The sequence below is a fragment of the Microtus oregoni genome, unplaced genomic scaffold, assembly GCF_018167655.1.
Source record: "Microtus oregoni isolate MIOR12 unplaced genomic scaffold, Mior012 000006F_ref0000085, whole genome shotgun sequence".
Classification (NCBI taxonomy): domain Eukaryota; kingdom Metazoa; phylum Chordata; class Mammalia; order Rodentia; family Cricetidae; genus Microtus; species Microtus oregoni.
Window position 1 is genome coordinate 39,127,067 of NW_024543065.1, and position 72,089 is coordinate 39,199,155.

The 72,089-nt window shown below is 38.1% G+C and overlaps 3 protein-coding genes across 3 annotated transcripts in view; all 3 read right to left on the minus strand.

Annotated features, from left to right (window-relative positions):
- Positions 1-5,147: 5,147 nt before the first annotated feature.
- Positions 5,148-9,667, minus strand: LOC121449120 (vomeronasal type-2 receptor 116-like). Its single transcript, XM_041653343.1, has 2 exons — positions 9,544-9,667; positions 5,148-6,067 (listed from the first exon to the last, which is right to left on the minus strand). Exons 1-2 carry the CDS (start codon positions 9,665-9,667, stop codon positions 5,148-5,150), a joined length of 1,044 nt encoding a protein of 347 aa, XP_041509277.1.
- A 19,630-nt stretch (positions 9,668-29,297) lies between these two features.
- LOC121449163 (vomeronasal type-2 receptor 116-like) lies at positions 29,298-44,563 on the minus strand. Its single transcript, XM_041653421.1, has 6 exons — positions 44,367-44,563; positions 38,659-38,950; positions 37,573-38,385; positions 35,978-36,205; positions 33,717-33,840; positions 29,298-30,202 (listed from the first exon to the last, which is right to left on the minus strand). Exons 1-6 carry the CDS (start codon positions 44,561-44,563, stop codon positions 29,298-29,300), a joined length of 2,559 nt encoding a protein of 852 aa, XP_041509355.1.
- Positions 44,564-65,970: 21,407 nt separating this feature from the next.
- LOC121449182 (vomeronasal type-2 receptor 116-like) overlaps positions 65,971-72,089 on the minus strand; it is a 15,768-nt gene continuing 9,649 nt past the window's right edge. Inside the window, 2 exon segments of the mRNA XM_041653458.1 lie at positions 65,971-66,890; positions 70,412-70,535. Coding sequence (XP_041509392.1) covers positions 65,971-66,890; positions 70,412-70,535 — 1,044 coding nt within the window.

A 72,089-nucleotide genomic window follows, 5' to 3' on the forward strand; every position in this document is an offset into this window, starting at 1 on the left:
TTGAGTGTGCAATCCAATTGGTTGAATTCCCATCTATTTTTTTTAAATATTTATTTATGATGTATACAGTGTTCTGTCTGTATGTATGCTTGCTGGCCAGAAGAGGGCACCAGATCTCATTACAGATGGTTGTGAGCCACCATGTGGTTGCTGGGAATTGAACTCAGGACCTCTGGAAGAACAGTCAGTGCTCTTACCCTCTGAGCCATCTCTCCAGCCCCCTCCCATCTATTTTTTTGATCTTTTCTTTATGTTTCCTCATTTTGACCTAACATAATGCATTTAGCTTTTTTAATCTTAGTATATTTTTTTATTTCTTCCCTGTAGAAATGGTTTTTCAATGAGAGATAGAAAGGGATGGATAAGATAACATAAAGGGGTTATAGAAAGTATTAGAAAAGAATAAAGAAATAAAGGCAGGAGAAGCCCTAACCAAGGGATATTATGTGGAAAAATATTTTTGATGAAGGAAAAAAATAAAACCAGTGTTCTATTTCATTGTTTTGTAAAATTCAATTTTAAGATGAACATTATCTTTTAATACAATCTATACTCACAATAGGGAGGGGAGAAGAAAGAGTTGTATTATGCAGAGCTAACAATGAACATTATAGGAAAATCTGTGGGCTGTGTTTCTATGCCCAAATATTACAGGAAGACAGCAAAAAGAGAAAATAAACTCATGTGACAGACAAAATCAAGTGGTCATCACACTAACTTAGCATCTTCTGGGAACTACTGTTAAAGCATTTCAGTTTCATGATTTAAGTTTGTCAAAGTCTAATATTTACCACGGAAAGATATCTATCTATATGTTTACATATATCTAGATAAATATAGATAGATATCTTTTATTTTTTCTTTTCTGTTTTAAAAAGTAAAAATAGTATAGTTATGAATTCAGTATATTGAATCTAATATACAGAATATATAGTTTTATATTTTCCTATTCAAAACAATAAATGAGATATATATTTCATAAAAGTCTCTATTACCATAATGTAATCAATAGAAAATAATTGTGTAGATATTTTATATATTGTTCTTTACTGTATCATGTATGATATAAGCATGTATTGTTTAATTGCACCATATTTAAATTCAGGTAATTTAAAATTAAAATTTAATTTTCATTGTTATTATATTATCTGCAAATAAGAGATTCATAAATTTAAAAATAATTTAATTTCAACTAGTTATATTGTGCTTTTTGAGTGTATTATTATGTGCATATCTGAATGTACATGTCCTTGAAAGCAAGAAGAGTGCAACCCTTTCATTGGAGCTATTGTTATAGGAAAGTGTCAACTGCAAGTTTCGGAGAATGGATAGTGAACTCATATCCGTGAAGAAAACACATATGACATTAAATTCTGGGACACCTTTTTATTTTTCTCAATATCCTTTATATCTCTTTATTAAAACATTTCTTTCTCTCTCCTAAATTCTACTCTTGTTACTCAAAGGATAAATCACGATTCTCTTTTATTTCCATAAAAGAGGGAAAATTTGTTCCACCATCTGAAAGAATTTTTATTCTACTATAAGATTTCTCTGTTTTCATTTGCATTTAAAGTCCCACATTCACTCAGATATCAATAGTATTACTGGGAGTTTATGTCAAATCTTACTGTGCAATTGTGAAATAAAGGAAAACATCTCCTATGTGTCAGTGTTCAAGAAATGGATCTGACTCATGGATCGATCTCACTCATGAACATCGATGCAAAAATCTTCAACAAAATACTGGCAAACCGAATCCAAGAACACATTAGGAAAATTATCCATTATGATAAAGTAGGCTTCATCCCAGGGATGCAGGGCTGGTTCAACATACAAAAATCTATCAATGTAATCCAGCATATAAATAAACTGAAAGAAAAAAACCATATGATCATTTCATTAGATGCTGAAAAAGCATTTGACAAAATTCAACACCCCTTTATGATAAAAGTATTGGAGAGATTAGGGATACAAGGGTCATACCTAAATATAATAAAAGCTATATACAGCAAGCCGACAGCTAACATTAAATTAAATGGAGAGAAACTTAAAGCCATCCCACTAAACTCAGGAACACGACAAGGCTGTCCACTCTCGCCATACCTCTTCAATATAGTACTTGAAGTTCTAGCAATAGCAATAAGACAACATAAGGGGATCAAAGGGATTCGAATTGGAAAGGAAGAAGTTAAACTTTCGTTATTTGCAGATGATATGATAGTGTACATAAGCGACCCCAAAAACTCCACCAAAGAACTTTTACAGCTGATAAACACCTTTAGTAATGTGGCAGGATACAAGATAAACTCCAAAAAATCAGTCGCCCTCTTATACACAAAGGATATGGAAGCAGAGAGGGAAATCAGAGAAGCTTCACCTTTCACAATAGCCACAAACAGCATAAAATATCTTGGGGTAACTCTAACCAAGGAAGTGAAAGATCTATTTGACAAGAACTTTAAGGCATTGAAGAAAGAAATTGAGGAGTATAACAGAAAATGGAAGGACCTTCCTTGCTCTTGGATTGGGAGGATCAACATAGTAAAAATGGCAATTCTACCAAAGGCAATTTATAGATTCAATGCAATCCCCATCAAGATCCCATCAAAATTCTTCACAGATCTTGAGAGGACAATAATCAACTTTATATGGAAAAACAAAAAACCCAGGATAGCCAAAACAATCCTATACAATAAAGGATCTTCTGGAGGCATTACCATCCCTGACTTCAAACTCTATTACAGAGCTACAGTGATGAAAACAGTGTGGTACTGGCATAAAAACAGAGAAGTTGACCAATGGAATCGTATAGAAGACCCGAATTTTAACTCACAAACCTATGAGCACCTCATTTTTGATAAAGGAGCCAAAAGTATACAATGGAAGAAAGAAAGCATTTTTAACAAATGGTGCTGGCATAACTGGATGTCAACCTGTAGAAGAATGAAAATAGACCCATATTTATCACCATGCACAAAACTCAAGTCCAAATGGATTAAAGACCTCACTATCAGTCAGAACACAGTGAACCTGATAGAAGAGAAAGTGGGAAGTACCCTACAGGAGATGGGCACAGGAGATCGCTTCCTATGTGTAACCCCAACAGCACAGACTTTAAGGGCAACATTGAATAAATGGGACCTACTAAAACTGAGAAGCTTCTGTAAAGCAAAGGACACTGTCACCAAGACAAATAGGCAACCTACTGACTGGGAGAAGATCTTCACCAACCCCGCAACAGACAAAGGTCTGATCTCCAAAATATATAGAGAACTCAGGAAACTAGACTTTAAAATGCTAATTAACCCAATTAAAAAATGGGGCACTGAACTGAACAGAGAATTCTCAGCAGAGGAAGTTCAAATGGCCAATAGACACTTAAGGTCATGCTCAACCTCCTTAGCAATTAGGGAAATGCAAATCAAAACAACTTTGAGATATCATCTTACACCTGTCAGAATGGCTAAAATAAAAAACTCCAATGATAGCCTTTGCTGGAGAGGCTGTGGAGGAAGGGGAACACTCATCCATTGCTGGTGGGAATGCAATCTTGTGCAACCACTTTGGAAATCGGTGTTTCGGTTTCTCAGGAAATTCGGGATCAACTTACCCCTGGACCCAGCAATACCACTCCTGGGAATATACCCAAGAGATGCCCTATCACATGACAAGAGCATTTGTTCAACTATGTTCATAGCAGTATTATTTGCAATAGCCAGAACCTGGAAACAACCTAGATGCCCTTCAATGGAAGAATGGATGAAGAAAGTGTGGAATATCTACACATTAGAGTACTATGCTGCGTTAAAAAAAATGACTTCTCAAAATTTGCATGCAAATGGATGGAAATAGAAAACACTATTCTGAGTGAGGTATCCCAGACCCAAAAAGATGAACATGGGATGTACTCACTCATAATTGGTTTCTAGCCATAAACAAGGGTCACGGAGTCTACACTTGGTGATCCCAAAGAAGCTAAGTAAGAAGGGGAACCAAAGGAAAAGCATATAGTTGTCCTCTTGGCTATGGGAAGTAGACAAAATTGCCGGGGAGAAAATTGAGATCTTGGGGGTGGGGTGGGATGGGGGTAAGGGGAGATGGGGAGAGAGGGGGGAGAGGGGGAGAATGGGGGGAGCTTGGGGAAGGGGGAGGATTGGGATGAAGGAAGGTTGGATGGGGGAGCACGGAAGCACGGTTCTTAGTTAAGGGAGCCACTTTAGGGTGGGCCAGAGACTTGACCCTAGAGGGGCTCCCTAGTGCCCAAGATGAGGTTCCCAGTTAGTTCCTTGGGCAGCTGTGGATTGGGAACCTGAAATGACCCTGTCCTAGAGCAATACTGACGAATATCTTGCATATCATCATAGAATCTTCATCTTTTGATGGATAGAGATAGAGACAGAGACCCACACAGGAGCACTGGACTGAGCTCCCTGGTCCCAAGGAGGAGCAGAAGGAGGGAGAACATGAGCAAAGAATTCGGGACCATGAGGCGTGCATCCACCCACTGAGACAGTGGAGCTGATCTACGGGGAGCTCACCAAGGCCAGCTGGACTGTGACCGAAAAAGCATGGGATAAAACCGGACTCTCTGAACATGGCGAACAATGAGGGCTGATGAGACGCCAAGGACAATGGCAGGGGGTTTTGATCCTACTTAATGTGCTGGCTTTGTGGGAGCCTAGCCAGTTTGGGTGTTCACCTTCCTAGGTATGGACGGAGGGGGGAGGACCTAGGACTTAACACAGGGCAGGGAACCCGGACTGCTCTGTGGACTGGAGAGGGAGGGGGAGAGGAGTTGGGGGAGGGGGAGAAGGGTGGGAGGAGGGGGAGAAGGGTGGGAGGAGGGGGAGAAGGGTGGGAGGAGGGGAAGGGAAATGGGAGGCTGAGAGTAGGTGGAAACTTGTTTTTTGTTTATGTTTTTTTTTCTTCTTTTCGCAATAAAAAAAAAGAAAAAAAAGAAATGGATCTGATAAAGAAAGTGGCTATGTGGATGATTATAGATGACAATGTACAGAAAAGTAATATACATGACACTGCTGTGCCTCCTCATTAGAAGAAATGATGAGAATCATTAGCCATTCATACAGTTTACACTGTATTGTATTAGGTGGTTCTGTGCCAGTACTGTAGTTGTCAGTTACAATTTATGAAATGTGTGTAAAGGAATATGTTTTCTCCTTTATCTTTTGAAGAGAATTTCTCTCTGGTCTTAACAAAATTATGTAGCACTTGGAGATAAAAATGCATCCCAGTAGGCCTGCGCTGGAAGCTAAGATGGACAAGACCTCCACAGCATTCATTATCTTTCCCTTGGTGCTGTGGTAGACAGGGAGAAAGGTGATCCAGACACTGCAAAACAACAGCATGCTGAAGGTCAGTAACTTGGCTTTATTGAATGTGTCAGGGAGATTCCTGGCCAAGAATGCAACAAGGAAGCTCCCTAATGCAAGGGAGCCATGGTATCCCAGGACACAGTAGAATGCAGTAACTGAGCCCTTGTTGCACACAATGATGATTTGGCCATGCTCAGAGTGCACATCTTTGTCAATATAAGGAGGAGAAAATTGCAGCCAGATTGTACAGAGAATAATTTGGATTAGCGTACAGATGGCAATGATGTAGTTGGGAACACCAGAAATCAGAAAATACCTCATCCTCCTTCCAGGGACTGTGACTTTGAAAGCCAGCAGCACAGTCACTGTTTTGGCCAATACAGTGGAAACAGCCACAGTGAATACAACTCCAAATGTGATTTGTTGCAGAACACAGGCAGCTGAGTTGGGATGCCCAATGAAAAGCAAGGGACACAGGAAACAGAAGATGAGTGAAATTAGCAAGATGTAGCTGAGATTCTGGTTGTCGGCCTTCACAATGGGAGTGTCATGATACTTCACAAAAACCCCAAGAACCACAGTTGTGAATGCAGAGAAGAACAAGGCCATTAAGGTAAGAACCATCCCTAAGGTGTCATTGTAGTTCAGGAAGACCACATCTTTTTGAATACACTGGTTCTGCTCTCTGTTGGAATACCGGTCCTTTGGACACCTCACACATTTATCCACATCTTCTGGACAGAGAAAAGCATGATTACTACAACTTCTGCGATTTATTGACAGAATATTTCGATTCAGTGTTTTGAGTAAACATTGCAATGTCTACATCTTTGCTGATGACGTAGCTGAGAGACCCAGCTGCATGGCAATACTTTCATTTCAGAATATTCATTATATTTATGGGAAATGAAATAAAATAATGTTTTCTATTTAACTATGTCTTGATGATACCATTTTATATTATCAGAAAAGACAGATATTTTCAGTACTTTCTAAATGCTATGATGAATTGACTGAAACTATTGAGTTTACAGAGATTAAAATGATTAATCACTGTATTGCACAGCGTGTATTTTAATATCTCAGAATCCGGGGTTACAGAGATTTTTGATGTCTTTCTGTTTTATGAATGGTTTTCCTGAAATAGATGGAGATCATGTCTTTTATATGACAAGCTATGTGATACATTTTCTAATATAAATTCACCAGCCCGAACACCCTGATATATATGAAACAGGAAACAGAATCTGTAGGGAACAAAATAATAGGATCAAGTTGTCAACTAAAAGGAGATTGATTTGTCCAAGAGGACAATGGGTAGGGAAAAAGAATCAAAGACAGGAGATAGATAGTGAATAGGAGTATGTCAAAAAGAGAGGAGGAAAGGGGTTTTGGTCAAGGAGGACATAGCACTGTCTCTGGTTAGAGGAGACAGGTGTGGCCAGTATGAAAATAGCAGTTTATAAAGGTAAAAGCAGAACCCCCTGATAGGACAAATAATTTAATTTTGATTGAACAGGTTAATTCGGACAGTCATAAAACACCTTTTTTGCTCACTGGACTTCAATAGCATTTAATTGGATATCTTATAGTTTGGAGGCTAATTCCATTATTATGATCCTGGGACATGCAAACATGGAGGAAGACATGGTGCTGGAGAGGGAGTTGAGTATTCTAGGTCTTTGATCCATAGGCAACGGGAAGTAAATGGTCTCACTGTGAATGGCCTACCCTATGAAAGTACAAGAAGCTTAGAGATCACCAAATTGACTGAATCAAAAAAAATCCCCTTTCCATAAAATAATCAAAACACAAAACACACTGAATAAAGAAAGAATATTAAGAGCTTCAAAGGAAGAAAGTCTAGTAACATAAATAGGTAAACCTATCAGAATTACACCCGAATTCTCAAAGGAAACCATGAAAGCCAGAAGGTCTTGGATAGATGTGCTGCAGACCCTAACAGACCATGGATGCAAGCACAGGCTACTATACCCCACAAAGCTTTCTTTCACCATCGATGGAGAAAACAAGATATTCCAGGACAAAAACAGATTTAAACAATATGTATACACAAACCCAGCCTTACAGAATGTACTAGAAGGAAAACCACAACCCAAGGAAGCCAACAATACCCACAACAGCACAGACATCTGACAACCCTCCACCAACACAACTCAAAGTAGGGAAACACACAAACACTACCACCAAAAAAAATAATCGGAGTTAAGAACCACTGGTCGTTTATATGGTTTAATAGCAATGGATTCGATTCACCAGTAAAAAGGCACAGGTTCAGAGAATGGTAATGAAAACAGGACCCAACATTCTGCTGTTTACAAGAAACACACCTCAACTTCAAAGACAAAGACTATTTCAGAGTATAGGGTTGGGAAAAGATTTTCCAATCAAACAGACCTAGGAAACAAGTGCTTGTGGCTATCCTAATATCTTACAAAATTTATTTCAAACTAAAATCGGTCAGAAGAGATGCAAAAGGGCACTTTATGCTCATAACAGGAAAAATTCATCAAGATGACGTCTCAATCCTGAATATCTATGTCCCTAATATAAAAGCACCGACATATGTAAAAGAAACATTACTAGAACTCAAATCACACATCAAACCCCACACACTAATAGGAGGAGATTTCAACACTCCTCTCTCACCAATGCACAGGACAACCAGATAGAAACTTACCAGAAAAATAAGAAAACTAACAGATGTTTTTAATCAAATGGACTTAACAGACATCTATAGAACATTCCACACTTGTGTAGAATTCGGTCACTATGTTGTATGACTGTCAAAGCTGTTTCTTTGAGAAAACTCCAGCTAATACAGACTTTCAAGGAATCAAAGATGTATGTCATGGTATGAAGCACGCTTAGTAAAAACTCTGGGTCAGAAATTGGGGTTCAACCTGAAGATCTGAAAAGCAAAACACCCAGTCACTGGCTCTTACCTTGACCTCAGCCTGAAATGGCAATCTCAGAAAGAAACTGTCTGAGAGCTATCTTCCCACCCCATTTTATATTTCAGTCTATGTTTGGGATTCAAAGCATGCAACGCTGGGATAAAGGCATGTAAAACCCAATTTTTATATTAACCAGGGTGGCTACTGGGATTAAAGGTGTTTTTTCTTACCATAATCTCTTCTATAACGCTGAAAAGTAAGTTTTACCCTCATATCTTCAGACAGTCGTTATTTATTAAAGTACAGTTGAAATGCCTCTACATTTACCTTTTTGTCAAAAAAATAATAAAACGGCTATAATTAATATAAAACTATATACAATAAGTACAATGACTATATATAATATATACAAGGAAGAAATATATCCACAATATCGAGTCCATTTTCTATTGACATATTGAGAAAGAAATATTTAGTATGTAGCTTATCCTGGTGAGTCCAAAGGCTTATAGCTAATTTACTTTCTATCAGTGACTTACTTTTGCAACAAGGGAAGTAAACTCCCTGTGGAGTTTCTTCATTATCCATTATGTTCTTTGGAATAGATTGTTCTGCTCTATTTTCCTAAACTGTTGATAATACAAATTTTCAAGGCCTAGAAATTAGCATTACATTGTTAAGTGAGCTGTATAGGTACAATACCTTGAACAAGATTCAAAATGCATGTACAATATGCTTTCACAAAATTAATCTGAAATTTGTATCCATATACAAAATTGGTATCAATATTCAAAATTTGTATACAATATACAAAAATAAAACATATGTTTAATACATAAAACTAACAGACCATGTCTGAGAACTGTCCATCTTCCTCTCTAAGGCTCTGACTAAAGGCATATAGCACTGGGATTAAAGGTATGCACCCCCTGATTTCTATATCAGGTAGGGTAGTGACTGGGATTAAACATGCATGCCATTATGGCTACTGGGATTAAAGGTGTATGTTACCATAATGTGGTCTGTAAGGCTGACTGGTGGGATTGTTTTACTCTTAGATCTTCAGATAGTTTTTATTTATTAAAATACATTTGAAATGCCACTATAATGGTATAACAAGTTTTTTTAAAAATGAGTTTGTTAATAATCATAGTCCTATAAAAATTAACTTAGGAAAGTAATATATTTTATTTCTTCAGTTGTCTTTTGGTCCATTTGATCTACTCAGTAAGACTGAGAGAAGATGATCTATGTGATGTGAAGGATTTATCTCACTAGCAAACACTCACTTGTCTCATTAGAAACTTCATTTTGTGGGCAGGGGCTGCAATCAAAGCAGCAGGCTGCCATTCCCTCCTGCCAGAATTTTCTGAATCCAGGACCACAATCAGCACTGCACACAGAGGGTGGCATCTGGGAAAAATCAGATACATGCTGGTGTCAGGAGTTTTACCTACTTCTATAACTATATTTTATCATCATGTTGATATACCAATTAGCTAACTTTATATACACCAAAAGAGTTATCAGATTAAGCTTAATATCTTCTATAATACCACACATGCAAATGTATGGAAACAAACTGATGTAAATTTGAGTAGCTACCCATACCTAAAAATTTAGGAGGAATGGTTTTTTTTTTTATATGAACAAACAATGTAGAGCTTACAAAGTGTTTTTTCTACTTAATTTTCATCACAGTGACACAAAGTACATTAAGAAGTTAGAGTGAACCTTAACTAAAATATTTCTCTCTATTGAATTAGCCTGCTGTCAAATTATTTTTTTCATTATTTAGAGAATACTTTATTAGTTTTTGTAATCAAACCCACGTAGATAAGACCTTACATATTTAATACAGTGCGCTACCCCTGTACAAATGGGAAAAAATTAAGTTCAACATTTCTAGACCAATATGGCTGTTAATTTCTGTACAATGCCAACTCAACACGGTAAACTGGGATACTTTTTTCCAAAGTTGACAGCACAGCTAAAGTTTCCCAAAATTCAAATACACAATACCAGTATGTTATGCATCAATAGTAGCAACAGCTTTTCCAGGTTCTGCAATCATTTGAACAAACTTGTAGAGACATCCAGCACACTCCATTTAAAAAAAAAAGTAAAAAACAAAATCCCAGAAAACAGCACAGTCTGTTACTTTTGTGGTACCTGGCACCATTTTTCAAATTATTTAAGCATTTTATTAATGGGTAATTGATATAGGACTGCCCTGCCCACTTTTGGCAGTGCTGTCCCTAGTCAGGGCTGTGTGAGAATTCAGAGAAAACCAGTAAGCTATGTTCATTCAGATTCTGTGATTTAGATGCAGTCTCCGTATGCCTGCCTACCTTGTCATTTCTTTGCTGTAATTCATGATCCCAATCAAACCTTCTCCTCAATAAGATTTTGGTCAATATTTAATCACAGCAACCTCACAGAAAGCTAAGATGAACAGATATCTGGAATAGGAGATTAGCTCTTAAAATATCAGATAGCACACATGTACTCTAAAAAACAGCACTACAAAGCATGACATATTATAAAGAAAAATACAGCTAAATAGCCAGAGTGAGGAAGGGCATAACTGATATCTATTGAGCTGGAAAGAATGGTGTTTCCTGAGGTGCAAAGGCTTTACAAATCCTCCACATATTTGAGGAACTTGAGTAAAAGTTTGATTTGAATTATTTGTTCTCTTGATGACCAATTTCTTGAGATTTTTGTATATTTTGGAGACCAGACCTCTGTCTGATGTGGAGTTAGTGAAGATTTTTTTCCTATTCTGCAGGATGTTGTTTTATATTATTGACAGTGTCCTTTGCTTTACAGAAGCTATTGAGTTTCAGGAGGTCCAATTTATTAATTGTTTCTCTCAGTGTCTGTACTGCTGGGGTTATATTTAGGATGTGGTCTCCTTTGCCAATGCATTCAAATGTACTTTTGACTTTCTCTTCTATAAGGTTTGGTGTTTTTGGCCTTATGATGATAGTACTACTGGTCATATATTTGGTAAAAGATCAAGGTTCTTGTTCTATAAAAGGCAACAGTGTTTATTATGGACATAGATCTACATATGATTATTTGTAGTAAAAATAAGGATTATCCCATACTGGACAATATTCCCAACCTCCCTCAATAATTGAAGCAAATGTCCTGTGTTGTGAGTTTGGAATGACATAAGTTACTGGAAGGTTAAAAATACTTTAAAAGTTCATGAAAGTAAGTCTCCCATAAATAAGATGAGCCATTTGCAACTTTCACGGAAAAAGCCATGCATCTCTGGATTTTTAGTGCTTTCACAATGTATATATAAAAGATACAGGCTTTGGTGATACAGAAAACCTCATCAGATATTCAGTTTGAAATAATTGAGCAATATTAAAAGTACACATGATGCATCAGCCAAGATTCAGGTAAGTTTTATGAAACAAACTTAACTGGATGATGCATTCAAGGAATGACAGGTGAGTGCACAGTAGTCTCTTGGGGGTAATGTTTGGTTCCTGTACTAATAATTCTTTCATATTTAGTGGATAATATAGTTAATATATTCCCTCATGTCAACCATAACTATCTTGTATTTTTTTTCTTTCTGGTTTATCTATTAAAGGGACAGAATGTTCTTTAAATATTTAATTTTTAATACATTTAACTATCAGACTACATTTGGTAAATAAATTGACTTTTGTGTATGGACATGAGAAATACTCATATAGACAATAAAAGGGAATGGATTTCACAATTTTCAGTAAAATTGGTTTTTATTTGCCACTGGCCTTGAATGCATAATGATAAACCTACTCCATTTCATCAATGCAGAGATTAAGGGCTTAAACCACAATATTGTCCAAGTATTTAATGCTTACGTAGGTATGTTTGATGTAATTGTACCTGGTATAGCTGAACAACTTAAATTTTCTTGTACAGAGCACCTTTTGTCTACATTTCCAGTTACAAACTCACAACACTGGCATGCAATTGAGAATTATGTACATCTGGAAATTGCAGTGAGATTCATTTGTGCCAGTTTACAAGCTTGTAAAGTACAATAATATAAAATGTGCAATGTACAGAAAATATTTATGAATTTTTATAATATTAATAGTCAACAATACCATTTTGTGTTCATGTTTACCCTTAAATAATATCTATTACTACTACTAATAATAAATAATAACTCCTATGTCTTCTTACATATTATCTATCATATGAACAATAAACAACAAACTCAAACATTTGCTTTCATATTGAATGATACATTCAGACTTAAAAACAATCTATTTTTCTAGTTTGATTTCTTACCTTTGTGGTATCTTTATGAATAAATATAAATATTTACCTCTACATGTTGAAATAAAAAACAATCTTAAAATAATTGTTACTACCTTACAGAAAATGCCATCAAAAGTTTCATTAATACTCTACATGAATTTGAGATAAGAACTTATGGAAGTGAAACACTAACTCCTGCACACTAAACATTAGGAATTGTCAGTGATTTGAGCTCTGGGGGTGGCATAGTGATCCAAGTGCTTTATTTGAAAAGAATAACCAACAATACACAAAATCAAAAGTGCATAGTTTACAAATTGGTAAATGACAAAGCTATAATTTGTACAATTATTGAAGAGAAAAAGAAGATGTAAATGAGATAGTGTTGACAGTGAGTAACCAGTTTAGATCTATAGAGAAGAGACATGTGCTTCTTAAATAATGGCAAAGAGCGAGTAGGTAACATTCTCAAGTATTGAATAGTATCATATGCTGCAGCTGCCACTCAGGTAAGTGCAAAAAAAGGAAGCAGTCACCACTATTAGTGACAACTCATATTTCAAAGAATGCAAACATATCATTTATACAACAAAATTTCTTACTTTAAAGAGACAGTGAACACCATCTTATAAAAATAAAGGCCTGTGGTTGTACATATATTTCTGACCCCCTATGAAATATTTATGGTGACATTTACACAGAAAATTTAAAGAAACTTACTGTGTATTCAGAATATGGTTGAAATAATCTTTCTCCACAGGCTGCTTCTCTGTCTTAAGGAAGAAGACACAACCTGTCACCAAATCTTCATCCTTGTCTTTATTCTCATTCATTCTCCAAAAGCATCTGGATTGAGTGAACCTGGACACAAGAAGTGGAATGTTCAGGAAAAAGAAGAGAAAAATCAAAGCAAACATCTTTGTCCTCCTTGAAGCCTGGGCAGTGTGTGTGGTGAAGTGCTCTTCAGATCAGCATATTATATGGGTACCCATATTTTCCCATCTGCTTTTATTTCTGCAGCCAAAGTAGAGGCTATTTGTGTATTCATGATTCCTTTATTTCCCAGTTGATACCTCACCTCTGGGGAATCTTGGGCACTTTCTTCCCCTATGGCTGTGCACCTGATATGCATGTGATCAAATTTGGTTCAGAAATATATATGAGGAGAATTCAGGTAGTTTCATGACATCATTTAATTTTGTGGAAATTACAGCTCCATGGGGGATGGCATTTTGAAAAAAATTTTGGGCCATGACTGCCAGAACAATATTTTTATATTAATGCCTTTAAAAATGATGTCAATGGATTTTGTTAGATGATCCAAATTGAGACAGGAAGGACACAAAAAGTCAAAATTCGTAGTTGCACACAGGAAATTCTTTCACAAAATCCCTGTCAGGGAACAAGAGTTCCATGGTTAGAGAAGTGAGTTTCACACAGCTTGCACAGTGGGCTTATACTACAGGACTGACAGTAACATAATATCTGACCAAATACTGTGCTTCCATTGTCTTGAGAACAAATAATTGAGCTGTAATTCTAAATTTTTCTGAATCCTGCTGTTCTACAATCGTCCAAATCCATATAGAATCAGTTACATTAATAGCATTATAAAATGTTTTTGAATATTCAGCAAGATCACTACAGATTCTGTATTTTACATTTCGAACACGAAATAATACCTTTTATATTTCCTCCAAATAATAAATAGTAAATAGAAGATAAGGCAAATATCTTATGTCTAAAACATAATCTTTTTCATAATTTCTCTCCATGAGCATCAGTTTTCATAGATCAATTAGTCATTAGACAATTTTTTCCTGCTTTATCTGTGATTTACTACAGTTTTTTTTCTCATTTTAGATTCTGTAGTGGTTGTGAATATGTCTTGTTGAGAATCTGCAAAGGAAAGACATACTGTGAAGTGATCATGTACTCAATGCATATTTTCTTTTCTTTTTTTCTTCTTTTTATTTATTTATTAAAGATTTCTGCCTCCTCCCTGCCACCGCCTCCCATTTCCCTCCCCCTCCCCCGATCAAGTCCCTCTCCATCATCAGCTCAAAGAGCAATCAGGGTTCCCTGACCTGTGGGAAGTCCAAGGACCTCCCACCTCCATCCAGGTTTAGTAAGGTGAGCATCCAAACTGCCTAGGCTCCCCAAAGCCACTACGTGCAGTAGGATCAAAATCCCATTGCCATTGTTCTTGAGTCCTCAGCAGTCCTCATTGTCCGCTATGTTCAGAGAGTCCGGTTTTATCCCATGCTTTTTCAGACCCAGGCCAGCTGGCCTTGGTGAGTCCCCATTGTCTCAGTGTGTGGGTGCACCCCTCGCGGTCCTGAGTTCCTTGCTGTGCTCTCTCTCCTAATGCTCCTGATTTGGACCTTGAGATTTCTGTCCGGTGCTCCAATGTGGGTCTCTGTCTCTGTCACCTTTCATCGCCTGATGAAAGTTAATATTCAGGAGGATGCCTATAAGTTTGCCTTTGGATTCACCTTCTTATTTAGCTTCTCTAGGATCGCGAATTATAGGTTCAATGTCCTTTATTTACGGCTAGAAACCATATATGAGTGAGTACATCTCATGTTCCTCTTTTTGGGTCTGGCTTACCTCACTCAGGATAGTGTTTTCTATTTCCATCCATTTGTACTCAAAATTCAAGAAGTGCTTGTTTTTTACTGCTGATTAGTACTCTAATATGTATATATTCCATACTTTCTTCATCCATTCTTCGATTGAAGGGCATCTAGGTTGTTTCCAGGTTCTGGCTATTACAAACAATGCTGCTATGAACATAGTAGAGGATATACTTTTGTTGTATGATAGGGCCTCTCTTGGGTATATTCCCAAGAGTGGTATTGCTGGGTCCAGGGGTAGGTTGATCCAGAATTTCCTGAGAAACCGCCACACTGCTTTCCAGAGTGGTTGCACAAGTGTGCATTCCCACCAGCAATGGATGAGTGTACTCCTTTCTCCAAAACCTCTCCAGCAAAGGCTATCATTGGTGTTTTTTATTTTAGCCATTCTGACAGGTGTAAGATGGTATCTTAAAGTTGTCTGGATTTGCATTTCCCTGATCGCTAAGGAAGTTAAGCATGACCTTAGGTGTCTTTTGGCCATTTGAACTTCTTCTGTTGACCATTCTCTGTTCAGCTCAGTGCCCCATTTTATAATTGGGTTGATTAGCCTGTTACGGTCTAGTTTTTTGAGTTCTTTATATATTTTGGAGATCAGACCTTTGTCAGTTGTGGGGTTGGTCAAGATCTTCTCCCAGTCAGTGGGTTGCCTTTTTGTCTTAGTGACAGTGTCCTTTGCTTTACAGAAGCTTCTCAGTCTTAGGAGGTCCCATTTATTCAATTAGGCCCTTAATGTCTGTGCTGTTGGGGTTATACGTAGGAAGCGGTCTCCTGTGCCCATGTGTTGTAGAGTACTTCCCACTTTCTCTTCTATCAGGTTCTTTGTGTTCTGACTGATATTGAGGTCTTAATCCATTTGTACTTGAGTTTTGTGCATGGTGATAGATATGGATCTATTTTCATTCTTCTGTAGATTGACATCCAGTTGTGCCAGCACAATTTGTTGAAGATGATCTCTTTTTTCCATTGTATACTTTTAGCTCCTTTATCGAAAATCAGGTGTTCATAGGTTTGTGGGTTATGGTCAGGGTCTTCTATTCGATTCCATTGGTCGACTTCTCTGCTTTTATGCCAATACCAAGCTGTTTTCAATATTGTAGCTCTGTAATAGAGTTTGAAGTCAGGGATGGTAATGCCTCCAGAGGATCCATTGTTGTATAAGATATTTTGACTATCCTGGTTTTTTGTTTTTCCATACAAATTTGATTATTTTCTTTTCCAGATCTGTGAAGAATTTTGATGGGATCTTGATGGGGATTGCATTGAATCTATAAATTGCCCTTGGTAGAATTGCCATTTTTACTATGTTGATCCTCCCAATCCAAGAGCAAGGGAGATCCTTTCATTTTCTGGTGTCCTCTTCAATTTCTTTCTTCAAAGACTTAAGTTCTTGTCAAATAGATCTTTCACTTCCTTGGTCAGAGTTACCCCAAGATATTTTATGCTATTTGTGGCTATCGTGAAAGGTGATGCTTCTTTGATTTCCCTCTCTGCTTCTTTATCCTTTGTGTACAGGAGGGTAACTGATTTTTTGCAATAGATCTTGTATCCTACCACCCTACTAAAGGTGTTTATCAGGTGTAGAATTTCTTTGGTGGAGTTTTTGGGGTCGCTTATGTACACTATCATATCATCTGCAAATAATGAAAGGTTAACTTCTTCCATTCCAATTCGAATCCCCTTGATCCCATTATGTTGTCTTACTGCTATTGCTAGAACTTCTAGCACTATATTGAAGAGGCGTGGAGAGAGTGGACATCCTTGTAGTGTTCCTGATTTTAGTGGGATGGCTTCGAGTTTTTCTCCGTTTAATTTAATGTTAGCTGACGGCTTTCTGTAAATAGCTTTTATTATATTTAGGTATGACCCTTGTATCCCTAATCTCTCCAAGACTTTTATCATAAAGGGGTGTTGAATTTTGTCGACTGCTTTTTCAGCATCTAATGAAATGATCATATGGTTTTTTTCTTTCAGTTTATTGACATGGTGGATTACATTGATATATTTATATATGTTGAACCAGCCCTGCATCGATGGGATGAAGCCTACTTGATCATAATGGATAATTTTTCTATGTGTTCTTGGATTCGGTTTGCCAGTATTTTATTGAGAATTTTTGTGTCGATATTCATGAGTGAGATAGGCCGGTAATTCTCTTTCTTGGTTGGGTATTTGTGTGGTTTTGGTATCAGGGTAACTGTAGCTTCATAAAAGGAATTTGGCAAAGACTGTTCTGTTTCTATATTGTGAAATACATTAAGGAGTATAGGTATTAGGTCTTCTTGGAAGTTCTGGTAGAATTCTGCATTGAAACCATCTGGTCCTGGGTTTCTTTACGAAGGGAGATTTTTGATATCCGTTTCTAATTCTTCGCGACTAACAGGTCTATTTAGATCATTCACCTGGTCTTGGTTTAGCTTTGGTATATGGTACTTATTCAAAAAAATGTCCATTTATTTTGTATTTTCCAGTTTTGTGGCATACAGGCTTTTGTAGTAAGATCTAATGATTCTCTGAATTTCCTCTGTGTCTGTGTTTATGTCCCCCTTTTCATTTCTGATCTTATTTATTTGCATGTTCTCTCTCTGTCGTTTAATTAGGTTGGTTAGGGGTTTGTCGATCTTGTTGATTTTCTCCAAGAACCAACTTTTTGTTTCATTGATTCTTTGGACTGTTTTCTGTGTTTCTATTTTGTTGATTTCCACCCACAATTTTATTATTTCCAGTCTTCTACTTCTCCTGGGTGCATCTGCTTCTTTTTTTTCTAGAGCTTTCAGGTGTGTTGTTAAGTCCCCAATGTATGCATTCTTTGTATTCTTTAAGTGGGCACTTAGTGCTATGAACTTTCCTCTTAGCACTGCTTTCATCATGTCCCATAGGTTTGAGTATGTTGTCTCTTTATTTTCATTAAATTCAAGGAAGACTTTAATTTCTTTCTTAATTTCTTCCTTGACCCAGGTGTGGTTCAGTAGTTGACTGTTCAGTTTCCATGAGTTTGTCGGCATTCTGTGGGTAGCATTGTTGTTGCCTTCTAATTTTAATCCGTGGTGATCTGATAAGACACAGGTGGACACTGATATTTTTTTTTGTATCTGTGGAGGTTTCCTTTGTTTCCGAGTATGTGGTCAATTTTTGAGAAGGTTCCATGAGCTGCAGAGAAGAAGGTATATTCTTTCCTATTTGGGTGGAATGTTCTATAGATGTCTGTTAAGTCCATTTGCTTTATTACCTCCAATAATTCTCTTAATTCTCTATTAGTTTTCTGTCTGATTGACCTGTCCCTTGGAGAGAGAGGTGTGTTGAAGTCTCCTACTACTAGTGTGTGTGGTTTGATGTCTGCCTTGAGTTCTAGTAATATTTCTTTTACATAAGTGGGTGCTTTTATATTAGGGGAGTAGATATTCAGGATTGAGACATCATTCTGATGAATTGTTCCTGTTATGAGTATAAAGTTTCCATCTCGATCTCTTCTGATTGATTTTAGTTTAAAGTCAGTTTTTTTAGAAATTGGTATGGCCACACCTGCTTTTTTCTTAGGACTATTTGCTTGAAACACCTTTTCCAAACCCTTTACTCTGAGTAGATATCTGTCGTTGTGGTTGAGATATGTTTCTTGCAAACAGCAGACTGTTGGATCCTGTTTTCTTGTCCAATCTCTTAGCCTGTGCCTTTTTATAGGTGACTTGAGCCCATTCATATTAAGTGATATTAATGACCAGTGGTTGTTTACTCCGGTTATTCTTATTTTTTTTTGATAGTAGAGTTTGTGTGTCTCCCTGCTTTGAGATGTGCTGTTGAAGGGTCGCTAGATGCCTGAGTTATTGAAGGCAGTGTTGGCAATGTTGGATTCCTTGGGTTGCGATTTTCCTTCTATTACTTTCTGTAGGGCTGGATTTGTGGCTATGTATTGTTTAAATTTGTTCTTATCCTGGAATGTCTTGTTTTCTCCATTGATAGTGAACGATAGCTTGGCTGGGTATAGTAGTTTGGGTTTGCATCCATGGTCTCTTAGCTTCTGCAGTACATCTATCCAGGACTTTCTGGCTTTCATGGTTTCCATAGAGAAGTCAGGTGTAAGTCTGATTGGTTTACCTTTATAAGTTACATGCCCTTTTTCCTTTGCAGCTCTTAATATTCTTTCTTTAACCTGTATATTTTGTGTTTTGATTATTATATGGCGAGGAGATGTTTTTCTTTGATCCAGTCTGTTTGGTGTTCTGTATGCTTCTTGAATATTTAAATGAATATCTTTCTTTATGTTGGGAAAGTTGTCTACCATAATTTTGTTAAAAATATTTTCTGGGGGGCTGGAGAGATGGCTCAGTGGTTGAGAGCATTGCCTGCTCTTCCAAAGGTCCTGAGTTCAATTCCCGGCAACCACATGGTGGCTCACAACCATCTGTAATGAGGTCTGGTGCCCTCTTCTGGCCTGCAGACATACACACAGACAGAATATTGTATACATAATAAATAAATAAATATTTAAAAAAATATTTTCTGGGCCTTTGAACTGTGACTCTTCTCCTTCTTCTATTCCTATTATTCTTAGGTTTGGTCTTTTTATTGTGTCCCATATTTCCTGAATGTTTTGTGTTGAGAATTTGTTGGCTTTGCTGTTTTCTTTGATCTGTGCATTTATTTTCTCTATGGTGTCCTCAGAATCTGAGATTCTTTCTTCTATCTCTTGTATTCTATTGATTATGCTTGTTTCTGTAGACTCTGCTCGTTGACCTAGATTTTTCATAACCAGCTGGTCCTCAGTTTGTGTTTTCTTCCTTACCTTCATTTTATTTTTTAATTCTTGAACTGTTTCCATTACCTGTTTGATCGTTTTTCTTGTTTTCCCAGGGTATCATGTACGTATTTACTCATTTCTTCAAACTTTTTGTTATACTTCTCATCCATTTCTATAAGGGCGTTTTTTACATGTTGTTTAAGGGACTCTTGGTTTCATAAAGTCAATTTTTTCCACTTCTTCTGTGTTAGGGTGTTCAAATACTTCTGTTGTAAGATCATTGGGTTCTGGTGTTTTCATGTTGTTTTTCAGATTATTGGGTGAATTCTTGCCTTGGCGCCTGCCCATCTCTTCCTATTGATCCTATCCAATGGGTCTTTTAAAACCGGATCAGGTTTCCCTGCTGGCCAATATATGTGAGAGAAGTATGAATCCAGCAATCAAATATGTTTAATTTCATCATTGGTTTCAATAGTTATTGAATTGTATGGTGCCTATTTATTTATTTTTCTTTTTTCTATCAAGAATGTTTTAATACAATGTTTCCTCTAATCCTTGTATTCCACCCTACCTTGCCAAGCTGCCATCTAATCCCCACAATGGGCAAGGCTTCCCTTGGCGAGTCAATAAAAACTGAGACTTCACTTTGAGGCAAGACCAGGGCCCCCTGCCCTATATCTAGACTGAGCAAGGTATTCCTCCAAAAGGAATGTGCTCCAAGATGCCAGTTCAAGCCAGTTCAAGGGAAGAATCCTTGTTCATTGCCAATGATCCCACAGACTCTCTAAGTCTCACAGCTGTCCTGTGCATAAGTGGTCCTAGGTTTATCCTATGCAGGTTCCCTCACAATCAGTCCAGAGTCAGTGAGGTAACACTATCTTACGTCAGCTTTTTCAGTGGGTATCAACATCATACACCAGACCCCTTTGCTCATATTATCATTCCTCCCTCTCATGAATTGGTCTTCAGAAGCTAGGCCCAATGCTTTTCTGTGGATCTCTGTATCTGCCTCTATTTATTGTTGGATGAAGGTTCTATGATGACAATGAAGGTTGTCATCAATCTGATTAAAGAGAACTCTACCAAAGGACTCCTACCGCTGATAAAAACCTTTAGTAATGTGGCAGGATACAAAATCAACTCCAAAAAATAAGTTGCCTTGATATACACTAAGGATAAGGAAGCCAAAAGGAAATCAGAGAAACATCACCTTTCACGATAGCCACAAATAGCATAAAATATCTTGGGGTAACTCTGACCAAGGAAGTGAAAGATCTATTTGACAAGATCTTTAAGTCTTTGAAGAAAGAAATTGAAGAGGACACCAGAAAATGAAAGGATCTCCCTTGCTCTTGGATTGGGAGGATCAACATAGTAAAAATGGCAATTCTACCAAAGGCAATTTATTGATTCAATGCAATCCCCATCAAAATCCCATCAAAATTCTTCACAGATCTGGAGAAGAAAATAATCAACTTTATATGGAAAAACAAAAACCCAGGATATCCAAAACAATCTTATACAATAAAGGATCATCTGGAGGCATTACCATCCCTGACTTCAAACTCTATTACAGAGCTACAGTATTGAAAACAGCTTGGTATTGGCATAAAAGCAGAGAAGTCGAGCAATGGAATCGGATAGAAGACCATGACCTTAACCCACAAACCTATGAACACCTGATTTTCGATAAAGGAGCTAAAAGTATACAATGGAAAAAAGAGATCATCTTCAACAAATTGTGCTGGCACAACTGGATGTCAATCTGCAGAAGAATGAAAATAGATCCATATCTATCACCATGCACAAAACTCAAGTACAAATGGATTAAGACCTCAATATCAGTCAGAACACACTGAACCTGATAGAAGAGAAAGTGGGAAGTACTCTACAACACATGGGCACAGGAGACCGCTTCCTACGTATAACCCCAACAGCACAGACATTAAGGGCCTAATTGAATAAATGGGACCTCCTAAGACTGAAAGCTTCTGTAAAGCAAAGGACACTGTCACTAAGACAAAAAGGCAACCCACTGACTGGGAGAAGATCTTGACCAACCCTGCAACTGACAAATGTCTGATCTCCAAAATATATAAAGAACTCAAAAAACTAGACCGTAAAAGGCTAATCAACCCAATTATAAAATGGGGCACTGAGCTGAACAGAGAATTGTCAACAGAAGAAGTTCAAATGGCCAAAAGACACTTAAGGTCATGCTTAACTTCCTTAGCGATCAGGGAAATGCAAATCCAGACAACTTTAAGAAGGTTGGACAGGGGAGCACGGAACCACAATTCTTAGTTAAGGGAACCACTTTAGGGTTGGCAAGAGACCTGACCCTAGAGGGGCTCCCAGGTGCCCAAGCTGAGGTCCCCAGTTAGTTCCTTGGGCAGTTGAGAATAGAGAACCTGAAATGACCCTATCCTTGAGCAATACTGACGAATATCTTGCATATCATCATAGAACCTTCATCTGGTGATGGATAGAGATAGAGACAGAGACCCACATTGGAGCACTGGACTGAGCTCCCAAAGTCCCAATGAGGAGCAGAAGGAGGGAGAACATGAGCAAAGAAGTCGGGACCACGAGGGATGCACCCACCCACTGAGACAGTGGAGCTGATCTATTGAGAGCTCACCAAGACCAGCTGGACTGTGACTGAAAAAGCATGGGATAAAAGTGGACTCTCTGAACATGGCGAACTATGAGGGCTGATGAGACGCAAAGGACAATGGCACGGGGGTTTGATCCTTCGTAATGTGATGGCTTTTTGGGAGCCCAGCCCCTTTGGATGTTCACCTTCCTAGATATGGACGGAGGTGGGAGGTCCTAGGTCTTACCACAGGGCAGAAAACCCTGACTGCTCTTTGGTCTGGAGAGGGAGGGGGAAAGGAGTGGGGGGAGGGGGAGAAGGGTGGGAGGAGGGGGCGTAGGGTGGGAGGAGGGGGAGGGAAATGGGAGGCTGGGAGGAGATGGAAACTTGTATTTTTTTCTCCTTTTCTCAATAAAAAAAAAAGAAATAAAAAAGATTCCATCTTACACCTGTCAGAATGGCTAAAATAAAAAACACCAATGATAGCCTTTTCTGGAGAGGTTGTGGAGAAAGGGGTACACTCATCCATTGCTGGTGGGAATGCAAACTTGTGCAACCACTCTGGAAAGCAGTGTTTTGGTTTCTCAGGAAATTCGGGATCAACCTACCTCTGGACCCAGCAATATCACTCTTGTGAATAAACCCAAGAGATGCCCTATCATACAACAAAAGTATATGCTCTACTATGTTCATACCAGCATTGTTTGTAATAGCCAGAACCTGGAAACAACCTAGATGCCCTTCAATGGAAGAATGGATGAAGAAAGTATGGAATATATACATATTAGGGTACTACTCAGCAGTAAAAAACAAGGACTTCTTGAATTTTGCATGCAAATGGATGGAAATAGGAAACACTATCCTGAGTGAGGTAAGTCAGACCCAAGAAGAGGAACATGGGATGTATTCACTCATATTTGGTTTCTAGCCGTAAATAAAGGACATTGAGCCTATAATTAGTGATCCTAGAGAAGCTAAAAAAGGAGAACCCAAAGAAAAACATAGGCATCCTCCTGAATATTAACCTTCATCAGGCGATGAAAGGAGACAGAGACACATACCCACATTGGAGCACCGGACAGAAATCTCAAGGTCCAAATCAGGAGCATCAGGAGAGAGAGCACGAGTAAGGAACTCAGGACTGCAAGGGGTGCACCCACACACTGAGACAATGGGGATGTTCTATCGGGAGTTCACCAAGGCCAGCTTGCCTGGGTCTGAAAAACATTGGATAAAACCGGACTCGCTGAACATAGCGGACAATGAGGACTGCTGAGAACTCAAGAACAATGGCAATGGGTTTTTGATCCTACTGCACGTACTGGCTTTGTGGGAGCCTAGGCAGTTTGGATGCTCACCTTATTAGACCTGGATGGAGGTGGGTGGTCCTTGGACTTACCACAGGTCAGTGAACCCTGATTGCGCTTTGGGCTGACAAGGGAGTGGGACTTGATTGGGGGAAGGGGACGGAAATGTGAGGTGGTGTTGGGGAAGAGACAGAAATCTTTAATAAATAAATTAAAAAAAAGAACTTCGAGTACCATGTTGAATAGCTATAGAGAGAGTGGACAGCCTTATCTTGTTCTTCATTTTAGTATAATTACTTTGAGTTTCTCTCCATTTGAATTCATTTTGATGCTTGGCTTCCTTTATATTGTTTTCTTATGTTTATTAGATGCTGAAGAAGCATTTGACAAAATTCAACATCCCTTTCTGATAATAGTCTTGGAGAGGTTATCGATACAAGGGTCATACCTAAATATAATAAAAGCTATTTACAGCAAGCCGACAGCTAACATCAAATTAAATGGAGAGAAACTCAAAGCCATCCCACTAAAATCAGGAACACGACAAGGCTGTCCACTCTCTCCATACCTCCTCAATATATTGCTTGAAGTTCTAGCAATAGCAATAAGATAACATAAGGGGATCAAAGGGATTCGAAATGGAAAGAAGATAACCTTTCATTATTTGCAGATGATATGATAGTGTACATACGCGACCCCAAAAACTCCATCAAAGAACTCCTACAGCTGATAAACACCTTTAGTAATGTGGCAGGATACAAGATCAATTCCAAAAAATCAGTTGCCTTCTTGTACACAAAGGATAAAGAAGCAGAGAGGGAAATCAGAGAAGCATCACCTTTCACAGTAGCCACAAATGGCATAAAATGTCTTGGGGTAACTCTAACCCAGGAAGTGAAGCATCTATTTGACAAGAACTTTAAGTCTTTGAAGAAAGAAATTGAGGAGGATACCAGAAAATGAAAGGATCTCCCTTGCTCTTGGATTGGGAGGATCAACATAGTAAAAATGGCAATTCTACCAAAAGCAATTTATAGATTCAATGCAATCCCCATTAAAATACCATCAAAATTCTTCACAGATCTTGAAAGGACATTAATCAACTTTATATGGAAAAAAACCCCAGGATAGCCAAAACAATCTTATACAATAAAGGATCGTCTGGAGGCATTACCATCCCTGACTTCAAACTCTATTCCAGAGCTTCAGTAGTGAAAACAGCTTAGTCTTGGCTTTCATCCATGGTTTCTTAGTGTCTTGTCTGCAGTTTGTCTGTCCAGGACCTTCAGGCTTTCATGTCTGACTTTATACGTTACTTGAACTTTTTCCTTCGACACTATGAACATTCTTTCTTCGTTTGTTTGTTTTGTGTTTCGATTATTACATGACAAGGGTACTTTTTTGTCAAGTCAATTGTTGTTCTGTATATTTCTTGAGCCTTCATAGGGATATCCTTCTTTAGGTTGAAAAAGTTTTCTTCTATGATTTTGTTGAATATATTTTCTGTGCCTTTGGGCTGGAGCTCTCAGTGTTTTATCTCTATTATTCTTATGTTTGGTCTTTTTATGGTGTCCCATATTTCCTGGCTGTTCTGTGGTAAGAATTTATTGGATTTAATGTTTTATTTGACCAGTGATTCTATTTGCTCAATAGTATCTTCAAAACATGAGATTATCTTTTCCATCTCATGTATTTTGTTGGTTATGCTTGCTTCTGTTGTTTCTGTTCATTTACCCAGATTTCCCATGTCCGGAATTTCTTTGGTTCGTGTTTCCTTAATTGCTTGTATTTCAATCTTCAATTCTTGAACTTATGAGCTGCGTGCTTCTCCTGTTGCTTTTTATTGGTTTTTTGAATGATTTCTTTTTTAAAATTTTATTTACTTTTATTTTTTTTATTATTTATTAATTTATTAAAGATTTCTGTCCTTTCCCCGCCATTGCCTCCCATATGCCTCCCTGTCCCCCAATCAACTCCCCCTCTCTCGTCAGCCAGAAGAGCAGACCAGGTTCCCTGCCCTGTGGGGAGTCCAAGGACCTCCCACCTCCTTCCAGGTCTAGTAAGGTGAACATCCAAACAGCCTAGGCTCCCACAAAGCCAGTATGTGCACTAGGATCAAAACCCAGTGCCATTGTTCTTGACTTCTCAGCAGTCCTCATTTTCTGCTATTTGAACGATTTCTTGATTTTTTGTTTTTTCCACCATTTTAAGGGAACCTTTTGTCTCCTCTTTAAAGTTCTCCTTCATCATCATAAAGTTATCTTTAAAATCATATTCTTCTCCTGTTTTGGTTTGGCATGATAAAGTCTTTCTGTATCACTGAGTTCTGATGTCCCATGTTGCTTTTTAGGCTTTTTGATACATTTTTCTATTGGCCCCTACACATCTCTTACTCCAGTTGTTCCCAGCAGTGTCTTTGTATGTTATTCCAATCCTTGGTGTGGCTGTCTGTGTCTTTTGAAACTGTTTTTGGTCTGCTCTGTACTTTTGTTTTCTGTGTGTCAGGTAGCCACTGAGTTCTCTCTTGGGCCTGTTCTCTTGGTCCACTCTGTGCAATCACAATTTGTGCTTAATTGTTCCTTTCTTGGTCCTCTGTGTCTAGTAGCAGGCTGTGTTTCAGACTTCCAGTGAGGTTGTGGTGAGGTAATAGGAAGTTTTGGGGTGGAGTGGGACTTGTAGATTTCAGGTTCTGATGGATGGGATGGGGTATTTGAGCAGCCCACCTGCAGGAACTTTTCCTGATGGCTGGCTAGAGAAGCTGGCGCAGGTGGGGCGGTCTGTGCCAGTGCAGCCTGCAGGCGTAGACAGGTGAGTGGTGATGGGATTGAGACAAGAAGGCTTCTTTTCAGGTGAAAGCACAACAACCTTTATTTCTCCAGAGCTAAAGCCATTTATACCTTTACAAAGCTTCCATGGAAAACCACCAGCCAGAAAGAACACAAGCATCCTTGTCAATTACAGACCACAAGGAAGTTCTGCTGTCAGTCAAGGGGAATGAGGGCAGCTACATCACAACAGGAGAAGGGACCCAGGGTTTTTCCCAGGTATGGGGGGACTTGAAAGTGGGGTGTCCAACCATGTGTGCAGACATTCACCTTTTGGTTCTTTCTGTCAGACTGCTAAAATTAATGATTACTACTGTAGAAAACATATACAGATGAACCTTCCTAAATGATATACATTTCTGAAGGAGATCTAAATGAATTTACTAATGAATAAGTGAGGCAGACTTTTTATCATATGGTTACATCCAATAGAGTTATTGCCTAAAAGTGATACACTGGCTGTTACCAAACACCCCATTTACAGACAAGATTATAGATGATCATCCACAGATTAATGGCAAGAACTTTTTAATAAAACCTAAACAACTTCAACTTCACAACAGATTGAACATGCTGAAGTTGACCTGGTGCTCTCATTGAGCTTTAACCCAGCATTCTATTGTCTTTGGTACTGAAATACACTTTATCCTGTACCAAACATAAACTGTAGATGAAAACACATCCAAAAACCTTTTGATCTACAAAGATATCCTGCCCGCAAAATAGATGAAAGAATGGTTGCACAAAATTTCTAAGAGTAAGTAATCAATATCAGGTTAGATTGAATACCAGATCCAGAAAATTGATCCAACCAGAAACTACTTGGGTGAAGAAAAATCACAGACTAGATGGTCTAGTTATCTACAGTAAAACCAAATCCTAATGTACAAAAAAAAGAACAACTGTCTTGCAATGGCATTGTGTTACACTTATAGATCAGTGCCTTGCTTTGTCATCATCAGAAAAACTTTCAGCAGCAGAAACAAACAAATATAGAAACCAACAACTCGTCATGGTGGTGAGAAAATAAATATAAATTTAAAAGAATTGTTTCCTTCACATTTTTTCCTGCAAGCCACAGAAAATAGTATGGAAGATGATATACAGTATATTAAAGCCAGCCTGGATGGAGGACAGCAAAGAAAAAAGGCCTTCTATATAAACAGGATTGAAACACAAAGAAATCACAAAACCTGGAGCAGCAGGCACAGTTTTTACATGTGTGTTTCTCAGTGGCGGTTACATACCTGAAAGTATAAGTAAACACATGTTTCATCCTTAATCCTGAAATAAAATCCAGTTTATAATCACTGACTAATGATAATTGCCTTTCCTCCTAAAAGTCTCAATAAAGAATTTGAATGCCCAGAAAGAGATGTGAGCAGAAAATTCACTCAACCTAATTCTTGGATGTCCTTGTCTCCCAGTGTTGTGTCAGAGTTTCCCCCTTGTCTCTAATTGTTAGCTTGTCATAGCATACATATTAACCAATACATACATTATATATATATATTTATATATATATGTGTGTGTGTGTGTGTGTGTGTGTGTATATATATATGTAGTACATATGTATAACAATTCCCTCTTTTTAACCTACTGATACTTTGAATATTTATTATAGGTTTCAGGTTAAATTTTATGGGATTCATGAGTGTGCAGCGCATGGGACTGATTCGCATTGATTCTCTTTAGATCTTTCCTCATGTTTCTAATTTTGACCTAACATAATGCATTAGCTTTTCTTAATCTTAGTATTAATTTTTTACTTTCCCATAGAAAACTATTTGCAGTGAGAGATAGAAGCAGTGGATAAAATAACATAAAGGGGTTATGGGAAGTAGTATGGAAGAATAAAGGAATAAAGGCAGGAGAAGCCATAATCAGGGACTATTATGTGGGAAAAAATATTTTTAATGAAGGGGAAAAAATAAACCAGTGTTCCATTTCAGTGATTTATAAATTCAATTCTAAAAGTTATTATAACTTCAATTATGAGTATGTACGTTTTTTGAGTGTGTTATTATGTGCACCTCGGAATGTAGGTGTTCTTGGAAGTCAGAAGAGTGTAATTCTTTCATTAGAGCTATTGTTATAGGGACTGCAAGTTGTGGGGAATGGATAGTGAACTCATTTCCTCAGAAAAAGCACACATGATTTTAAATGCAGAGAAACATTTCATCTTCCTCAATATCCATTATATCTATTTATCATACATTTTTCTCTCTCCTAAATTCTACTTCTCTAACTCCTAGGATGCAATGGTATTCACTTTTCTTGCTCCAAAAATGAGCCTATTAGTTTTACCATCTGATAGCAATATTTAACTCTACTAAAAGCTTTCTCTGTTTTCATTTGCATTCAAAGTTCCACATTCACTCCTTTATCAGTAGAATTACTTAACGTTTATTTTAATGTTGCTGGGATTGCGAAATTAAGGAATACATCTCTGTACACTAATTGGAAAAAATTGAATCTTATAAAATAAATGGTTGTGTGGATCATTATAGATGACATTGTACAGAAAAGTCGTATACATGACACTGCTGTGCCTCCTCATTAGGAGAAATGATGAGAATCATTAGCCATTCATACAGTTTGCATTGTATTGTATTTGGTGGTTCTGTGCCAGTACTGTAGTTGTCAGATACAATTTATGAAATGTATGTTCAGGAATATGTTTTCTCCCTTATCTTTTGAAGAGAATTTCTCTCTGGTCTTAACAAAATTATGTAGCACTTGGGGATAAAAATGCATCCCAGTAGGCCTGCACTGGAAGCCAAGATGGACAAGACCTCCACAGCCACCATTATCTTGCCCTTGGTGCTATGGTAGACAGGAAGGAAGGATATCCAGACACCACAAAACAACAGCATGCTGAAGGTCAGCAACTTGGCTTCATTGAATGTGTCAGGGAGATTCCTGGCTAAGAATGCAACAAGGAAGCTCCCTAATGCAAGGGAGCCATGGTATCCCAGGACACAGTAGAATGCAGTAACTGAGCCCTTGTTGCACACAATGATGATTTGGCCATGCTCAGAGTGCACATCTCTGTCAATAAAAGGAGGAGAAAATTGCAGCCAGATTGTACAGAGAATAATTTGGATGAGCATACAGATGGCAATGATGTAGTTGGGAACACCAGAAACCAGAAAATACCTCATCCTTCTTCCAGGGGTTGTGACTTTGAAAGCAAACAGCACAGTCACTGTTTTGGCCAACACAGTTGAAACAGCCAGAGTAAATACAACTCCAAATATAATATGTTGCAGAACACAGGTAGCTGAGTTGGGATGCCCAATGAAAAGCAAGGGACACAGGAAACAGAAGATGAGTGAAATTAGCAAGATGTGGCTGAGATTCTGGTTGTTGGCCTTCACAATGGGAGTGTCACGATGCTTCACAAATATCCCAAGAACCACAGTTGTGAATGCAGAGAAGAACAAGGCCATTAAGGTAAGAACCATCCCTAAGGTGTCTTTGTAGTTCAGAAAGACCACAGCTTTTTGAATACATTGGTTCTGTTCTCTGTTGGCATACTGGTCCTCTGGACACCTCACACATTTATCCACATCTTCTGGAGAGAGAAAAGCATGATTACTACAACTACTGCCTTTTATTGACAGAATATTTCAATTCAGTGTGTTGAGTAAACATTGTGATATCTGAGTCTTTTGTTGATGCTGTAGCTGAGAGACACTGCTGCATAGCAATACTTATATTTCTTAACATTCATTATAAATATGGGAAATGAAATTAAATAATATGTTGTCTATTCAAGTTTGTCTTGGTGATAACATTTTATATTATCACAAAACACAGATATTTTCAGTCCTTTCTGAATGCTATGATGAACTGACTGAAACTAGTGAGTTTTCAGAGATTAAAATGATTAATCACTGTATTGCACAGAGTGTATTTAATATCTCAGATCCCGTGGTTAGAGAGATTTTTGATGTCTTCCTTTTTTTATGAATCGTTTCCCTGAAATAGATGGAGATCATGTCTTCTATAGGACAAGTTATGTGATACATTTTCTTGTATGACTTCACCAGCCAAAACAGACTGACATACAACAAACAGGAAACAGAATCTGTAGGGACCCTTGGAGTCTTCACACAACATACTAGGATCAAGTTCTTAACCAAAAGGATTGATGTGTCCAAGAGGACAATGGGTAGGGAAAAAGAATCAAACACAGGAGATAGAGAATGAATAGGGGTATGTCAACAAGGGAGGATAGAACGGGTTTTGATCAGGGAGTACATGGCACTGCCTCTGCTTAGAGGAGACAGGTGTGGCCTGTAGGAAAATAGCAGTTTATAAAGGTAAAAGTAGAACCCTCTGATAGGACAAATAATTTAATTTTGATTGAACAGGTTAATTTGGACAGTCATAAAACACTTTTTTGCTCAATAGACTTCAATCACATTTAATTGGATGTCCTAACGTTTGGGGGCTAAGTCCATTATTATGATCTTGGGACATACTGGCATGGAGAAAGACATGGTGCAGGAGAGGGAGCTGAGTATTCTATATCTTTGATTCATAGGCAATGGAAAGTAAATGATCTCACTGTGAATGACCTTCCCTCTGAAGGTAGAAAAAGCTTAGAGGTCACCAAATAGATTGGATCAAAAAAATCCCCTTGCCATATAATAATCAAAACAAAAAAACATACTAAATACAGAAAGAATATTAAGAGCTGCAGAGGAAGGTCAGGTAACATAAATAGGTAAACCTATCAGAATTACACCTGACTTCTCAAAAGGAAACCACGTAAAGCAGAAGATCTTGGATAGATGTGCTGCAGACCTTAACATACCATGGATGCAAACACAGACTAGTATACCCAGTACAGCTTTCTTTCACCATCGATGGAGAATAAACAGATATTCCATCACAAAAATGGATTTAAATAATACGTATCTACAAACCCAGCCTTACAGGAGGTAGTAGAAGGAAAACCTCAACCCAAAGAAGTCTGAAACACCCACAATAGCACAGACATCTGACAACCCTCCACCAACACAACTCAAAGAGGGGAAACACACAAACACTACCACCAAAAAAATAACCAGAGTTCACAACCACTGGTCATTAACATCATTTAATAGTAATGGATTCAATTCACCTATAAAAAGTCACAGGTTAAGAGAATGGAAACGAAAGCAGAAACAAACATTCTACTGTTTACAAGAAACACACCTCAACCTCACAGAGAGACACTACTTCAAGTAAAGGGTTGGGAAAAGATTTTCTAATCAAACAGATCTAGGAAACAAGTGCGTGTGGCTATTCTAATATCTAACAAAATTGATTTCAAACTAAAATCAGACAGAAGAGATGGAGAAGGACACTTTATACTCATAACAGGAAAAAGTTATCAAGATGACGTCTCAATCCTGAATATCTATGTCCCTAATATAAAAGCAGCCATATATGTAAAAGAAACATTACTAGAACTCAATTCACACATCAAACCCCACACATTAATAGCAGGAGATTTCAACACTCCTCTCTTACCAATGCACCGGACAACCAGATAGAAACTTAAAAGAGAAATAAGAAAACTAACACATGTAATTAATCAAATGGACTTAAAAGACATCTATAGAACATTCCACACTTGGGTAGAATTCAGACACAATGTTGTATGACTGTCAAAACTGTTTCTTTGAGAGAAGTCCAGCAAATTTAGACTTTCAAGGAATCAAAGATGTATGTCATGGTATGAAGCACAATTAGTAAAAACTTTGGGTCAGAAATTGGGTCTCAACCTGAAGATTGGAAAGAAAAACACCCAGTCACTGGCTCTTACTTTGACCTCAGTCTGAAATGGCAATCTTGCCTCTTGGAATCTGAGAAAGAGACTGTGTCTGAGAGCTGTCTCCCCACCCCATTTTATATTTCCTTCTAGGTTTTGAATTAAAGGCATGCAACACTGGGATAAAAACATGCAACACCAGATTTCTAAATAAACTAGGGTGGCTACCGGAATTAAAGGTGGTTATTTTGTTTACCATAATCTCTTTTATAACGCTGAAAAGTAAAACAGTTTTACCCTCAGATCTTCAGACAGTCATTATTTATTAAAGTACAATTGAAATGTCTCTACATTTCCCTTTTTTGTCAAAAAATAATAAAAAGAAGGCTATAACTATTATAAAAAACTTTATACAATATGTACAATGACTATATATAATATATACTGGGAAGAAATATATACGCATATTGGAGTCCATTTGCATTTGACATATTGAGAAAAATATTTAGTATGTAGCTTATCTTGGTGAGTCCAAAGGCTTATAGCTAATTTACTTTACATCAAGGACTTACTTTTGCCACAAAGAAAGTAAACTCCATGTGGAGTTTCTTCAATATCCATTATCTTCTCTAGAGTAGATTGTTCTGTTCTATTTTCCTAAACAGTTGATAATACAAATTTTCAAGGACTATGAATTAGCATTATATTGTTAAATGAGCTGTATAGGTTCCATATTTTGAACAAGATTCAAAATGCATGTACAATATGTTATAACAAAATTAATCTGAAATTTGTATCCATATACAAAATTGGTATCAATATTCAAAATTTGTCTATGATATACAAAAATAAAATAAATGTGAAATACGTTAAACTAACAGACAATGTCTGAGAACTTTACATCTCCCTCTCTTGGGCTCAGACTAAAGGCATATAGCACTGGAACTAAGGGTATGCAACCCCTGATTTCTATATCAGCTAGTGTAGTGACTGGGATTAAATGTGCACATCACATTGTGGCTACTGGGATTAAAGGTGTATGTTACTATAATGTGGTCTGTAAGGCTGACTGGTGGGACTGTTTTACTCTTAGATCTTCAGATAGTTTTTATTTATTAAAATACAATTGAAATGCCACTATAATGGTATAACAAGTTTTTTAAAATGAATTTGTTAATAATCAAAGAACAATAAGAATCAACTTAGGAAAGCATTATATCTTATTTCTTCAATAGTCTTTTGGTCCATTGATCAACTCAGTATGACTGAGAGAAGATGATCTATGTGATGTGAAGGATTTATCTAAATAGCAAACACTCACTGGTCTCGTTAGAAACTTCATTTTGTGGGCAGGGGCTGCAATCAAAACAGCAGGCTGCCATTCCCTCCTGCCAGAACTTTCTGAATCCAGGACCACAATCAGCACTGCACACAGAGGGCGGCATCTGTGAAAAATCAGATACATGCTGGTGCCGGGAGTTTTACCTGCTTCTATAAATATATTTCATTATCATGTTGATATACCAATTAGCTAGTATTATATACACCAAAAGAGTTATCAGATTAGGCTTAATACATTTTATAATACCACGCATACAAATGTATGGAAACAAACTGATATAAATTTGAGTAGCTTCCCATATCTAGAAATTTAGAAGGGAGAATGTTTTTTTTTTTTGATATGAACAAACACTGTAGAGCTTTCAAAGTGGTTTTTTTACTTAATTTTCATCACAGTGACACAAAGCACATTAATAAGTTAGAGGGAACCTTAACTATAACATTTTTCTATATTGCATTAGCATGGTGTCAAATTATTTAAGCATTTTATTAATGGGTAGTTGGTATAGGACTACCCTGCCCACTTTTGGCAGTGCTGTCCCTAGTCTGGGCTGTGTGAGAATTCAGAGAAAACCGGTAAGCTATGTTCCTTCAGATTCTGTGATTTCGAAGCCGTCTCCTTATAACTGCCTGCCTTGTCATTTCTTTGCTGTGATTCATATTCCCAATCAAACCATCTCCTGTATAAGATTTTGGTCAATATTTAATCACAGCAACCTCACAGAAAGCTAAGATGAACAGATATCTGAAATAGAGGGAATGTCTCATAAAACGTCAGATAACACACATGAACTCTAAAAACAGCACTGCAATGCCTGACATCTTATAAAGAAAAATACAGCTAAATAGGCAGAGTGAGAAAGGGCATAACAAATATCTATTGAGCTGGAAAGAATGGTGTTTCCTGAGGCATAAATGCTTTACAAATCCTCCACATATTTGAGGAATCTGAGTAAAAGTTTGATTTGAATTATTTGTTCTCTTGATGAATTATTTCTTGAGTTTTTTATATTTGGGAGACCAGATCTCTGTCTGATTTGGGGTTAGTGAAGTTTTTTTTTCCCCTCATTCTGTAGGCTGTTTTATATTATTGACAGTGTTCTTTGCTTTACAGAAGCTATACAGGGTCAGGCGGTCACATTTATTAATTTTTTCTCTCAGTGTCTGTACTGCTGTATATTTAGGACATGGTCCCCACTGCCAATGAGTTCAAATGTACTTTCCACTTTCTCTTCTATAAAGTTAGGTGTGGCTGGCTTTGTGATGTGAGAATGGCAAGGATCAAAAACACTGATGACTACTTATGCTGGAGAGGTGTGGGGTAAAGGGAGCACTTTTTAATTGCTCGTGGGAATGCAAGATTGTACAACCCATTAGGAAGCCAGTATGATGATTTCTCGGAAAAGTAGGAAATAAAACCTTCCCTAAATCCCAGTAATACCACTTTGGGGTATTTATCCAAAGATGTTTATTGTGCCACAAGGACATATCATCAACTATGTCCATAGCAGCATTGTTTGTCATACCAGAACCTGGAAACAGCCTAAATGCCCCTTACCAAAAATGGATTAAAAATAGTGGTACATTTACACACTGCAGTACTACACAGCAGAAAAAGATAACGACATCTTAAAATTTTCAGGAAAATGGATGGAGCTAGGAAACATCATTTTGAGTGAGGTAACCCAGACACAGAAAGATAGTTATCATATGTACTCCCTCAGAAGTGGTTTTTAAACAAGAAGCTAAGAAAACCAGCTTACAAACCACAATCCCAGAGACCTTAGACAACAATGAGGATGGTAGGAGAGACATACATGGATTTAATCTACACAAGAAGTAGAAAACGACAATACCTCCTGAGTAAATTGAAAGCATGTGTACTTTTGGGGGGAGGGATGAACGGGAGAGGGAGAGCAGAAAGGGGAGCAGAGAAAAATGTAGAGCTCAATAAAAATCAATCAAAAGATAGCACAGTAGTAACAGTCAATATACATTATATATTAGAGGAAAAGAAAGATATTCTGGAATGATAAATATTCATTGTATGCATATCTAAAATTCTTAAAGTACTAATAAATTGTCACATCAAAAATACATGTAGAATCATACAATAGGAGGAATGTAAGTGCTTTGTAATGTGACTAATTATTTTTAGTTCATTATAAGACAGCACAAATCAATCCCATTGTCTGTGTTACTGCTGTGTAATGCAAAAGAATGCAGTTAAGTCAGACCCACCTGTCTACTTTCTGTTGCATGCTCTATCATGTCTTCATATATATGCAGCTGTTGACCATATGGAAAATATGAGCTAAACTCTCCTATTTTCACCTTAAGTCCAAGACCATATGGGAAATTCCAAATCTGAAAAATGCCATACTTTTCTTGAAGATTTTCTTTCTGGTTCATAATCATTCTGTCTCCAACTGGATTAGTGAGGTGTGTTTTCCTCAGAAAGGAATGCAGCTGAAAAAGATACACCATTCTATAGTGTGTGTGTCCTTTCTTGAATTCATAAAATGTATTTTATTTCATCTTAAAGGCAATATTACTGAAAGTGTCCGGAGGAGAAATAACAGTAAATCATGTGGACAAATAAAGTTATAATAATGTTCTAGAATATAAGTTCTTTCAGAAAAAAGCACCAAACAGAATCACAGACATATACGCGGATACAAAACACCAATATGAAAACACATACACATCATAAGAAAGAGAGACGGAGAAATCCAGTCAGAGATTCACTTCCACATAGACATACATAATGCATCTACATATTTCATACAGACATACACAAATGCCAACACTTACACATGAAAACAATGATACACACAGTGAAACATATGCACCAAAACAGACACACAAAAACAGAAAGCTGTGAAACACATAAAGAGGGCCACAAATACATGCACAAATTAAATTACAAATACACACAAGGAGACACTCACAGACAAAAAAACCTAGAGAGCTATTGATATTGATGGATTTATGCTCATATACAAAGATTGATTGAGAGAAACAGACAGACAGACAAACAAAAACAAAGATATAATATGTTCAAACAATATACACAAGGAACCCAACACATAAAAACATGCACTGAAGAAACACAGAAGTTATGCACAGACAAACTCCCATACAGAAAGACATTGGAACAAAAGAAATTTATTTTCAGTTCCTCAAACAGATAGATATGTGGATGTACAGAACCACACACACACACACACACATACACACACACATACACTCACACACACACACACACACACACACACACACACTAACACAGATACAATAAGAGATACCTGGAAACACAAAAACGTGAAACCATATGCAAGGAGAACCAGGCATTCATACTTATGTACACAAATGTATGTCTTAACCGAAGAATGACACTGTTTACTGTGTAATTACTTTCACTCAGGATGAGAAATGAGGTCCCAAGTGCCTACAGTGTGAGCAGATTCAGTTTAGAACACTTGTGAAAATCATCTCATAAACGGATTATCACATATTTGAAAATAAATATGCAAGGATTCATCTTCTCATTAGGAAGAGGGTTAGGAAGGAAGGACTTGGGCTTACAGTTTTAGAATAGCTGTGGTGATAGTCAGGTACTCTGTAACAAAATCAGTGTATTTTTTACAAATTGTACCTTCCACACCATTAAGATTTATACCAGCATCCAGATTTACATTATTATGAAGAAAAATTTCCATAAATCTTTATATTGTATGAAATATTCCCTAATTTAGTAAATTGGAACATTTCACAGACATTTAAAGACATTGACATTGATGACATCAAATTTGATATTAAAGAGGAAACACTACCTTCAAGCAGTGAGCAAAATGTCCTTCTCCATTATCCATAGGTTGATTATATACATGCTGAAGAAGCATTTCATGGAGGCCATGGGCCAGAGCATACACCGCATTATATATGTCATAACTCTCATCACTTAAGGCCATGTCAAAAGTCTGTGCCTTTAGCCATTGCAATGAGGCATTGGATAAGCAATTCTTCAGGGTTTTACACATAGATGCTGAGACTTTGCAGTTCACGTTCATCCACTCCAGCCTGGCCAGGAATTCGTCTGTGTATTTGAGAGGGTTCAGTGTCTGGACAAATGTTTTAAAATGAGAAACCTCAGCATGATAATGTGCAAAAGTTATTTTCCCATTGAATGAATTACGTGGGAAGTCATTCTTAGTTGTAGTGCCATCCCACTGTGAGGTGGTGACCCATATTCTCTGTAAACCTAGAGATCGCCACCTTCTAAAGGCCACAGCTAGAGAACTCTGTGGGTCACCATAAATGATAACTACATTTGTGGATGATGTCATGATTTGGTTATAATAAACTTCAACTCTTGTCAAGTAAAAATGCAACTTGACTGGGATCAAACTCACAAAGGCAAAGCAGACTGTAACTTTTTCCATCTCTCCTCTTAATTGTGTGAGAAATTGAGTACCCTGATCATTGTCTGAGATGGCCAGTCCAATCCAGTTCCAGTTGAAGTAAAGCATCAAAGATATCATGGCCAGGGCTAAAGATGTGTCCTTGCCAGCAATCTGATACAGAAAGGGAAATTGTTCATGATTGCTCAGGATGGGATGGAAAGGTCCATAGGTAATCTGAAGGACCTACAACACAGGGAGCAGCATGAGGTAGCACATGTACATAAGAACTTGTAAACTTACTTTAGGTGTAGACTTCCTTAAAAAACTCCTTATCTGTTACTTCTTCCCTCATCTCAATTTCAAAAAAGGAAATGAGACCCATCACAAATGAATAAAATTGTGAACGACACCGTTTAACACAAATTTGACAGTAGTATCCTACTTAGAATCTTCTTAGCAACTAGGATTATAAGAGCAGAGTTAGAATTTCTTGCAAAGTCACAACAAAAATCTCACCTGTTTAGGTACGATGAGGTTGAAGATAGACCCAACCATCACAGATGTTGCCAAATTTGGTCCTGTAAGCAGCACGAGACACATAGTCTGTTCATAACACATATAATTAGGGGGGAAATCACGAACTTCTTCAGACAAGTGAAAGTGACTATATAATTTTGTCCCAGTTGCACAACCACCCTCTGGACATTCAAATACAAATGATGAATTTGGCAGAAGATCAGGGTTCCTGTTGACTTCATCCATGGAAAAAGCTAAGGCCAGTATAAACTGGAAGTTTTTAGTTGTTGTTCTGTAAAAGGGTATGGTGATTAATATGGACAGAGATCTACAGATGATCCTGAGTAGTCAATAGATGGATTATTATGTGCTGTACCATATTCTCAACCACTGCCAATAATGTTACAAATGGCCTATGCTGTGAGATTAGAATAATATAAGTAGCTGGAAGCTCGTGAAAAGCTTTAAAATTTCATTAGAGTGTATCTTCCACAAATAAAGTGAGGCATCAACACCTTTCAAAGAGTGTGATTTCAAGTTCTTATTTTAAAATGCTTACTCTAAAAATATAGACAATGGCGGAGGCTTTAACCAAACAATAAACCTATTCATATATGCATTTTGAAATCATTGATCAATGTGAAAAATTCAAGAGACGCCGGGCTGCGGTGGCGCATGCCTTTAATCCCAGCACTTGGGAGGCAGAAGGAGGCAGATCTCTGTGTTCTAGATCAGCCTGGTCTATAAGAGCTAGTTCCAGGACAGGCTCCAAAACCACAGAGAAACCCTGTCTCGAAAAAAGCAAAAAAAAAAAATTAAGAGACATGTGAGCCTATGAGTTTATCATATTTTCTCACGAAATAAACTAAATTTGATAAAACTGTCAAATAATGCCTGTTGAGTGTACAATAGTATGGGAAACACTTGGCTGTTATGCTTTCAATTCTTTATAAGCACTGGGCATTATAGTTAATATATGCCCTTGATCTTTGTGTTATTCTTTTTTTACTAATTTATCTAATGGAGGTGTAAAATTTAAATACCAATGATGTATTTTGTAAAGCTGTATGTATGTATTCAACATGTATATAGACAGTATTAATGTTAATTTGGGTAATTAATAGAGAATGGATTACAAGGTTTTGAATAACAATTTGCTACATATTAGACTGGCCTCAAAAGTACAAAGATACACCAGCTCCAGGTTCTTCTTGCAGAGATTAAGGCCATGTACTACCTTCTAAGTACTATTCACCTAATTTATGTTTACACAGAATGTCATATATTCTAACTGGAGACTTCTGACCAGTTGTTTTTTATACTATAAAACTGCTTTGACTACATTTCCAGTTACACTAACACAACAATAGCATCCTACATTAATTTGTATATGTCAGTTTAACATATTTGTAAAATAGAAGATGATAAGTAATAAAATCTGAGGAAAATGTTTATGAGGCTTTCTGTAGTATGAGTGGGTAATAAGCAAGTTGGGAGTGAATGATACCAATTTGTGTTTATTTTTTTGGGGAAGAGCAGTAACTTCTGTCTCTTCCTAGTCATTTCATATAATCTTACCATTGAACATTAATCATACTTTTTCATTCTAAATGATTCACACAGTGTAAAATGAACCTATTTCCTGTAGTAATAAGAGCGGCGGGGCTGCGTCCCCAACACCCCAGTCGCCTGCACGGCTAGCTTATACCCGAAATAACAACACACAAACTGTATTCATTTAAACACTGCTTGGCCCTTTAGCCCTAGCCCTTACTGGCTAATTCTGTTATCCCGATCAACCCATCTCTAATAATCGGTGAGCACCGGTCTTACCGGGAAAGGTTCAGCATGTCTAACCTGGCGGCTTGCTTCATGGCGTGTGTCTGCCCGGGAGCGGGGCATGGTGTCTCTCTCAGGCGTCTGCTCCCGAGAGGAGAGCTGTGGAGTCTGACCTTACTTCCTCTTCCTCCCAGCATTTTGTTCTGTTTACTCCACCCACAGGGCCAAGCAGTTTCTTTATTGCTTAACCAATGAAATCAACAGATTGATATATGACACTCCCACATCAATTTCCCACTTAAATATTGTACTACTAGGATTTCCTTATGTATTTACATATATATTTTCAAAATTATTTTTGAATATTTTTATTACCACACAGAAAAAGTGTCATTGAAAATTTTAGTAACACACAACAGGAATTGGAGACTAGATCTTGTGAAGCCCAAACACCAATTCCTTTCTTCCAAACATTAAGAAACATAAATCCCTAGAGCAGTTATAGTTCCCAGTGCACTAAATTTCTGTGTTTGATAACAACTATTAACAATACAAAAAATTAAAATGTGTGTAGTCTCCACATTGGTAAAATAAAGAGTTATAATTAGCAAAATTACTGAAAACAAATTTAAGAGGTACATAGGAAATAAGTGTCAGAAAATAAACAATTTAGATACAGAGAGACAATACCTTTGTTTTTAAAATAATGGCAAAGATGTGCTAGTATGTAAGTGCCCTATTCCCTCTCTAATGTGTTGCTAACGATCACACACCAGGGCTGTCAATCAAGGAAGTGAAAATGAAAGAGTCAATAACACCTTTCAAAGAATGAGAGCATATATTTCACAGTTCATAATTCCTTTTTTAGCAAAACTAGAATGAGAAGTGAACTTTGAGATTAAAGGGCAGTGATTTTAATGTATGTAAATGAAGTATGGAGAAATAGGAACACATATGATGTTTACAATGGACAGGTCTCTTGCTTCCAATCTTGATGCAGTTTGAGGATAATGGAATCACATCAGATCATTCAAGAGAGTAACTGTATACCTATGGGAAAACTCTTCACAGCTTGGTGTGTTACAAATATTAGTTGCCCTAGTACAAGCTTTAGAACCTACACATTGATGAATGTCCATCAATTATTGTAATCTATGGCATTTACTTGGGCCCACTTAGGATGATAATAACTGAAATAGAATGGGGTTTTATTTAATAAGTCATCTCCTGCTACAGTGTTGTATGTATATGTATTTCTGATCTTGATTAAAGCATTCTGTCTGTATAGCTCATCAAAAAATGTAATGTATAATTAGAGATACAGATTAATAGATAATCATATATAATAGTCAAAATTGCCCTCCCACCTGTACAAGCCTAGTAAACATGATACTTCCACCTGCCTAGGCAGAGAGCGCAGAGCCACGGACATAGTCTCATCCACTTGCCTTCCAACTCTGAGTGGGCACACAAACACCCAGGCCCAAAAATACTGTTGAAATGCTCCAAAGCCAGAGTTTGTGCTGGAAGCATGGCCCAGGAAGCTGCACTTCAAAACTGCTTGGCTTTTATTACTTGCTATGGACCAAACCAGGAAATTCTTTCCCAAAGAAGCCATTCCTCTGCCTGCCTTTAGCAAACAGAGCCCATCCAAGAAAATGCCACTACAAAACCATGCTTAATGCTGTTTTTTTGGGTTTTTTTTTAAGCATTTTCAGGTTTTACATAGATTTAGTCCACAAGATTGGCAGATCAATTAGTTATTGCAAGGAACTGCTTGTATCCCACTTCTGACACCAGGTGATGTGGGAATCCTATCTGTGTACTGTGATTACCATTAATGAATAAAGAAACTCCCTTGACCTGTTGATAGGTCAGAACTTAGGTAGGAGGAGAAAATGGAACAGAATGCTGGGAGGAAGTAGGCAGAGTCAGAAGAACATCATGGAGCTGCTGCCACCAGAGACAGAGGCCTGAGAACTTTGCTGGAAAGCCACTGTCACATGGTGATACACAGAGTAATGGAGACATGCTAAATTAATACGTAAGAGTTAGCAAATAAGAAGCTAAAGCTAATGGGTCAAGCAGTGATTTAAATAATACTTTTTCTGTGTGATTATTTCAGGACTAAGATAGCCAGGTGACCAGAAACCACCAAGCAGACTCCTTCCAATAATGGGAGAGTGTTTTTATGAGTGTGGGCCAATGCCCATCTTTCAGTGGATATGCCTATAGAGAATTTAGGAAATATAAGACAAGTCTTTTCTGTAAATGGTATTATGTCTTTTTTTAAATATAAACTAAAAATTGATTTATTCTTTTTTTTAAATTTATTTATTTATTAAAGATTTCTGTTTCTTTCCAGCCACCGCCTCCAATTTCCCTCTCCCTCCCCCAGTTAAGTTCCCCCCCCCAGCCCGAAAAGCAATCAGGGTTCCCTGTCCTGTGGGAAGTCCAAGGAACCCCCACCTCCATCCAGGTCTAGTAAGTTGAGCATCCAAACTGCCTAGGCTCCCACAAAGCCACTACGTGCAGTAGGATCAGAAACCCATTGCCATTGTTCTTGAGTTCTCAGCAGTCCTCATTTTCCACTATGTTCAGCGAGTCCGGTTTTATCCCAGGCTTTTCCAGACCCAGGCCAGCTGGCCTTGGTGAGTTCACAGTAGAACATCCCTATTGTCTCAGTGTGTGGGTGAACCCCTTGCGGTCCTGAGTTCCTTGCTCCTGCTCTCTCTCCTTCTGCTCCTGATTTGGACCTTGAGATTTCTGTCCTGTGCTCCAATGTGGGTCTCTGTCTCTGTCTCCTTTCATCGCCTGCTGAAGGTTAATATTCAGGAGGATGCCTATATGTTTTTCTTTGGGTTCTCCTAATTTAGCTTCTCTAGGATCACTAATTATAGTCTCAATGTCCTTGGTTTATGGCTAGAAACCAAATATGAGTGAGTACATCCCATGTTCCTCTTATTGGGTCTGGCTTACATCACTCAGGATAGTGTTATCTCTTTCCATCCATTCATATAATGTACCAATCACACTTGCTTTTTATTTCTCCCAAGTCCACCCTCACACCCTTGTGCCCATCCCTAAAACTTACACGAATTTTTCAGTTTACAAAAGAGATAAAAGCTTTAGATAAGTTAGCATTAATCTGTACTGAACTCCACATTGTAGAAAAAGCAGCTAACAGGTGTCTATATAACAGCTGGAGTAGATTCACACCTTTGAGTCACAGCCAAATCTATAGCTTTGGGCTAAAACCCATGAACATTCTTTTCTCCTCTGTCCAGATTTGACACAGGCAGTTTTACCAGTCCGGCAGGTTTGTCTTATTAACAGGCTTCCTAGCAAAGGATAAACGGGTCTCAGGTGTAACTCTTACTATTCCTTTATTTAAAAGAACTTGCTTGGCAATGACTGCTCTCAGCAATGACTACTTGTGTCTCTGGCAAATGATTAAATGGGAAGAGAAAGGGTCAAAGTCTACGCTGAGGGTCTAAGTGATGAGGTGTATAAAAGTCTGAGGGTGTGAGAGCTTAGTATGTTCTAAGGGTCAGAGAAAATGCTTTACGGTGTGTCAATGCAAGTTGTCAAGGTCGAAGAAGATGATTTAAGATATATGAAAAATGGGAAATGGTTCGGATTTCTTTCCCCTTCTATGCTATTGTTAAACCAAGATTTCAAAAGTTCAGCATTTTAACATTGATCAATAGAGTTCTGATAAGCTGGTTGTGCGCTGACTACTTACAATTAGTCACAAGCTCAATAGTTTAAATGTCCAAACATAACATTTATACAACAAAAAAATTCTTACTTTAAAGAGACAGTGAACACTGTCCTATGGAAATAAAGGCCTGTGGATGTACAAATACTTCTATCCCCACATGAAATATTTATGATGACATTAACATAGAAAATTCAAAGAAACTTACTGTATATTCAGAATATGGTTGAAATAATCTTTCTCCACAGGCCGCTGCTCTGTTATAAGGTAGAAGACACAACCTGTCACCAAATCTTCATCCGTTTCTTTGTTCTCATACATTCTCCAAAAGCACCTGGGTTGAGTGAACCTGGACGCAAGAAGTGGAATGTTCAGGAAAAAGAAGAGAAAAATCAAAGCGACCATCTTTGTCCTCCTTGAAGCCTGGGCTGTGTTTCTTGTGAAGTGCTCTTCAGATCAGCATATTATATGGGTGCCCATATTTTCCCACCTACTTGTATTTCTGCAGCAAAAGCAGAGGCTATTTGTGTATTCATGATCCCTTTATTTCCCAGGTGATTCCTCGCCTCTGGGGAATCTTGGACACTTTCTTCCCCTATGGCTGTGCACCTGATATGCATATGATGCAAATATAATTCAGAAATATATATGAGGAAAATTCAGGTAGTTTCATGACATCATTTAATTTTGTGGAAATTATGGCTCCATGGGGGATGTCATTGTGAGAAAAATTTTGGCCATGACTGCCAGAACAATATTTTTATGTTAATGCCTTTAAAAATGATGTCAGTGGCTTTCGTTAGATGATCCACATTGAGACAGGAAGGACACAAAAAGTCAAAATTCGTAGTTGCACACTGGGAATTCTCTCACAAAATCCCTGTCAGGGAACAAGAGTTCCATGGTTAGAGAAGTGAGTTTCACACAGCTCGCACAGTGGGCTTATACTACAGGACTGACAGTAACAGAATATCTGACCAAATACTGTGCTTCCATTGTCTTGAGAACAAATAATCAGCTGCAATTCTAAATTTTTCTGAATCCTGCTGTTCTACAGTCATCCAAATCCCCATAGAATCAGTTACATTTATAGTGTTGTAAAATGTTTTTGAATATTCACCAAGATCACTACAGATTCTGTGTTCTACATTTCAAACACTCAATCATATCTATTATACTTCCTCCAAACAACAAAAAATAAATAGAAGATAAGGCAAATATTTTGTCTATAACATAATCTCCCTCATATCTCCCTCCATGAGTATCAGTTTTCATAGATCAATTAGTCATTTGACAAATTTTCCTGCTTTATCTGTGATTTACTACAGGTTTTTTCTCATTTTAGATTCTGTAGTGGTTGTGAATATGTCTTGTGAAAATCTGCAAAGGAAAGATACTGTGAAGTGACCATCAGCTCAAGGCATATTTTGCTTTCTTTTGCCTGAATTTAAGCAAGCTTTTTGAAATAAATTACATATTGACCATGATAGAATTTGCTCAGGACCAACATCTGGAAACATTCCAGGTTAGTTACTCATAAGTTCTTCTTATACCAATTTCCAACTCATCTCTTTTCACTTGCCTTCTAGAACCTGCATTACCACTGTGAGGTTGCATTGATGAGTGTGAGCTGATGAGTCTCTTTCAGTGGATGGATATGGACTGCAGTAAAAGCAGAACAAAAATAGGCCAAGGAGGCCCAAAAATACTGGCTTATTTCCAAATTGACCAAAAGTCAGAGAGTTGAAACGTATCTCTATTCCTTCAAGGTTATTGTGTCTCTACCTCAAACAAAAGTCCCAAGTAGATTTAGATCAGAGAGTTCTGCTTTCTCAAGGTTATTCTCAACACGTGTTGCTAATAGCCAGTCCTTGTATTTCAGGAAAAGAGAGTAGATATGCTTCTACCTCAAACAAAAGTCTCAGGGTCCAACTAAGGTTCCATTTCCTTTAAAGAGGTATCATTGGATTCCAACTAGGGAGTAGTTTGCCTATAGAATGTTTTGAGATAGCAGCAGAATATTTAACTGTGGATATAGCCAAAGAACTTCAACTGCTCTATTCATTTTCTTGTATCATGATAATACAGTTTTTTTTAAATCTTACTCATTCTTTTTGGAGCCTGGAATATTTTAACCAATTGGAAAGTATATGTAAGCAATTTCAGTACTTATTGGAACTCCCTCTCAGTACTATTCTCTTTTATTATTTTAAAATGCAGCTTTGTATTCTTTTTTAATTGTATAAAATATACTCAAAATACACAAATCAACTGATTGAATCTGTAAAATATGATCCAACTATATACTATTGATAAAGAACTCACTCAAATATAATAATGCAAATATGATATGAACACACCATTGAAACTACTCAGCAACTAAGAAAAAAACAAATTAGTGAAAGATATGACAACTTGGATGGATCTCAAGGACTCTTCAGTAAATCTTTTAATGTCTCAGTTGGTTTGCATATGACCATGAAGAGAAAATTGTGTGGTGGAAAGCAGATTCAAAGTTGCCAGGTGGGGCGGCCAGACGCACAGAGGCGGAGCGGCGGCGGCGGCCAGACGCGGCGGAGTGGCGGCGGCGGCCAGACGTGGCGGAGCAACACCGCATACAGGAAGAGGCTTTCGGGGACCAGCGCAGAGGCAGACCCAAGCAGCGGGAACAGGCGTGCAATAAGGAGAGCAGATCGCCCTACTACAATCGAATCAAAGAGGTAGGCCTTTGGTTGGCCAGGTCACTGGCACAAGGGGAGCCTGGTCCTGTCCTGAAGATCCTTCAGAGGGGTGAGAGGGTTCTTGGCCTGCAGCAGGAACCACGAAAGAGAGTGAGGGCATTTTGTAAGCGGAGCCCTTGGCCAGCAGGGAAACCTGATCCGGTTTTTAAAGGACCCATTGGATAGGATCAATAGGAGGAGATGGGCAGGCGCCAAGGCAAGAATTCTCCCAATAATCCGAAAAACAACATGAAAACATCAGAACCCAATGATCTTACAACAGAAGTATTTGAACAACCTAACACAGAAGAAATGGAAAAAATCGACTTTATGAAGATAATAGAGTCCCTTAAACAACATGTAAAAAATGCCCTTATAGAAATGGATGAGAAGTATAACAAAAAGTTTGAAGAAATGAGTAAATACGTACATGATACCCTGGGAAACCAAGAAAAAACCATCAAACAGGTAATGGAAACAGTTCAAGAATTGAAAACTGAAATGAAGGCAAAGAAGAAAATACAAACTGAGGACCAGCTGGATATGGAAAATCTAGGCCAACGAGCAGAGTCTACAGAAACAAGCATAATCAATAGAATACAAGAACTAGAAGAAAGACTCTCAGATGCTGAGGACACCATAGAGAAAATAAACGAACAGATCAAAGAAAACAGCAAAGCCAACAAATTCTCAACACAAAACATTCAGGAACTATGGGACACAATAAAAAAACCAAACCTAAGAATAATAGGAATAGAAGAAGGAGAAGAGTCACAGCTCAAAGGCCCAGAAAATATTTTCAACAAAATTATGGAAGAAAACTTTCCCAACTTAAAGAAAGATATTCACTTAAATATTCAAGAAGCATACAGAACACCAAACAGACTGGATCAAAGAAAAACATCTCCTCGCCATATAATAATCAAAACACAAAATATACAGGTTAAAGAAAAAATATTAAGGGCTGCAAAAGAAAAAGGGCAAGTAACTTATAAAGGTAAACCGATCAGACTTACACCTGACTTCTCGATGGAAACTATGAAAGCCAGAAGGTCCTGGATAGAGGTTCTGCAGAAGCTAAGAGACCATGGATGCAAACCCAAACTACTATACCCAGCCAAGCTATCATTCATTATCAATGGAGAAAACAAAACATTCCAGGATAAGAACAAATTTAAACAATACGTAGCCACAAATCCAGCCCTACAGAAAGTAATAGAAGGAAAATCGCAACCCAAGGAATCCAACACTGCCAACACTGCCTACAATAACCCAGGCATCTAATGACCCTTCACGAGCACATCTCAAAGAAGGGAGACAATCTCTACTACCAAAAGCAACAAGAATAACCGGAGTAAACAACCACTGGTCATTAATATCACTTAATATTAATGGGCTCAATTCACCTATAAAAAGGCACAGGCTAAAAGATTGGATACGAAAACAGGATCCAACATTCTGCTGTTTGCAAGAAACACATCTCAACCACAAAGACAGGCACCTACTCAGAGTAAAGGGTTGGGAAAAGGTGTTTCAAGCAAATGGTCCTAAGAAAAAAGCAGGTGTGGCCATACTAATTTCTAACAAAACTGACTTCAAACTAAAATCAATCAGAAGAGACCGAGACGGTCACTTTATACTCATAACAGGAACAATTCATCAGGAGGAGGTCTCAATCCTGAATATATACGCCCCCAATATAAAAGCACCTACTTATGTAAAAGAAATATTACTAGAACTCAAGGCAGACATCAAACCACACACACTAGTAGTAGGAGACTTCAACACACCTCTCTCTCCAAGGGACAGGTCAATCAGACAGAAACCTAATAGAGAATTAAGAGAATTATTGGAGGTAATGAAGCAAATGGACTTAACAGACATCTATAGAACATTCCACCCAAATAGGAAAGAATATACCTTCTTCTCTGCAGCTCATGGAACCTTCTCAAAAATTGACCACATACTCGGAAACAAAGGAAACCTCCACATATACAAAAAAATATCAGTGTCCACCTGTGTCTTATCAGATCATCACGGATTAAAATTAGAAGGCAACAACCACGCTGCCCCCAAAAAACCGACAAACTCATGGAAACTGAACAGTCAACTACTGAACCACACCTGGGTCAAGGAAGAAATCAAGAAAGAAATTAAAGTCTTCCTTGAATTTAATGAAAATAAAGGGACAACATACTCAAACCTATGGGACACAATGAAAGCAGTGCTAAGAGGAAAGTTCATAGCACTAAGTGCCCACTTAAAGAAAACGGAGAATGCATACATTGGGGACTTAACAACACACCTGAAAGCTCTAGAAAAAAAAGAAGCAGACGCGCCCAGGAGAAGTAGAAGACTGGAAATAATAAAACTGAGGGCTGAAATCAACAAAATAGAAAGACAGAAAACAGTCCAAAGAATCAATGAAACAAAAAGCTGGTTCTTGGAGAAAATCAACAAGATTGACAAACCCCTATCCAAACTAATTAAACGACAGAGAGAGAACACGCAAATAAATAAGATCAGAAATGAAAAGGGGGACATAACCAAAGACACAGAGGAAATTCAGAGAATCATTAGATCTTACTACAAAAGCCTGTATGCCACAAAACTGGAAAATACAAAAGAAATGGACATTTTTTTAAATAAGTACCACATACCAAAGCTAAACCAAGACCAGGTGAATGATCTAAATAGACCGGTTTCTCGCGAAGAATTAGAAATGGTTATCAAAAATCTCCCTTCGAAAAAAAGCCCAGGACCAGATGGTTTCAATGCAGAATTCTACCAGAACTTCCAAGAAGAACTAATACCTATACTCCTTAATGTATTTCACAATATAGAATCAGAAGAGTCATTGCCAAACTCCTTTTATGAAGCTACAGTTACCCTGATACCAAAACCACAAAAAGACCCAACCAAGAAAGAGAATTACAGACCGATCTCACTCATGAACATCGACGCAAAAATTTTCAATAAAATACTGGCAAACCGAATCCAAGAACACATAAGAAAAATTATCCATTATGATCAAGTAGGCTTCATCCCAGAGATGCAGGGCTGGTTCAACATACGCAAATCTATCAATGTAATCCACCATATAAATAAACTGAAAGAAAAAAACCATATGATCATTTCACTAGATGCTGAAAAAGCATTCGACAAAATTCAACACCCCTTTATGATAAAGGTCTTGGAGAGAATAGGGATACAAGGGTCCTACCTAAATATAATAAAAGCTATTTACAGCAAGCCAACAGCTAACATTAAATTAAACGGAGAAAAACTCAAAGCCATCCCACTTAAATCAGGAACACGACAAGGATGTCCACTCTCTCCATACCTCTTCAATATAGTGCTTGAAATTCTAGCACTAGCAATAAGACAACATAAGGAGATCAAGGGGATTCGTATTGGAAAGGAAGAAGTTAAGCTTTCGTTATTTGCAGATGATATGATAGTGTACATAAGCGACCCCAAAAATTCTACCAAAGAACTCCTACAGCTGATAAACAGCTTTAGTAATGTGGCAGGATACAAGATCAACTCCAAAAAATCAGTTGCCTTCCTATACACTAAGGATAAGGAAGCAGAGAGGGAAATCAGAGAAGCATCACCTTTCACGATAGCCACAAATAGCATAAAATACCTTGGGGTAACCCTGACCAAGGAAGTGAAAGATCTACTTGACAAGAACTATAAGTCTTTGAAGAAAGAAATTGAAGAAGACACCAGAAAATGGAAAGACCTCCCTTGCTCTTGGATTGGGAGGATCAACATAGTAAAAATGGCAATTCTACCAAAAGCAATCTATAGATTCAATGCAATCCCCATCAAAATCCCATCAAAATTCTTCACAGATCTGGAGAAGACAATAATCAACTTTATATGGAAAAACAAAAAACCCAGGATAGCCCAAACAATCTTATACAATAAAGGATTGTCTGGAGGCATTACCATCCCTGACTTCAAACTCTATTACAGAGCTACAGTATTGAAAACAGCTTGGTATTGGCATAAAAACAGAGAAGTCGACCAATGGAATCGAATAGAAGACCCTGACATTAACCCACAAACCTATGAACACCTGATCTTCGATAAAGGAGCTAAAAGTATACAATGGAAAAAAGAGAGCATCTTCAACAAATGGTGCTGGCAAAACTGGATGTCAATCTGTAGAAGAATGAAAATAGATCCATATCTATCACCATGCACAAAACTCAAATCCAAATGGATTAAAGACCTCAATATCAGTCCGAACACACTGAACCTGATAGAAGAGAAAGTGGGAAGTACTCTACAGCACATGGGCACAGGAGACCACTTCCTAAGTATAACCCCAGCAGCACAGACACTAAGGGCATCATTGAATAAATGGGACTCCCTGAGGCTGAGAAGCTTCTGTAAAGCAAAGGACACTGTCACTAAGACAAAAAGACAACCCACTGACTGGGAGAAGATCTTCACCAACCCTGCTACTGACAAAGGTTTGATCTCCAAAATATATAAAGAACTCAAGAAACTAGACCGTAAAAGGCTAATCAACCCAATTATAAAGTGGGGCACTGATCTGAACAGAGAATTCTCAACAGAAGAACTTCAAATGGCCAAAAGACACTTAAGGTCATGCTCAACTTCCTTAGCGATCAGGGAAATGCAAATCAAGACAACTTTAAGATACCACCTTACACCTGTCAGAATGGCGAAAATAAAAAACACCAATGATAGCCTTTGCTGGAGAGGTTGTGGAGAAAGGGGTACACTCACCCATTGCTGGTGGGAATGCAAACTTGTGCAACCACTCTGGAAAGCAGTGTTTCGGTTTCTCAGGAAATTTGGGATCAACCTACCCCTGGATCCAGCAATACCACTCTTGGGAATATACCCAAGAGAGGCCCTATCATACAACAAAAGTATATGCTCAACTATGTTCATGGCAGCATTGTTTGTAATAGCCAGAACCTGGAAACAACTTAGATGCCCTTCAATGGAAGAATGGATGAAGAAAGTATGGAATATATACATATTAGAGTATTACTCAGCAGTAAAAAACAAGGACTTCTTGAATTTTGCATACAAATGGATGGAAATAGAAAACACTATCCTGAGTGAGGTAAGCCAGACCCAAAAAGAGGAACATGGGATGTACTCACTCATATTTGGTTTCTAGCCATAAATAAAGGACATTGAGCTTATAATTCATGTTCCTAGAGAAGCTAAATAAGAAGGTGAATCCAAAGACAAACACATAGGCATCCTCAGGAATATTAACCTTCATCAGGCGATGAAAGGAGACAGAGACAGAGACCCACACGGGAGCACCGGACAGAAATCTCAAGGTCCAAATCAGGAGCAGAAGGAGACGGAGCACGAGCAAGGAACTCAGGACCACGAGGGGTGCACCCACACACTAAGACAATGGGGATGTTCTATTGGGATCTCACCAAGGCCAGCTGGCCTAGGTCTGAAAAAGCATGGGATAAATCCGGACTAGCTGAACATAGCGGACAATGAGGAATACTGAGAATTCAAGAACAATTGCAGTGGGTTTTTGATCCTACTGCACGTACTGGCTTTGTGGGAGCCTAGGCAGTTTGGATGCTCACCTTACGAGACCTGGATAGAGGTGGGCAGTCCTTGGGCTTCCCACAGGTCAGGGAACCCTGATTGCTCTTCGAGCAGATGAGGGAGGGGGAATTGATCGGGGGAGGGGGAGGGAAATGGGAAGCGGTTGTGGGGACGAGGCAGAAATCCTTAATAAATAAATAAATTAAAAAAAAAAACAAAAAAACAAAAAAACAAAACAAAAAAAAAAACAAAGTTGCCAGGTGTTTGGATGCTGGGGAAGAAGGGGGTAGACATGGCCACATATGAGCCATGTAGTAGATCTCTTTGCACTGCTGGATGGCTTCTGTGTCTTGATTTCAATGGTAGTCATAAAAATTTTCATGTGTGATACAATTAAACAGATTATATTGGTCAGTATTCTTTACAAATTTTCCTAAATCTCCACCCTCCTACCCTGGCAAGTGGTACTTTTGTTGAGGCTGGTCCCCACCAGTAGGGCAATTTTTTCTCTGCTTGGTTATAAGATTTACTTAGCATCTAATATGAGGTAAACAGGACTGGAGTTCTCCTTTTTTTTTTCTTTTTTTTTTAGAATTTAACAGGTTCATTTTAAGTTTTTTATTAATTCTTTGAGAATTTCTGAGAGTATCTTTTGATCATAGCCATGCTTCTCCCCTCACTCTGCCTGGACCTGCCACCACCTCCATTTCCTACCCGTTCATCATCTTTGTTTTTCAAACCCATTGTGTGCAGGTGGGCTGTCCGTATACTCTTGGCTATGTGACCTTCCCCTGGAACGGGCTGAGTCACGAGGGGCACACTCTTAAAGAAGTGCAGCTCTTCTGGGGATTGTCAGTAGTTCCTCAGCTAGGCGTGGGACTTCACGCCCATCCCTGGGCTGGGTGTGTTTGTAACTCAGCTGGTACGGTGTTTGGCTGGCGTACATGAAGCTCTGGATTTAATCCCCAGTACCCAATAGACCATGTGTGTCTGTGTAGTCCTGCAGTTTTAACTCTTGGCAGTGAAGGCAAAATTTCATTGATATCTTTGCCTGTGTAGTAACTTTGAAGCTAGCCTGGGACACATAAGACTCCCTCACCCCCACCCCCAAAAATAAAAAGTAATATCATGATTTTCATTACCTTGACTTTTTATGGTGAAAATATAGTGACTCTGACTAAATAATTTGCCTTCTTTGAAATTGCCAGGCTTCTGTGTACAATCGGCCTGGTCAAGTTACTTTTCAAAGGTACTACCAGTATCTCTTGACTTCCTGCATCAGGCCAGACATTTCCTGCATGTCATCAGCTGACTGAATTGCGAGATCACAGTTTGAGGTGATCTGCTTGTGATTTCAGGCTTTGAAAGGGAGGAGATGAAACTAGAAAAGGTATCAGGTAGTCCAACCCTGACGTTTTGATGATTTTACTTTGGGAAGTGGTATTAGAATTGAAGGGAAGAATGGACTCATGATATGCTAAGAAAAACAGCCAAGAAATCTTAGAAAACAGAGAAGCAAAATTTGGTCTTGTAATTGTTTAGACTTTTTAAGATTTCTCAGCAGCATCTTTGATCCTTACTGTGAAAAGGGTCTTTACAATGTGTCCTTTATTTGGCTATTGAAAGGACTGAGTGACAATATTTAGAATATTGACTTTAACAGTTTTAGTGTGTATTAAATACTCAGTAATGATATTTTCCATCAGATTTGTATAGGATTGCTTGTATGGACTTGCTTACCTTTTTATTCTTTCATACCTTTGTAGATGATGCTTATTCTTCCTTAAGGCTTCAAACCTTTCTAAGTCATTGTTTTAACAAATAGTAACAAATAGCATACCTTTAGTAAGGCCCATATCTTTATGCAGATTGCATGGAAGTGAATGAGGAAAGGCTTGAAGCCATTCTGTACTGAGTTGAATGTCTAACTTGAAAGAAGTTCAGTATAGAAAACATCTCAGCAGCCCTAGCCAAGGAGAGCCCTCCCCTAAATAACACGCTACCAACTGTAGCATGCCCACAGAACACTAGGGAATGGCCAACTGTGTTAACCTCCATACTAAATGACTTTTGATAAAAATCCACACAAAGTAATGGCAGTCTGAGTTTCCACCCATAAAATTAATATACAGTGATTTTTCTAATCTCATACTTTCTTTTTTTTTATTGCGAAAAGAAGAAAAAAAAACATAAACAAAAAAACAAGTTTCCACCTCCTCCCAGCCTCCCATTTCCCTTCCCCTCCTCCCACCCTTCTCCCCCTCCTCCCACCCTTCTCCCCCTCCCCCCACTCCTCTCCCCCCCCTCCCTCTCCAGTCCACAGAACAGTCCGGGTTCCCTGCCCTGTGGTAAGTCCTAGGTCCTCCCCCCTCTGTCCATATCTAGGAAGATGAACATCCAAACTGGCTAGGCTCCCACAAAGCCAGCACATTAAGTAGGATCAAAACCCCCTGCCATTGTCCTTGGTGTCTCATCAGCCCTCATTGTTCGCCATGTTCAGAGAGTCCGGTTTTATCCCATGCTTTTTCGGTCACAGTCCAGCTGGCCTTGGTGAGCTCCCCGTAGATCAGCTCCACTGTCTCAGTGGGTGGATGCACGCCTCGTGGTCCCGAATTCTTTGCTCATGTTCTCCGTCCTTCTGCTCCTCCTTGGGACGTTGGGAGCTCAGTCCAGCGCTCCTGTGTGGGTCTCTGTCTCTATCTCTATCCATCACCAGATGAAGATTCTTCTTTAGGTTCACCTCTTGTAGACTCCGTGGTCCTTATTTATGGCTAGAAACCAATTATGAGTGAGTACATCCCATATTCATCTTTTTGGGTCTGGGACACCTCACTCAGGATAGTGTCTTCTATTTCCATCCATTTGCATGCAAAATTCGAGAAGTCATTGTTTTTTACCGCAGCGTAGTACTCTAGCGTGTATATATTCCATACTTTCTTCATCCATTCTTCCATTGAAGGGCATCTAGGTTGTTTCCAGGTTCTGGCTATTACAAATAATACTGCTATGAACATAGTTGAACAAATGCTTTTGTCATTTGATAAAGCATCTCTTGGGTATATTCCCAAGAGTGGTATTGCTGGGTCCAGGGGTAAGTTGATCCCGAATTTCCTGAGAAACCGAAACACTGACTTCCACAGTGGTTGCACAAGATTGCATTCCCACCAGCAATGGATGAGGGTACCCGTTCCTCCACAGCCTCTCCAGCAAAGGTTATCCTTGGTGTTTTTGACTTTAGCCATTCTGACAGGTGTAAGATGATATCTCAAAGTTGTTTTGATTTGCATTTCCCTGATTGCTAAGGAAGTTGAGCACGACCTTAAGTGTCTTTTGGCCATTTGGACTTCTTCTGTTGAGAATTCTCTGTTCAATTCAGTGCCCCACTTTTTAATTGGGTTAATTAGCATTTTAAAGTCTAGTTTCTTGAGTTCTCTATATATTTTGGAGATCAGACCTTTGTCTGTTGTGGGGTTGGTGAAAATCTTCTCCCAGTCAGTAGGTTGCCTTTGTGTCTTAGTGACCATGTCCGTTGCTTTACAGAAGCTTCTCAGTTTAAGTAGGTCCCATTTATTCAATGTTGCCCTTAATGTCTGTGCTTCTGGGGTTATACATAGGAAGCGATCTCCTGTGCCCATCTGTTGTAGGGTATTTCCCACTTTCTCTTCTATCAGGTTCAGTGTGTTGGGGCTGATATTGAGGTCTTTAATCCATTTGGACTTGAGTTTTGTGCACGGTGAGAGACATGGGTCTATTTTCATTCTTCTACAGGTTGACATCCAGTTGTGCCAGCACCATTTATTGAAGATGCTTTCTTTCTTCCATTGTATACTTTTAGCTCCTTTATCAAAAATGAGGTGTTCATAGGTTTGTGGGATAAAATCCGGGTCTTCTATATGATTCCATTGGTCGACTTCTCTGTTTTTATGCCAGTACCACACTGTTTTCATTACTGTAGCTCTGTAATAGAGTTTGAACTCAGGGATGGTAATGCCTCAAGAAGATCCTTTATTGTATAGGATTGTTTTGGCTATCCTGGGTTTTTTGTTTTTCCATATAAAGTTGATTATTGTCTTCTCCAGATCTGTGAAGAATTTTGATGGGATCTTGATGGGGATTGCATTGAATATATAAATTGCCTTTGGTAGAATTGCCATTTTTACTATGTTGATCCTCCCAATCCAAGAGCAAGGGAGGTCCATCCATTTTTTGGTATCCTCTTCAATTTCCTTCTTCAATGCCTTAAAGTTCTTGTCAAATAAATCTTTCACTTCCTTGGTTAGATTTACCCCAAGATATTTTATGCTGTTTGTGGCTATCGTGAATGGTGAAGCTTCTCTGATTTCCCTCTCTGCTTCCATATCCTTTGTGTATAAGAGGGCGACTGATTTTTTGGAGTTGATCTTGTATCCTGCCACATTACTAAAGCTGTTTATCAGCTGTAAAAGTTCTTTGGTGGAGTTTTGGGGGTCGCTTATGTACACTATCATATCATCTGCAATTAACGAAAGTTTAACTTCTTCCTTTCCAATTCGAATCCCCTTGATCCCATTATGTTGTCTTATTGCTATTGCTAGAACTTCAAGCACTATATTGAAGAGGTATGGCGAGAGTGGACAGCCTTGCCGTGTTCCTGAGTTAAGTGGGATGGCTTTGAGTTTCTCTCCGTTTAATTTGATGTTAGCTGTCGGCTTGCTGTATATAGCTTTTATTATATTTAGGTATGACCCTTGTATCCCTAATCTTTCCAAGACTTTTAACATAAATGGATGTTGAATTTTGTCAAATGCTTTTTCAGCATCTAATGAAATGATCATATGGTTTTTTTTCTTTCAGTTTATTTATATGCTGGATTACATTGATAGATTTTCGTATGTTGAACCAGCCCTGCATCTGAGGAATGAAGCCTACTTGATCATAATGGATAATTTTTCGGATGTGTTCTTGGATTCGATTTGCCAGTATTTTGTTGAGGATTTTTGCGTCGATATTCATGAGTGAGATTGGCCTGTAGTTCTCTTTCCTGGTTGAGTCTTTGAGTGGTTTTGGTATCAGAGTAATTGTGGCTTCATAAAAGGAATTTGGTAATGACCCTTCTGTTTCTATATTGTGGAATACATTAAGGAGTATAGGTATTAGGTCTTCTTGGAAGTTCTGGTAGAATTCTGCTTTGAAACCATCTGGTCCTGGGCTTTTTTTGGTAGGGAGGTTTTTAATAACAGCTTCTAATTCTTCACGACTTACAGGTCTGTTTAGATTGTTCACCTGGTCCTGGTTTAGTTTTGGTAGATGGTATTTGTCTAAAAAAGCGTCCATTTCTTTTACATTTTCCAGTTTTGTGGCATACAGGCTTTTGTAGTAAGATCTAATGACTCTCTGAATTTCCTCTGTGTCTGTGGTTATGTCCCCCTTTTCATTTCTGATCTTATTAATTTGCAAATTCTCTCTCTGTCGTTTGATTAGTTTGGATAGGGGTTTATCAATCTTGTTGATTTTCTCCAGGAACCAGCTTTTTGTTTCATTGATTCTTTGGATTGTTTTCTGTGTTTCTATTTTGTTGATTTCCGCCCTCAATTTGATTATTTCCAGTCTTCTACTCCTCCTAGGTGAGTCTGCTTCTTTTTTTTCTAGAGCTTTCAAGTGGGCTGTTAAGTCTCCAGTATGTGCTTTCTCTGTTTTCTTTAGGTGGGCACTTAGTGCTATGAACTTTCCTCTCAGGACTGCTTTCATAGTGTCCCATAAGTTCGAGTATGTTGTTTCTTTATTTTCATTGAATTCAAGGAAGACTTTAATTTCTTTCTTTATTTCTTCCTTAATTCAGGTTTGGTTCAGTAGTTGACTGTTCAGTTTCCATGAGTTTGTAGGCTTTCTGGGGGTAGCATTGTTGTTGAATTCTAACTTTAATCCATGGTGATCTGATAAGACACAGGTGGTTACTAATATTTTTTTGTAACTGTGTAAGTTGGCTTTGTTACCAAGTATATGGTCAATTTTCGAGAAGGTTCCATGAGCTGCAGAGAAGAAGGTATATTCTTTCCTCTTTGGGTGGAATAATCTATAGATGTCTGTTAAGTCCATTTGCTTCATTACCTCCATTAATTCTCTAATATCTCTGTTAGGTTTCTGTCTGATTGACCTGTCCATTGGTGAGAGAAGAGTGTTGAAGTCTCCTACTATTAGTGTGTGCGGTTTGATGTCTGCCTTGAGTTTTAGTAATGTTTCTTTTACGTACGTGGGTGCTTTTATATTAGGGGCATAGATATTCAGGATTGAGACTTCTTCCTGATGAATTGTTCCTGTTATGAGTATAAAATGTCTCTCTCCATCTCTTCTGATTGATTTAAGTTTGAAGTCAACTTTGTTAGAAATTAGTATGGCCACACCTGCTTGTTTCTTAGGTCCATTTGCTTGATAAGCCTTTTCCCAGCCTGGAGTTCTCCTTTTGAACTTAGTACATTTGAAGCTCACCATGTAAATGGACATGAGCTCTGATGAGCTGTCCTGGGGGACTAAGATGTGACAGAGAAGGATATGACAGGAAGAGTCTCTCAAAGGAACACAAAGCAAATCAACTTCCTCTTTATGTATTTATTTATTGTATATCACAGCTACAGTTTCATCTCCCTCCCATTTTCTCAGACCTCCCCTGCCTCCCATCTGCCTCTAACCACAATCTCCTCCTTCTCTGTTTCCATTCAGAAAATATCAGCCCTCCCATGGATATCAATGTGACATGGGATTCCAATTTGTAGCAAGAATAAACACCTTGCCTTGTTAAGGATAGTCAAGGTGACACAGTATGAGGAGTATGATCTCAAAATCCTGCAAAGAAGTTTGAACAGCCCCTTTCTCAGAAAATTGAAAATTATTCTAACTCGAGAATCAGAAAAATCAGACTTCAAGAGTGCAAATGAAATTTACATCAGTATAAGTTTGGCTATGTACCCAGTTTTGTTTTATGTGTAATAATTACTATTGTTTTAATTAATAGATAACCTAAGAGATTCCATCATATCACACTCACATACATGTTGTATGACCTTCCTCAGTATTTAAACCTCTGCTGCGCACTTCTGCTTAACTTACTATTAATTTTATTCTTCAGTTCACAAAACTTTCTTCTCACTTAATGGTTGTGTGTACTTGTCCAGCTTAGCATACAAGTGTTATATTTTCTTCAAATTGGCTTTAGAGGGTATTTTAACAAAATTCTTTTATGCATTTACATCTCAAATAATACCTTTTCTTCTTTCTTCGAATATATATATATATATATATATATCCACAAACACACTCTCACTGTTACATTTTTTGAAGTGAAAATTCTGCATTTCTGGAGTCTGTTCAGATAATATGATGATCCCATTCCTTCTAATGACATCATGGAATTCTTCCAGGTTGAGGAGAACCCCCTTACGTGAAAATAAATCTCATGAAGCTTTAATCTTATTCCAATATATGTAAGAGAAGTATGAATCCAGCAATCAAATATGTTTAATTTCATCATTGGTTTCAATAGTTATTGAATTGTATGGTGCCTATTTATTTATTTTTCTTTTTTCTATCAAGAATGTTTTAATACAATGTTTCCTCTAATCCTTGTATTCCACCCTTCCCTGCCAAGCTGCCATCTAATCCCCACAATGGGCAAGACTTCCCATGGCGAGTCAATAAAAACTGAGACTTCACTTTGAGGCAAGACCAGGGCCCCCTGCCCTATATCTAGACTGAGCAAGGTATTCCTCCAAAAGGAATGTGCTCCAAGATGCCAGTTCAAGCCAGTTCAAGGGAAGAATCCTTGTTCATTGCCAATGATCCCACAGACTCTCTAAGTCTCACAGCTGTCCTGTGCATAAGTGGTCCTAGGTTTATCCTATGCAGGTTCCCTCACAATCAGTCCAGAGTCAGTGAGGTAACACTATCTTACGTCAGCTTTTTCAGTGGGTATCAACATCATACACCAGACCTCTTTGCTCACATTATCATTCCTCCCTTTCATGAATTGGTCTTCAGAAGCTAGTCTGAATGCTTTACTGTGGATCACTGTATCTGCTTCTATTAGTTGTTGGATGAAGGTTCTATGATGACAATGAAGGTAGTCATCAATCTGTTTAAAGAGGAAGGCCAGTTTAGACATCCTCTGCACTATTGTTTAGAGCCTTAACTGGGACCATCCTTGTAAATTCTTTTTTTTTTTAATTTTGTTTTTTATTGAGAAAAGGAGAAAAAATAAACAAGTTTCCACCTCCTCCCAGCCTCCCATTTCCCTCCCCCTCCTCCCACCCTTCTCCCCCTCCTCCCACACTTCTCCCCCTCCCCCCACTCCTCTCCCTCTCCCTCTCCATTCCAAAGAGCAGTCAGGGTTCCCTGTCCTGTGGTAAGTCTTAGGTCTTCCCCCCTCCGTCCATTTCTAGGAAGGTGAACATCCAAACTGGCTAGGCTCCCACAAAGCCAGCACATTAAGTAGGTTCAAAACCCCGTGCCATTGTCCTTGGCTTCTCACCAGCCCTCATTGTTCGCCATGCTCAGAGAGTCCAGTTTTATCCCATGCTTTTTCAGTCACAGTCCAGCTGGCCTTGGTGAGCTCCCAATAGATCAGCTCCACTGTCTCAGTGGGTGGGTGCACCCCTCGTGGTCCCGACTTCTTTGCTCATGTTCTCCCTCCTTCTGCTCCTCATTGGGACCTTGGGAGCTCAGTCCAGTGCTCCAGTGTGGGTCTCTGTCTCTATCTCCATCCATCACCAGATGAAGGTTCTATGATGATATGCAAGATATTCGTCAGTATTGCTATAGGATAGGGTCATTTCAGGTTCACTATCCTCAGCTGCCCAAGGAACTAACTGGGAACCTCGGCTTGGGCCTCTGGGAGCCACTCTAGGTTCAAGTCTCTTGCCAACCCTAAGGTGGCTCCCTTAACTAAGAATTGTGCTTCCGTGCTCCCCTGTCCAACCTTCCTTTATCCCAATCCTCCTTTTTCCCCAAGTTCCCCCCATTCTCCCCTTCTCCCTTTTCTCTCCCCATCTCCCCTTACCCTCATCACACCCCACCGCAAGATCTCAATTTTCTCCCCGGCAATTTTGTCTACTTCCCATAGCCAAGAGGACAACTCTGTTTTTCCTTTGGTTCACCTTCTTACTTAGCTTCTTTGGGATCACCGATTGTAGACTCCGTGACCCTTGTTTATGGCTAGAAACCAATTATGAATGAGTACAACTCATATTCATCTTTTTGGTTCTGGGTTACCTCACTCAGGATAGTGTTTTCTATTTCCATCCATTTGCATGCAAAATTTGAGAAGTCATTGTATTTTACCACAGCGTAGTACTCTAATGTGTAGATATTCCACACTTTCTTCATCCATTCTTCCATTGAAGGGCATCTAGGTTGTTTCCAGATTCTGGCTATTACAAATAATACTGCTATGAACATAGTTGAACAAATGGAAGCAGAGTGGGAAATCAGAGAAGCTTCACCTTTCACGATAGCCACAAACAGCATAAAATATCTTGGGGTAACTCTAACCAAGGAAGTGAAAGATCTATTTGACAAGAACTTTAAGGCATTGAAGAAAGAAACTGAGGAGTATACCAGAAAATGGAAGGACCTCCCTTGCTCTTGGATTGGGAGGATCAACATAGTAAAAATGGCAATTCTACCAAAGGCAATTTATAGATTCATTGCAATCCCCGTCAAGGTCCCATCAAAATTCTTCACAGATCTTGAGAGGACAATAATCAACTTTACATGGAAAAACAAAAACCCAGGATAGCCAAAACAATCCTATACAATAAAGGATTGTCTGGAGGCATTACCATCCCTGACTTCAAACTCTTTTACAGAGCTACAGTGATGAAAACAGTGTGGTACTGGCATAAAAACAGAGAAGTCGACCAATGGATTCGTATAGAAGACCCGTATTTTATATAAAGAAATCAAGAAACTAGACTTTAAAATGCTAATTAACCCAATTAAAAAATGGGGCACTGAACTGAACAGAGAATTCTCAGCAGAGGAAATTCAAATGGCCAGAAGACACTTAAGGTCATGCTCAACCACCTTAGCGATCAGGGAAATGCAAATCAAAACAACTTTGAGATATCATCTTACACCTGTCAAAATGGCTAAATAAAAAACTCCAATGATAGCCTTTGCTGGAGAGGCTGTGGAGGACGGGGTACTCTCATCCATTGCTGGTGGGAATGCAATCTTGTGCAAGCACTTTGGAAATCGGTGTTTTGGTTTCCAGGAAATTCGGGATCAACCTACCCCTGGACCCAGCAATACCACTCCTGGGAATATGCCCAAGAGATGCCCTATCATATGACAAGAGCATTTGTTCAACTATGTTCATAGCAGCAAATTCTTGAGAATTTCCATGGTGCCTTGTCTCTCCCAAACCCTTTCCTGGTTCCTTCAATCAAGATATTTCTATTCTTGCTCTCCCTCACTGCCCTTCCCCCTTCTTGAGCATCCTGTTCCCTCATATTCCCTTTTCCCTCTCTTTCTCTCTTCTCACACCCCTTCAATCCTTCCTCCATATTCCCAAGAGTTTCAGGAGATCTTGTCTCTTTTCCAAACCCAGGAAGATCCATTTATGTCTCTGTTAGGGTTCTCCTTGTTACCTAGCTTCTCTAGGATCATGGGCTATAGACTGGTTATACTTTGATTTACCTGTAATATTCACTCATGCGTGAGTATATACCATGGTCATCTATCTGGGTCTAGGTTATGTCACTCAGAATGTTTTTTTTCTAATTCCATCTATTTGAATGGCAATTTCAAGATTTCATTCTTTGTAACTCTGAGTAATAATCCTTTGTGTAAATATACCATAATTTCTTTATCTATTCTTCAGTTTAGGGGAACCTAGGTTGTTTGCAGGTTCTGGGTATTACAAATAATGATGTCATGAACATAGTTGAGCAAATGTTCTTGTGGTAATAGTATGTATCCTTTGGGTATATTCCCAAGAATATATTGCTGGGTCTTGAGGAAGATTTTCCAAACAACAACAATGTTTTACAAAGTGGTTATCCAAGATTGTACTCTCACCAGTAATGGAGGAGGGTGTCTCTTACTCTGAATCCTCTCCAACATGAGCTGTCTTTGGTGTTGTTGATCTTAGCCATTCTGACTTGTATAAGATACTATCTCAGAGTCATTTTGGTTTTCATTTTCTTGATGGCTAAGAATGCTGAGCAATTCCTTAATTGTCTTTTGGCTATTTGCAGTTCAGCTGTTGATTATGCTCTGTTTAGATCTCTACCCAATTCTTATTAATTATTTTATAATTTGGTGTCTAGTTTTTATATAGATCTTGAGATCCGTCCTCTGTCCGATGTGGTTCTAATGCAGATATTTTCCCATTCAATACACTACCATTAAGTCTTGGTGATTGTGTCTTTTGCCTATAGCAGCTCTTTAGTTTCAAGTGGTCCCAATTATTAATTGGTGCTCTCAATGTCTATGCTACTGGGGTTACATTTAGGAAGCGTTCTCCGGTGCCCATTATTTCATTGCTACTTCTCATATCCTCTTCAATGAGTTTCAGTGTGACTGGATATATGTTGAGGTTTTTGACCATTTATACATGTTTTGTACATGGGGTAGATGAATCTGTTTGCATTCTTTTACATACTGACATTCAGTTATGCCAGCACCATTTTTTGGAAGATGCTTTCTTTTGTATGTGGGAGGTCCTTCTGTCTGCATGTTGCTTTTGTTGGTTAATGAATAAAGAACTACTTTTAGCTCATGGCAATAAAGAACAGAACTAGGTGGGGAAAGCTAAGCTGTATGCTGGGGAAAAGAAGGGTCGACTCAGAGAGAAACCATCAAGCCTCTGAAGATAGAAACTGGGAACTTTATCCAGTAAGTCACAGCCTCATGGCGAAATACAGATGAATAGAAATGGGTTAAATTAATATAAGAGTTAGTCAATAAGAAGCTAGAGCTAATGGGCAAGAAGTGATTTAATTAATACAGTTTCTGTGTGATTATTTTGGGTTTAAGCTATCCTGGTGGCCTGAAAATAACAAGTAGCCTCCCCTTCTTCCAACACTTTTTCCATTGTATAATTTTAGCTTCTTTGTCAAAAATCAGGTGTTCATAGGTGTGAGGAATAATGTCAGGATCTTTGTTTCATTTCCATTGGTCTACCTGTCTGATTTTATTGTAGCGAGCTGCATGGTGTCACACCTGATGGAGATGTATAATCAACTCCTGAGATGGCTAAGGCCTGCTATGATCACGCAATGATTATCAGCTGGCTGCATATGCGTGAACCTATGGGCAGTGCCCACTTGGAAGTTCAGGGTTGGCAGCCCATGCCTACTAAAGGGCTGGGAGAGGTTTGCCCGGAGAGAGGTGAGGGAAGTAGAGAGAGAGAGGAAAAGGAGAGAGAGAGAGGAGAGAGGGGAAGAGAGAGAGAAAGTGAATAAAGTCCTGGAATAAACTGAAGTGAGAAGAGCTCCGGTGGTCGCGTCATCCTTGCTGGTCGAGGTGGGACACGGCATTTTATGTCAATACCAAGCCTTTTTTATTACTGTAGCTCTATAGAAAAGCTTGATGTCAGGGATGGGAATTCCTCTGGACGTTTCTTTCTTGTAGAGAACTGTTCTGGTCATTCTGGATTTTTTACTTTCCCATAGAAAACTATTTTGCGGTGAGAGATAGAAGCGGTGGATAAAATAGCATAAAGGGATTATGGGAAGGAGTATGGAAGAATAAAGGAATAAAGGCAGGAGAAGCCATAATCAGGGACTATTATGTGGGAAATTATTTTTAATGAAGGGAAAAAAATAAGCCAGTGTTCCATTTCAGTGATTTATAAATTCAATTCTATAATTTATATTAACTTCAATTAGGAGTATGTTTGTTTTCTGAGTGTGTTATTATGTGCACATAGGAATGTAGGTGTTCTTGGAAGTCAGAAGAGTGTAATTCTTTCATTAGAGCTATTGTTATAGCGACTGCAAGTTGTGGGGAATGAATAGTGAACTCATTTCCTCAGAAAAAGCACACATGAATTTAAATGCAGAAAAACAATTCATCTTCCTCAATATCCATTACATCTATTTATCATACACTTTTCTCTGTCCTAAATTCTACTCCTCTAACTCCTAGGATGCAATGGTATTCACTTTTCTTGCTCTAAAAATGAGCCTATTAGTTTTACCATCTGATAGCAATATTTAACTCTACTAAAAGATTTCTCTGTTTTCATTTACATTCAAAGTTCCACATTCACTCCTTTATCAGTAGAATCACTTAGCATTTATTTTAATGTTGCTGGGGAATTGAGGAATAAAGGAATACATCTCTTGTACACTAATTGTAAAAAATTGAATCTTATAAAATAATTGGCTGTGTGGGTGATTATAGATCACAGTGTACAGAAAAGTAGTATACATGACACTGCTGTGCCTCATTATTAGAAAAACTGATAAGAATCATTAGCCATTCATACAGTTTGTACTGTATTGTATTAGGTGGTTCTGAAAAAATTCTGTAGTTGTCAGATACAATTTATGAAATGTGTGTTCAGCAAGATGTTTTCTCCCTTAACTTTTGAAGAGAATTTCTCTCTGGTCTTAACAAAATTATGTAGCACTTGGGGATAAAAATGCATCCCAGTAGGCCTGCACTGGAAGCCAAGATGGACAAGACCTCCACAACCACCATTATCTTTCCCTTGGTGCTGTGGTAGACAGGGAGAAAGGTGATCCAGACACTGCAAAACAACAGCATGCTGAAGGTCAGCAACTTGGCTTCATTGAATGTGTCAGGGAGATTCCTGGCCAAGAAAGCAACAATGAAGCTCACGAATGCAAGGGAGCCATGGTATCCCAGGACACAGTAGAATGCAGTAACTGAGCCCTTGTTGCAAACAATGATGATCTGACCATGCTCAGAGTGCACATCTTTGCCAATATAAGGAGGAGAAAATTGCAGCCAGATTGTACAGAGAATAATTTGGATGAGCGTACAGATGGCAATGACATAGTTGGGAACACCAGAAATCAGAAAATACCTCATCCTTGTTCCAGGAACTGTTACTTTGAAAGCAAGCACCACAGTCACTGTTTTGGCCAACACAGTTGAAACAGCCACAGTGAATACAACTCCAAATGTGATTTGTTGCAGAACACAGGTAGCTGAGTTGGGATGCCCAATGAAAAGCAAGGGACACAGGAAACAGAAGATGAGTGAAATTAGCAAGATGTAGCTGAGATTCTGGTTGTTGGCCTTCACAATGGGAGTGTCATGATGCTTCACAAATATCCCAAGAACCACAGTTGTGAATGCAGAGAAGAACAAGGCCATTAAGGTAAGAACCATCCCTAAGGTGTCATTGTAGTTCAGGAAGACCACATCTTTTTGAATACACTGGTTCTGCTCTCTGTTGGCATACTGGTCCTCTGGACACCTCACACATTTATCCACATCTTCTGGAGACAGAAAAGCATGATTACTACAACTTCTGCCATTTATTGACCGAATATTTCTATTCAGTGTGTTGAGTAAACATTGCAATATCTACATCTTTGCTGATGATGTAGCTGAGAGACCCAGCTGCATAGCAATACTTTCATTTCAGAATATTCATTATATTTATGGAAAATGAAATAAAATAATATGTTATCTATTTAACTATGTGTTGATGATACCATTTTATATTTTCAGAAAACACAGATTATTTTCAGTGCTTTCTAAATGCTATGATGAGTTGACTGAAACTAGTCTGTTTACAGAGAATAAAATGATTAATCACTGTATTGCACAGAGTGTATTTTAATATCTCAGATCCCATGGTTATAGAGATTTTTGATGTCTTTCTGTTTTATAAATGGTTTTCCTGAAATAGATGGAGATCATGTCTTCTATATGACAAGTTATGTGATACATTTTCTAATATAAATTCACCAGCCCGAACACACTGATATATACGAAACAGGAAACAGAATCTGTAGGGACCCTTGGAGTCTGTAAACAAAATACTAAGATCAAGTTTACAACTAAAAGGAGATTGATTTGTCCAAGAGGACAATGGGTAGGGAAAAAGAATCAAAGACAGGAGATAGATAGTGAATATGAGTATGTCAAAAAGAGAGGAGGAAAGGGGTTTTGGTCAAGGAGGACATAGCACTGTCTCTGGTTAGAGGAGACAGGTGTGGCCAGTATAAAAATAGCAGTTTATAAAGGTAAAAGCAGAACCCCTGATAGGACAAATAATTTAATTTTGATTAAACAGGTTAATTTGGACAGTCATAAAACACTTTTTTTGCTCACTGGACTTCAATAGCATTTAATTGGATATCTTATAGTTTGGAGGCTAATTCCATTATTATGATCCTGGGACATGCAATTATGGAGGAAGACATGGTGCTGGAGAGGGAGTTGAGTATTCTAGGTTTGATCCATAGGCAACGGGAAGTATATGGTCTCACTGTGAATGGCCTTCCCTATGAAAGTACAAGAAGCTTAGAGATCACCAAATAGACTGGATCAAAAAAATACCCCTTGCCATAAAATAATCAAAACACAAAACATACTGAATAAAGAAAGAATATTAAGAGCTTCAAGGAAGAAAGTCTAGTTACATAAATAGGTAAACCTATCAGAATTACACTCGACTTCTCAAAGGAAACCATGAAAGCCAGAGGTCTTGGATAGATGTGCTGCAGACCCTAACAGACCATGGATGCAAGCACAGGCTACTATACCCCACAAAGCTTTCTTTCACCATCGATGGAGAAAACAAGATATTCCAGGACAAAAACAGATTTAAACAATATGTATACACAAACCCAGCCTTACAGAATGTACTAGAAGGAAAACCACAACCCAAGGATGTCAACAACACCCACAATAGCACAGACATCTGACAACCCTCCACCAACACAACTCAAAGAGGGGAAACACACAAAGACTACCACCGAAAAAAAAATAATTGGAGTTAACAACCACTGGTCATTAATATCGTTTAATAGCAATGGATTCGATTCACCAGTAAAAAGGCACAGGTTCAGAGAATGGTAATGAAAACAGGACCCAACATTCTGCTGTTTACAAGAAACACACCTCAACCTCAAAGACAAAGATTATTTCAGAGTATAGGGTTGGCAAAAGATTTTCCAATCAAACAGACCTAGGAAACAAGTGCGTGTGGCTATCCTAATATCTTACAAAATTTATTTCAAACTAAAATCAGTCAGAAGAGATGCAGAATGGCACTTTATACTCATAACAGGAAAAATTCATCAAAGATGAAGTCTCAATCCTGAATATCTATGCCCCTAATATAAAAGCACCGACATATGTAAAAGAAACATTACTAGAACTCAAATCACACATCAAACCCCACACACTAATAGGAGGAGATTTTAACACTCCTCTCTCACCAATGCACAGGACAACCAGGTAGAAACTTACCAGAGAAATAAGAAAACTAACAGATGTTATTAATCAAATGGACTTAAGAGACATCTATAGAACATTCCACACTTGTGTAGAATTTGGTCACTATGTTGTATGACTGTCAAAGCTGTTTCTTTGAGAAAAGTCCAGCTAATACAGACTTTCAAGGAATCAGAGATGTATGTCATGGTATGAAGCACAATTAGTAAAAACTCTGGGTCAGAAATTGGGGTTCAACCTGAAGATCTGAAAAGCAAAACACCCAGTCACTGGCTCTTACCTTGACCTCAGTCTGAAATGGCAATCTCATAAAGAGACTGGGTCTGAGACCTATCTTCCCACCCCATTTTATATTTCAGTCTAGGTTTGGGATTAATAGCATGCAACGCTGGGATAAAGGCATGTAAAACCCAATTTCTATATTAACCAGGGTGGCTACTGAGATTAAAGGTGTTTTTTCTTACCATAATCTCTTCTATAACGCTGAAAAGTAAAACAGTTTTACCCTCATATCTTCAGACAGTCTTTATTTATTAAAGTACAGTTGAAATGCGTCTACAGTTCCCTTTTTTTGTCAAAAAAATAATAAAAAAAATAAAAAAATAATAAAAAAGGCTATCATTAATATAAAAACTATATACAATAAGTACAATGACTATATATAATATATACAGGGAAGAAATATATCCACAATATCGAGTCCATTTTCATTTGACATATTGAGAAAAAAATATTTAGTATGTAGCTTATCCTGGTGAGTCCAAAGGCTTATAGCTAATTTACTTTCTATCAACAACTTACTTTTGCCACAAAGAAAGTAAACTCCATGTGGAGTTTATTCAATATCCATTATGTTCTCTGGAATAGATTGTTCTGCTCTATTTTCCTAAACTGTTGATAATACTAATTTTCAAGGACTAGAAATTAGCTTTACATTGTTCAACGAGCCGTATAGGTACCATACCTTGAACAAGATTCAAAATGCATGTACAATATGCTTTAACAAAATTAATCTCAAATTTGTATCAATATACAAAATTGGTATAAATATTCAAAATTTGTATACAATATACAAAAATAAAACAAATGTGAAATACGTTAAACTAACAGACCATGTCTGAGAACTGTCCATCTTTCTCTCTAAGGCTCTGACTAAAAGCATATAGCACTGGGATTAAAGTTATGCAACCCCTGATTTCTATATCAGCTAGGGAAGTGACTGGGATTAAACATGCATACCATTGTGGCTACTGGGATTAAAGGTGTATGTTACCATAATTTGGTCTGTAAGGCTTATTGCTGGGACTGTATTACTCTTAGATCTTCAGACAGTCATTATTTATTAATATACAATTGAAATGCCACTACAATGGTATAACAAGTTTTTAAAAATGAATTTGTTAATAATCATAGTCCTATAAAAATTAACTTAGAAAAGTAATATATTTTATTTCTTCAATTGTCTTTTGGTCCATTTGATCTACTCAGTAAGACTGAGAGAAGATGATCTATGTGATGTGAAGGATTTATCTCACTAGCAAACACTCACTTGTCTCATTAGAAACTTCATTTTGTGGGCAGGGGCTGCAATCAAAGCAGCAGGTTGCCATTCCCTCCTGCCAGAATTTTCTGAATCCGGGAAGACAATCAGCACTGCACACAGAGGGCGGCATCTGTGAAAAATCAGATACATACTGGTGTCAGGAGTTTTACCTACTTATATAAATATATTTCATTATCATGTTGATATACTAATTAGCTAGTATTATATACACCAAAAGAGTTATCAGATTAGGCTTAATACATTTTATAATACCACGCATACAAATGTATGGAAACAAACTGATGTAAATTTGAGTAACTACCCACACCTAGAAATTTAGGAGGAAGAATGGGTTTTTTTTTTTTGATATGAACAAACACTGTAGAGCTTACAAAGTGGTTTTTTTACTTAATTTTCATCACAGTGACACAAAGTACTTTAATAAGTTAGAGTGAACCTTAACTGAAATATTTCTCTCCATTGAATTAGCCTACTGTCAAATTATTTAAGCATTTTATTAATGGGTAATTGATATAGGACTGCCCTTCCCACTGTTGGCAGTGCTGTCCCTAGTCAGGGCTGTGTGAGAATTCAGAAAAAAACAGTAAGCTATATTCCTGCAGATTCTGATATTAAATGCAGTCTTCATACGCCTGCCTGCCTTGTCATTTCTTTGCTGTAATTCATGATCCCAATCAAACCTTCTCCTCAATAAGATTTTGGTCAATATTTAATCACAGCACCCTCACAGAAAGCTAAGATGAACAGATATCTGGAATAGGAGATTAGCTCTTAAAATATCAGATAGCACACATGTACTCTAAAAAACAGCACTGCAGAGCATGACATATTACAAAGAAAAATACAGCTAAATAGCCAGAGTGAGGAAGGGCATAATGGATATCTATTGAGCTGGAAAGAATGGTGTTTCCTGAAGTGCAAAGGCTTTACAAATCCTCCACATATTTGAGGAACTTGAGTAAAAGTTTGATTTGAATTATTTGTTCTCTTGATGACCAATTTCTTGAGATTTTTGTATATTTTGGAGACCAGACCTCTGTCTGATGTGGAGTTAGTGAAGATTTTTTTCCTATTCTGCAGGATGTTGTTTTATATTATTGACAGTGTCCTTTGCTTTACAGACGCCATTGAGTTTCAGGAGGTCCAATTTATTAATTGTTTCTCTCAGTGTCTGTACTGCTGGGGTTATATTTAGGATGTGGTCTCCTTTGTCATTGCATTCAAATGTACTTTCGACTTTCTCTTCTATAAGGTTTGATATTTTTGGCTTTATGATGATAGTACAACTGTAAAAATGGTAAAGATCCAAAACACTGATGACTACTTGTGCTGGAGAGGTGTGGGGTAAAGGGAGCACTTTTGAATTGCTGGTGGGAATGCAAGATGGTAAAACCCGTTTGGAAGCCAGTATGATAATTTCTCAGAAAAGTAGGAAATAAAACCTTCCCTAAAACCCAGTAATACCACTTTGGGGTATTTATCCAAAGATGCTCAATTGTAACCACAAGGACATATCATCAGCTATATCCATAGGAGCATTGTTTGTCATCCCAGAACCTGGAAAGAGCCTAAATGCCCCTTACCAAAGAATGAATTTAAAAAAGGTGCATATCATCATAGAACCTTCATCTGGTGATGGATGGAGATAGAGACAGAGACCCAC

Excerpts from the sequence above, each read along its gene's own strand:
- LOC121449120 (XM_041653343.1), bottom strand. The coding sequence starts at position 9,667 with ATGCCACCCTCTGTGTGCAGTGCTGATTGTGGTCCTGGATTCAGAAAA. Across the intron at positions 6,068-9,543 it reads TGAAGTTTCTAATGAGACAA|ATGTGGATAAATGTGTGAGG; the intron begins GTGAGTGTTTGC and ends TCTGTCCAGAAG.
- LOC121449163 (XM_041653421.1), bottom strand. The coding sequence starts at position 44,563 with ATGGTCGCTTTGATTTTTCTCTTCTTTTTCCTGAACATTCCACTTCTT. Across the intron at positions 38,386-38,658 it reads ACCTCATCGTACCTAAACAG|GTCCTTCAGATTACCTATGG; the intron begins GTGAGATTTTTG and ends CCTGTGTTGTAG. Across the intron at positions 30,203-33,716 it reads TGAAGTTTCTAACGAGACCA|ATGTGGATAAATGTGTGAGG; the intron begins GTGAGTGTTTGC and ends TCTCTCCAGAAG.